The sequence below is a fragment of the Gopherus evgoodei genome, chromosome 13 (assembly GCF_007399415.2).
Source record: "Gopherus evgoodei ecotype Sinaloan lineage chromosome 13, rGopEvg1_v1.p, whole genome shotgun sequence".
Classification (NCBI taxonomy): domain Eukaryota; kingdom Metazoa; phylum Chordata; order Testudines; family Testudinidae; genus Gopherus; species Gopherus evgoodei.
In genome coordinates this window covers 29,109,607-29,171,377 of record NC_044334.1, presented here as the reverse complement: position 1 = coordinate 29,171,377, position 61,771 = coordinate 29,109,607, and the positions used below count along the sequence as shown (strand labels likewise).

Below are 61,771 nucleotides of genomic sequence, written 5' to 3'. Positions count from 1 at the left end.
AGGGGCCAGGCTGCACTGTTAGAAGTGGCCACCAGAGGGCAGGCCACTCCCACCTGAGCATGGAGCAGGGCTCAGGTGGGCCAGGTGCAGGGTAGGGGCTGGCTGGGGCGGGGTGGGGGCTCTGTTTGGGGCTCTGACTCAACTCCCTTCATGCTCATCACATCCGGGTGCATCTCTTTAAGGCCAAGCCCACAGTGAAGGTGTGATCCTGCCCTTGCCTGCTGCCCAGATGCCCTCAGTGTGGGTGGGGCGCACGTGTGAGACATGGGACGCAGCACGTATGTGCATGGCACACGATGGGGCCGGGTGGGCATGACGTGTGACTGGGGGAGGGGTGCAGCTGCCTCGCTGGGCAGGGTCATCCATGGGACCCACACGCCAGGGACATGGAGGTAGGATGCTGCTGAGCAGACCCCAAGCAGAAGGTCAAGGTGACCAACTGGGTGAGATCTTCCTGATCCACATGGTGCTAACAGGACATGCTGGGTGCTGGCCTCTGTCACGGAGTGTGGGGGAGTCAGGGCCCTGCACCCCCCTCTTCCTGCGATTCACCGGGATTCTCAGCCAGCCAGTAACACAGAAGGTTTATTAGATGACAGGAACACAGTCCCAAGCAGGGCTTATAGGCACAACCAGGACCCCTCAGTCAGGTCCCTCTAGGGGGCAGGGAGTTTAGACCCCAACCCTGGGGTTCCCTCCATTTCCCCAGACTGCTCCAAACTGAAACTCCATGGCAGCCGTCTCCTTCCAGCCTCCTCCCGGCTCCTCCTCCAGCCCTTGTCCAGTTTCCCAGGCCCAAGGTGTCACCTGGCCCCATCCCCCTCCCCCTTCCGGCTCAGGTTACAGGCTGGGTATCATCGCTCAAGTAAAGTCACCCCCAGCTCTCCCAGCCCCCATGCAGACAGTGCTAGTAACACTAGGCGACATTCCCAGGTCTGTCCGCCCCACTCACTACTGTGTCACAGCCTCTTCACCCCCCATCTCCAGGGGCATCGGGGGCTCCTACTTCAGCTGGTCCAACAGGGTCTCCCTGCCCCTCGTGGGGTGGGCCCAGGGGGGTTGTGGCCAGCTTGGCAATCGTCTGCCACCTCTCCACTCACAGGTGGGTCTGGCCAGAGCCAGGTCATACTGTTCCACCTGGGAACATAGGTCTGGGATGGGACATCCCCCACAGGGCACGCCCCAGACTCTGTAGGGGATTCAGGGTGTTCTATGCCAGGACCCCAAGGTCTTTGTGCCCCCTTCCCTATGTGCCCCAGCCCTCTTGGCTTTGCCACATGCTGCTATTGGTACATGGGCCCTGAACACATCCCTGCAGGCACAGATCTGCAAGAGTTTCTCCTCTAGGGCTGCCTCCTCTGAGCCCTGGGGCCTTGGCCTGCCCTAGGATCCTGTTCTCCTCCCTGAGCAAGGCCCACTCCCAACACTGTGTCCACATTCTCATCTGCTGCCCCCATGGACACACGTTGTGGGAGTCACCCCTCGCCAAGCAGTCCCCACTGGGCAGCCACAGCCACACAGGCAGCCTCACCTGCCGTCTCCCTCCTGGGCTGGTCCTGATCCTGCTTCCCCACAGCACCTGAGCCAGGGCATGGCTGGCAGGTCTAGTCTGTCTCTGAGTCACAGGCCGGGTCAGACAGCTGAGCTCCCAGGTGGAGAGGGGCAGGGATCCTTTCAGTGCCAGGGGGCAGTGCCAGGCAGCTGGGCAGAGGCCTGGAAGTATGGGTGCTGGGCGCCTCTTGCCCTCGCCTGAAGGCTCAGCTCCCAGTGCCCCGTCCCGGATGGTCTGTCAGCTCTCCTGGTGCTGGGCCCCAGTGCAGCACCAGCCCGCAATCCCCCATCCTGCTCCCTGCAGCAGAGCACCCCCTACTGCCACTCAGAGCTCCCTCCAGCCCCTGCCAACCTGCATCACAGCACCTCTTAGTGCCATACTGCGGCAACGGGGTCAGCACTGGCTGCATGGGCAAATTGCCCCTTCTAAGCCCACCCCCCTCTCCATACTGCACAGCGCCCCTTAGTGCCACATGCATCTGATAGGGGCGTTTTCCGCCCCTGACACCCTGTTCTGTGTGATGAGGTCCCACCTCCTGGCCAGTGTGGGATTCCGAGCTCTGCTAATCCTGCCGACAGCGCCAGGCCCCGGCCCCACTCTGTTCAATGCCGATACCCCCTGAGAATCCCAGAGGGGACCCCCAGTGCCTGCTCCGCTCAGCGTCTCCAACAGCCCTGTGCCAGTGGGGCAGAGCGGCGGCGGGTGCCCTCACCCAGGGAACAGAACCTGTGGTGGCAGCTGTGCCACCCCGGGGCGGGCAAGGGGCTCCCAGGCCCCCCTTTCTGCTTGCCCAGCCCGCTGCCCTCTTGGCTGGCAGCGCTCGGTGGCACCCTGGTGGGCTCCTGCGCCTTTAAATCCTCCAGCAGGTTGCGGGGCTGATGACATCACTGAGTCCCTGGGCTGCGGGAGGGAGCTGAAAGCATCATCGGGGAGGCAGCGATGGAGCAGCCGAGCCGCAGCAGCCGGAGGCCGGGGCCGGGGAGGAGCAGAGCCGCTGCCCCGCAGGCTGGGGCGGAGTCCTGCGGCAGCCACCGCCAGGTAAGTCCCGCGGGGCGGGCAGCCCGGGCACACCTGCGCCAGGGGAAAGGCAGCCCCCGGGCTGCCCACGCGTGCCGCGCCAGCTGCTCCCGACGTGCCGGGCCCTGGACCCCTGAGGGGCGAGTGAGGCCGGGTCCTGGGCTGGCCAGTGCTGCGAGGGCCCCAGGCTGCCGCCCGGCTCTGCTCCCTCGCCCACCTGGCCTGGCCGAGGTCCCACGCACCTGTGCCCCGGGTTGGGGGGCGGGTTCCCTCCGGTAGCACCCGCCGACCTCTCGCCCACCTGGTGCCAGACTCGCTGGGTTTGGCAGGTGAGTCAAATGATGGCTGGTTTCTCCCCCGCTGCCCCGGCTGGGCTATTCTCCTGGCAAGTTAGTGCAGGAGCCAGAGCTCTGGAAAGGCGGGGGAACTGGGGGGCTGGTCCCCGAGGGAGTGCCTGGGCTAGAGCCCAGGAGACCTGCCTGGCACTCCCCAGCGGGACAGCTGTGCCCAGGGACAGGACAGAGCCTGGTGATGTGGAGGGTCTGGCTGGCTCTGCTGTCCAGTGCTTGCTGCCCCCCATCTCTGTGGCCCTTGGGGGGATTTCATGGGGTTGTGCCAGGCTCTGGCTCCAGTAACTTGGCCTGCCGTGGTGCCCCCGCCCTGCTGCGAGGGCTGCCCGAGCTGACACCCAGCACCCGTGTTACCCAAGAGCCAGCCGGCCTCTTCCTCTTCCCCTTCCTGCCAGCAACGGCAGATGTTCCCAGGGCAAACAGCAGCCCCTGCCTTTGGAGGGAGCCAAGTGGCCGTGGGGTCCTGTGCCCGACGGGCCAGCAGCCTCAAAGCGGCGTCCCCGGTACTGGAAGGGTTAAGGGACCAGTGCAAGTGTCAGCAAGTCTGAGCCGGCTGGAGAGGGGAAATGAAGGGCATGGAGGGGCCATGTGAGTGCAGGGCTCCATGGAGGGAGAACGATGCCTCGCTCTCTCCCCAGGTGCCAGCGACTCGCTACCCACAGCCCAGCCCCCTGTTGGCAGGTGGGACGTCCCGTCAGCCCCACAGCGCGTGCGGCGAGCCAGCCAGGAACTGGGTCCCCAAGCTTGATGCTTTTCACACGAAGGGGCCTCACGTCTGACACCGAGGCCAAGCTGTTCCCAGGGGCTGGTGGCTCTGGGGGCCCAGCGCAAGGGGGCCTGATGGTAGCTGAAAGCCTGGCACCCTCGGGCTGCTAGTTCAAGCCTGCTATGGGACTGGCGCTGTGGTCTGTTGTACCAGCAGGGGCGGAGGGGTCTCTGGAAGGAGCGTGTCTCGGGTGTCCCTGGAAGGGGGTGTCTCTGGAAGGAGTGTGTCTCGGGTGTCTCTGGGAGGGGGGTCTCTGGGAGGGGGCGTCTTTGGAAGGAGTGCGTCTCGGGTGTCCCTGGGAGGGGGCGTCTTTGGAAGGAGTGCGTCTCGGGTATCCCTGGGAGGGGGTGTCTCTAGAAGGAGTGTGTCTCGGGTGTCTCTGGGAGGGGGCGTCTTTGGAAGGAGTGCATCTCAGGTGTCCCTGGAAGGGGGGTGTCTCTGGGAGGGGGGCATCTTTGGAAGAAGTGCGTCTCGGGTGTCCTTGGAAGGGGGGTGTCCCTGGGAGGGGGTGTTTCTGGAAGGAGTGCGTCTCGGGGTGTCCCTGGAAGGGGGACGTCCCTAGAATGAGTGTGTCTCAGGGTGCAGGGACAGGTGGGGTCCAGCGTCCCGGGCCAGGGGACGCAAGCGTGGCAGGGGCTCATGCACTCCCTGTCTCTTCTGTCTCTCAGATGGAGCCGGCTCACCGTGGGAACAAGGACCAGGGACAGGCCTCGGCCATGGGGGCCCCATCTCTATCGCCACGGGGCTCCATTACTGCCACTTCCCCGGGACCGTTTGCTCCCCTCGTGGCCCCATTCAGTGCAGAGGGCTCAGTTCGGTTCCAGCCGGAGGGCTCCAGTGGGCCAATCTCAGCAGCATACCCCGGGGGGAACCTCCCCCTGGGGCACAGGGGCTCCAGGCCCGACACCCTCTTTGACCCTTTCCATCCCGTCTCCCCTCGCTTGCAGCCTGAGGGCTCCCAGCAGCTGGGGCCTGAGGAGAGGTCCCCAGGCAGGCACAGCCAGCCTGAGGTGTTGGAGAGCAGCAGAGCCCAGCCCGATGGCTCAGGTGGGGCCCAGCTGTTCAACCTGCTTTCCCCGATGGAGTTCCGCCCACTGTCCCCGGGTGCCGGCAGCCCCACCTCCCACCCCAGCCCGGCATCCACTGGGAAGCTCAGCCAGTCGCCCAGCCGATCCGCGCTCCCTGAACCCTGCCACCTGGATCAAGGGCCCTCCAGGAAGATGCTCCCTGTGGAGCGGAAAGAGGCACTCCCCAAGGCAGAGTCCAGTGACTACATCTCCGAGGGGAGAAGTGGCTCATCCTCCAGACCCGTGAGCCTCCCCAAAGCCATCTCCAGCGAGTTCCTCTCCGGGGGAAGGATCGGCCCTTCCAAGTGCATGACCCTGGCCAAGGCTGAGTCTGAGGAGTTCCCCTCATATGGGAGGAGCAGCCCTTCCCTTGCACTGCCTGGTTGCATGGACCCCCCCAAGACTTCCCTGAGCTGGCTGGGCAAGGCCAAGGAGAACGGCGCATTCCGGTGAGCGTGGGCTGCTGCAATGAGGGGGGGCAGTCTGCTCCCTGGGGGGCTGGGGAGCGTATTTCAGGGCCAGAACATGCTCGGAGCCCTGCTGCAGTGGGCTGGGGGCGAGGGGGACCGGGAGAGGCTCTGGCTGAGTGCCAGCACCGAGGAGCAGAGAAATTCCCGGCTCCAGTGCTCTCTGCAGAAGGCCTGCAGCATGCTCAGCAGAGTCGGAGCCGCCTGCCCAGCCCAGTCTGGATGGGCAGAGCCCTCTCTAGGGGGCTGGGGCAGGTGGGGCATGTGCCACCTGCCTGCCGACTGCTCCTCGACCTGGCAGCAGCTGGGAACGTGATCCCGGCCCAGGGCTCAGAGGGCACCAGAGAGAGTCATGTAGCTGTCTGTCCATCCAGCTCCCTAGCTTGGGATCCAGGCCAAGCCGGCCTGCCCCATACACCCACCCTGCAGCCGGAATCCACCTTCTTCAGCCTCTTCAACTGGCCAGTGGGGCTGGTGGGCCTGCATTCAGTGCCACTGCGTGACTGATAGCAGTTCTGTGCCAGGAGAGTACGCACCTGCCCTGGGCTCCAGGCCCCTCTACAAATCCCAGTCCTTCCCAAAGAGAGAGCCAGCAACTCCTCCAGAGGGAACAGCCCATCTTCCCCCAGATGCCAAGGCATTGCCTGCTCCTCCCTTCCTTCCCCAGGTCTGCAACATGCCTCAAAGCCAGGGCAGACTGTGGGGAGGGGAGTGGGCTCCAGTGTCTTCCCCCATTCCCTCCACAGACCCCTCTTTCTCCTATGAATTTGTGGGGACTGACTCTCCGGTAGGCAGCTCTTAGGTGGTTGAAGGCTTAGAGCTCAAACCCAACCCCTTGAACGCCACCCAGAATCCAACAAGCTCCTGGATCGGGGAGAGCCCCACAAGAGACCCCGTTTCTGCACCAGTTTCCTGGCTGGGGTCAGCTGCAGCCTTGTGTGTGACCCGTGGCTACGACCCGTCCCCAGGGGCTCAGATGCAGCCACTGCCCTATCCCACCTGGGTCCTCTGTCATCTTGTGCAAATACGCCAATGAGTCAAGTTACATTTTGCAAGTAATTTGCATGTCACTAGAACCACCAAGTCCCACCCTGAGCAGTGGGACAGAGGGAGCAGTCACAGGGCTGCACAGCCCCAGGAAGCTTGTTGGGGTGGGTGGCTGCTGATACAACTGGGGATTAGCAGGCTCCTGGTGATGGGGGGGCTGCGGGGAGCCTGAGGCCAGCCTGGTGCTGTGGCGGGTGAGGGGCAGAGGCTCCACAGTGGCCTCTAGTGGTCAGAAGACACAGCTGCAGGTAAAGGCCTTCCTGCTGCCAGCTGGGCGTGTGACAGGCCAGCCGAGGTGTGGACATCGAGGCAGGGCTGAGCACTGGGCCTCCTGTGCCCTGGTGTGGACCGCGCGCCCCTGGGCTAGCACGAGCAGGGTGCTGAGTGCACTCGATGTGTAGCATGCCCAGCTTGGTGTTCTTAGCAGCCGCTCCGTGTGCTGGCAGAGCCCAGCTGAGCTCAATGCTGCGGGATGCCCAGCAGCCTCTTCCTTGGGCAGAGCCTTTCCAGACACCTGCCGCATTCATTAGCCTCTATCATGGCCGGTTCTCTGCCCCCACAGGGCAGCAGCTCCGAGGCAGAGGGGTAAGCGGACTGTGGAGGAGGGAATGGGGCTGGGCACCCTTGTCCCAAAACTGAGCGTAGCTCCTTTTTCTTTCCAAGGATCACCGTGGTCACATGGAACGTTGGCACAGCCATGCCCCCGAGTGACGTGACGTCCCTGCTGCACCTCAACACAGGCGACACAAACGGCACCGACATGATCGCCATTGGGTAAGGGGAGCCTGGGCCGAGAGAGCCTCCTCGCCCCACTGTGGGGGCTGAAGGAGGGTGCCCTGCAGGAGATGGGGCCCAGAGAGGCTAGCAGGGCACCAAAAGCAATTGTCCACTAGCCCAACCAATGGTCCTAGCTCCCCACGCGTGCTGTTCCTGCACACTGCGTGCACAGCAAGGAAGGTGGTTCGCAATAAAACACACAATCAAAATCTAACAGTAAAAGTAGCCCAAACACTTTTTAACCCCCTCAAATCCACCCTCTAGCTCTCCTCGCTCCCCGATCCCTGTGTGCCCTACATGGCAGAGCCCAGCCTGTACAAATGCCCCTGCTCCTCTCAGGATTGGGACAGTTCACCGTCCCCTCCAAAGTCTAGCAGGAGCTTTTCCCTCTGCAATCAGCCCTTGGCCATAGTAAGCAGCCCTCCAGGGCATGAATCCATTGTTCTCTTCAAGCTGGATTGGAGCCAGCCCCCGCTAACACTTAATGTAGTTCTGAGCTACCGACCAGGCAGCTCCCAATACAATGCACAGAGACTTTGTTGGCACGACAAGCGGACGAGCGTTGCCAAAGTGCAAGAAAAAGACAGGCCCTTTGGGTACTATTGTAGTGGGTTACGTTAGCACCTAGGAACCCGAACTGAGATCAGGGCTCCATTGTTCAGAGACAGTCCCTCTCCCAGAGACCTTCCAGGCCACATGAGGCTGCTTGTGGGCTTGGTCTCTCTCCTGCTGGACTCCCCCTTCCAGGCCGGGGGTCACACATGGCATGGGAGGTTCAATCCCCCGTGCTCGTTTGTAATCACTGTCCATTCCTAGGGCTCTCCAGGTGCTGTGACACCTCTGGCCCACTTACTTCTGCCCCAGGGCCTGGCACTTTTTTAATCCCTGTCTGCTTTTTGATGAGACGTCTTCAACCAGCAAGTTCCCTAGGGAGGGCTTGGAACCCCTGTCACTGGAGGTTTAAGAACAGGTTGGACAAACCCCTGCCAGGGACAGTCTAGTTGACTTGGTCCTGCCGCAGCGCAGGGGCTGGAGTAACTGACCTCCCGATGCCCCTTCCAGCCCCACATTTCTATGATTCTATCCCTGAGGCAGTGTCTCCTACCATTTGCTTTTGTTAACAGCTGCCTGGGCTGAGCTGGGGCAGGCTGTTATCATGTAAAGCCACTGCTGGTGCAAACCTGGGTGGAACTATGGTGGCTTAGAGATGGCTGGGCCCCCCAGGCCCCAGACTGTTTAGTAACACAGCAGTTGCATACAATGTGCACCAAGTGGCATTGCACATGCTTCTTGCCTCTACTGAATGCACTGAATTCGCTTAGGGTGCAGTTCAGGCCTGAGCTGAGAGCCTGCGAGAGGCCTACCCCATAAGTGGCCGTATGTGACCCCGAGGCCTTTCCCAGGCTCTCAGCACAGGACAGAATTGCGCCCCCTGTGAAGAATGCTTCCAAGGAGCATCCACCACCCCGCATCTCTCCATGCACGGCTTGTCTCTTCCCATCTCCCAGCCTGACCCGACAGGAATCCTCAAGCAGATCCCTCCAGCCAAAGCAGAGCACCTCAATCCCTTTGAACATCCATGGGATTTGGGTGCCTGACTCTCCTTGGCTCTTCTTGCTAGTCCCAGCCTTCCTCACTCCCCTTTGCCAGTGCAGCCTGTGTAATCGCCTTGGCCCGACCCAAAGGGAGGCTGCTGCTTCCTCTCGATGGAGGATGCTGGTGCTGTGGCCAGTTAAAGTCTGGCTTGGCAGCAGCAGTGGAATAGCCAGGGCTGTGCCACGGACTAGACATCATTGGCTAAGTGTCTCTGGAGACACCTCCCAGGGATCAGAGAGGTGAGTGTGCCACTTCACGCATGGACTGTGCTGTCAGTCACACTTGGTAGGCAGGGACCCTTTATAAAGGGTTAACCTGTTTTAGGGTATTTTCCTGCTGCCCATCACCATAGCATCTGGGTGCCTTCTACATGAAATCAATAGCAATAGCCAAACCACTAATGGAGTTCATGGAGTGTCTGGCATTTCTCTTTTCTGGGGTCAAAACTCTGGGACGATTCTTGGTTTTGACTTTCCGTTTCAGATTTTTTTTTATAGCATTTAAGACGGGGCCCTTAGATCATCTACTCTGACCTCCTGTATATCACAGGCCATTGGATGTCACCAGTTACCACTGTACTGAGTCCCAACTTGTGACTAAAGCATCTTCCAGAAAGGCATCAGCCAGCCTGGACTGGAAGACAGCGAGAGATGGAGAATTCAGCGCTACCCCTGGCAGGCTGTCCCAGTGGTGAACTACCCTGACCAATAACATTCACTGTAGGAATTCTCCCAACCATTCCCACAAGGGGATTGGGGTGCCAGTGTTGGGGTGCAGGGGAGACGAGGGTCACAGAGTTGCCCCAGTCTCATAGCAGAAAGACTTTTCCAAAGAGGAAGGTTTTGTGGCATTTCCTGAAGATGCCTGGACTCTGGTCTCCTCTGGAAGGTTGTTCCTAGCACCTGGTTGGAGAACACTTGGTCTCCTGCACTTTGTGTGGAGCGCGTCAATGACCGATGTTTTAATAAATGTTTAATTGATTGTTGGAGACCAGCAGGTCAATTGGTTGCTTATGAGCGTCTATAGCCTCTTCTACTGATGGGCTTATAAGCAGCTGAGGCCGATATATTTTTATACCGTCTGTCAATAAACCCCGGAGCCTCTCACCCATTTCAGAGTGGCACTGTCACACCAGCTGTGACTGAATGTCTGCGTCAGGATGAGTCTTTGAAAAGTCGTCGTTAGCCTGATTCTTCCCTCTCGGGAAATGAGGCCAGGGTTTCCCAGGCGTGCAGCATGTCGGGGCCGCAGCTGTTCTGAGGCTCTTAGAGACCCTGGCAGGAGGGTGGAGCTCAAGGCTTGGTGTCGGGGCTCCCTGGTCTCCTTGGACAGGCTGCCCCAAAGCAGGGCCATGCCCTCGGGTTAGTGCCTGGCTGGCAATACGCTGGGAATCGCACAGCCTCTTGGGACGTCTCCAAGTGCAGCATCAGTTACTGTGGGAGGCAACAGCCTCTGTCAGCAGCTGCATGTAGCTTTGTGTGAATAGGGGTGCAGAACCCCCATGGGGTCCCCAGGACCCCAGCCTGGTGGTTAAGCCCCACCCTGCTAGTTGTAGTGTTTGACTCACCCTGACTCGCCCCCTCCACTGCCAGAGGCAGGGACTCTCCCGGGGGAATTTCCATCTCCCTGGTCCCTCCAGCACTGGGGTTCTGCCTCTATCTGAGGGGGCTGCCCTGAGCTGGGGCCCAGGCAGTCTCCTGGCAGGGAGGAGTGCCCGCTGGCTGGAGGGCTGCTGGGGAGTCTGCCCAAGCCTGCCATCAGACCTGTCTGTCTCCCTTCCAGGCTGCAGGAGGTGAACTCCATGATCAACAAGCGCCTGAAAGACGCCCTCTTCACGGACCAGTGGAGTGAGCTCTTCATGGACGTGCTGAGTCCCTTCAACTTTGTATTGGTACGGGGGGTTGGGCTCGAAGGGCTGCTTGGTTTGAGCAGGAAGCTGATTAAATCAAACTGGTGACTCCACCCAGGAGTGCAGGAAGCCAGGGCCTCCCTACGCTCCCCCCACCCCCCAGCCTGGCATGCTGACACCATTCCCCATCCCGGATATCAGGGTCTCCCTGTGGGGGGTGATTTGAAGGAGACTGCTCTAACCCCTAGACAACGCACAGGGATAGCAAGGCCTTGCCACCAGTTCACTGGGTGACTCTGGGCAAGGCCCGTCCCTGCTCTCTGCCTCAGTGTCCCTCATTGCACCACAGAGAAGTGACACCCTGGCCCACCTTTGCAAGGTACTGAGAATCCGAGGCATGAGGTGCTTCTTGTTCCATCAGTGCCGTTTGGGGTACTTCTTTGAATTAAAGGGATGAAGCTGAAGAGTAGAGGGGAGCCGGTGGGGAGTCAGGAGTGGTGGGGCATAGGAGAACATACAAAGCTCATGACAGTGGTATCTGGTGCCAGGCACCATCCATGAACCTCTACCTGTGATCGTAATGCTCCCGGCCCCCTTTGTGCATGTCCTCACAGCTGTCTCCATGGCAGCTTGAGACTGGGAGGTCACAAGCACAGTTAAACTCTTCTGATGGGGGGCCCCAGCTGCTAGGGGGGCAGAGCTGTCTGGCTCCTCCCCGGCCTAACTCTACCTGGGCCCAGGAGTGGAGGGCAGGTCTTCCCCAGCACCACAAGGGTGGGGGCTGCTCTGCCATGGGGGCCTGAGCCCACCCCATCTCCAGTGGATCTACCCTGTGGCCTGGAGCCCATGGAGCTGCCCTGTCCCGTCCCATGGCCCTGTGGCTCACAGCACTCACCGTCCAGCCTGCCCGGCCAGCATGGCATATCTCCCCGTCATGCTGGTCCCTCACTGCCCCGCTGCCCCCATTCCTTGTGGGGCCAGCACAGCCCCCAGCGCAGGGCATGTGGAGCTCTTGGCTTTGACCTGCTGGCCATGCTCTGGCCTGATCCAAAGTCCTACGTGCCCCCCCCCCCCCATCCAGGGAACTAAGCCCCGCTGGGCAGTCTGGGCTAGCGCCTGTTGTGGCAAAGTGGGAATGTTCTTCATGTTTTCTTTGAATGCCGGGTGGGTGCCTGTGACGCAGCAAGGAGAGGGGAGTATTGACCTGGGAAGGTTGCAGGGAGTTTTGCTGGGACTGTCTGCACTGGGGATGGGAGACTTTCCTCGAGGGAGGATATCTGAGCATGGGACATGAGAACCAGGAGGGGGGTTGGAGCCAGGGGACACCTTTGCCCGGGGAAACTGGACAAAGGCTAGGGGAGGAGCTGGGGGGAGGCTGAGTCAGGGCTGGCTCCAAGCACCAGCGCAGGAAGCAGGTGCTTGGGGTGGCCAATGAAAAGGGGCGACATATCCGGGTCTTCGGTGGCAATTCGACGGCGGGTCCCTCAGTCCCTCCCGGAGGGAATGACCGGCTGCCGAATTGCTGCCGAAGAATGAAGCAGTGCAGTAGAGCAGCCACCGAAGTGCCGCCGATTGTGGCTTTTTTTTTTTTCCTCTTTGCCGCTTGGAGCAGCAAAAAAGCTGGAGCCGGCCCTGGGCTGAGGGAGACGGCTGGAGGGAGTTTCAGTTTGGAACTGGCTGGCAAAATGGAGGGGAGCCCAGACACAGCTCTGGCCTCCCTGCCCCCCCACCCCCAAGATGGACCTTGGGGGTGGGGGGGGGGGCATGTGGTGTATACCTGCAAGGCCTGTCTTGGACTGTGTTCTTGTCGGCTAAATAAACCTTGTGTTTTACTGGCTGGCTCAGAGTCCTGGTGAATCTCAGGAAACCGGAGGTGCAGGGCTCTGACTCCCCCACACGCCGTGACACCTGTTGCCAAGAGACTGCTCTGCGGGATCCATTCCTGGGACAGTCGCATGCTGGCGTCAGCCTGGCTGCAGAGTGATTGCCTGGGAATGGACGTTGTGGAGCAGGGTGCCGGCTGGGTACCAAATACAGGACACGGTGGGTGCTCCCCGTCACAGCAACCTGCAGGGACCTGTAGCCTGTGGGATCTGCATGCTCGGAGTGGCAGCCATCTGCCCTGGCTGGCGCATAAACCCCGCTCAGCGTTGTGCCACCGCTGAGCAGTCCTGTCAGCCCTGCCCCTGGGAAGGTGGGTCAATGCCATCAGCCCTGGCTGGCAGATGGGGAGACTGAGGCAGGGAGGGCCTGGGCCGAGGGCACCTGGGCAGAGCTGGGATTCTAGCGCAGCCTTGCACCACAGCCCCACGTCCCCTGCCATGCAGGGCCAGAGCCCTCGGACAGCTGCCCTGCCTCACGCCCTTCCCTCCCTGTTGCAGGTGAGCACGGTGCGGATGCAGGGTGTGATCCTGTTGGTGTTTGCCAAGTACTATCACCTCCCCTTCCTGCAGGACATCCAGACGGACTGTACCAGGACTGGGCTGGGCGGCTACTGGGTGAGGAGGGGGCCGCGGCAGGGCTGGGGGGAGGTGACTTGGGGGGCTCCACGCCCCCGATGATACAGCTTGGGTTCCTCTTGGAGCAGGGCAACAAAGGCGGGGTCAGCGTGCGGCTCTCCGTCTTCGGCCACATGGTCTGTTTCCTGAACTGCCACCTGCCAGCTCACCTGGAGAAGGCCGAGCAGCGCAAGGAGGATTTCACCACCATCCTCAACATGCAGCAGTTTGAGGGGCACGCAGCCAGCGGCATCCTGGACCATGAGTATGTACCCCCCCACCCCGCTCCTTCCACTTCCTGTCCACCTCCACCCCATCTCTGACTGGGAGCTGAGTCTGCGGCTCTGCCCTCTGAAACGGGCCATGTCCTGCCCCCCAGAGCTCAGATTCGGGTCCAGCAGGGTTCCTAGTGGGGGCTCTGTTTGGGAATCACAAGCCAGCACCTCACCCTGGTGAGTGCTGTGTGGGCCCCACGTGGATCTGGGTCCTGGGCCTCCCTTGGTCCTTCAGTCCCAAGCCCAGCTGGGTTTGCTTTGCAGCAGCCACCCGGGTGCATGCTGGGCACTAGGCCATTCTCCTGCACTGGCAGATGGCTTCCTCCAGGCTAGCGGGGGGGCTGGGAGTCTGCTCCAGGCCCGTCAGGCTGTGGTTTGCTCTGCCCGCTTCCCACCATGCTCTATTGCTTGGTGCTAGCAGGGCTGCAGGCCCCAGGCCAGCCTCACCAGCCGGCACCTGGCAGTGGAAATTTCTGCCCCGGGTTCGCGCTCTCCCGTTTGATCCATGGAAAGTCTGATGATCTGAGCAGAAGGTTTCGGCTAATTATCCCCAGGGCTGCTGGCTCCGCACCTGAGCCGCTCCAGCAGTGGAGCAGCAGGGCTGGCAGCCGGCCAGCGCATTATCGGCAAAGCACTGACCTACATTCCCTCACCCGCGCGGCTGGGCTGCTGAGCGCCTGTGCGGCTGGGTGAGACTGACTCCTGTCCCCAGGCATCTCTGTGCCAGAGTCACACGTCCCAGCTCCTGCTTGACCCTGCCTGCCCAGGGCCCCACCCATTCCGGCCCCAGGGGCGGCTCTAGACATTTTGCCGCCCCAAGCACGGCGGCATGCTGCGGGGGGCGCTCTGCCAGTCGCCGGGAGGGCGGCAGGAGTCTCCGGTGGACCAGCGGACCCTCTGCAGGCAAGCCTGCGGGAGGTCCACCGGAGCCACCTGCCGCCCTCCTGGCGACCGGCAGAGCGCCCCCCGCAGCATGCCGCCTCAAGCACGCGCTTGGCGTGCTGGGGCCTGGAGCCGCCCCTGCTGGGCCCCCCGAGCTGCTAGGGCCCTGCCCAACACCCCCCCATCCCGGGCCCCCCTGTGTGCCTCCAGGGCCCTGCCCAACACCCCCCATCCCAGGCCTCCCTGTGTGCCTCCAGGGCCCCACCCAACAGCGCTCTGTGCATCCAGGCCCCCTATGTGTCCAGGCCCCTGCCCTGCCCTCTGCAGCCCACAAGCTCCCAGAAGCCCAAGTTGAGACACAGCCCAGAACCCATCCTGCCATCCCACTGCTATGCTCCAGCTCCCCAGGCTGTGCCAGGGCTGGGGAGGTCCCAGACGCTAGCAGGTAAAGGGCTCCTGGCTCCTGCCTGCCTGGGAGCAGTCTGATGATGAGCGAGACCCTGTGATGCTGTGTCTCTAACCACGACCTGTTGAGAATCGTGCCCCATCACTCTGGGTGCTGCGCAGGAGCCTTTCCTGGCCTCCTTGGACAGGGCTACGGGAGCTGGCGTCTCAGGCAGGGACTTTCCCTCCCCACTGCCTTACCCAGGACACTTCCCTGGGCCTCAGTTCTCAGAGGCAGCGCAGCCCAGTGGCTGGATCCCTGGCCTGGGAGCCAGGACTCCTAGCGCTCTCCCCGGCTGTCCCTCACTCACTGCAAGCTCTTGAGGGAGTCGTGTCCTGTCTCCGGGCTGCAGCTGACCCACCCCTAGGGATGCTGCACTGGTGCTGTGTAGGGACCATGGCGCCTCCTCTTCACCCTCGTCCTGCCTTGCTCTCCTCAGCATTGTCTTCTGGTTTGGGGACCTCAACTTCCGCATCGAGAGCCTGGACATCCGCTTTGTGAAGTACGCCATCGACAACAGCATCCTGAGCCAGCTGTGGGAGAAGGACCAGGTGAGAGGCCGGCCGGGCAGGTGCATCCCTTGCTCGGTTCTGAGTTATCGTTCGGCGGTGCTGAATGGGGGCCGGCAGATACTCTCCTGCTTTCCTTTGCCACATACTAGGCACTGAGGGCAACGTGGGGCCGAGGAGCCAACGCATCCCTGGGGAATCCCCCTTAGGAAGAGATTTGAAGGGGGCCTGGAGGGGTCTGGGGGTTCCGAAGAGGGTTGGGTTCTGGGGCTGCTCAGGAAAGGCATGTGCTAAGTGCCTCGTTCCTCTCTCTCTGCCTGCTCCCTAGGGTGTGGGTCAGAGCTACTTTAATCCCATCCCGTTCTCCCTGCAGGGCCAGTGGGGTGCGGGGCAGCTGGGGCCCAGCCTGGCTTGTGCATCGCCGACGCAATTGCTCCCTGTGTTCCCAGAGCACAATCTCTGTTATTGATGCACAAGCCCAGCATGACTCTCAGAGCCCAGGGGAGCGTGGGGGCCGGGCGGGGACTCCCTGGGGAGCGTGGGAGCCTGGCGAGGGGAGACACATCTCTGTACTGATGGGCTCTGAGGTTGATGCGAGGCCGTAGTCGCTGAGCTCTGGGGCATGCTGCCCACGGGGACCCTGAGCACCATGGAGCTGCACTGAGGCTGGGCAGATGGCACAGGAGCCACCTGGCACTCCTAGAGGCTTGTGCTTGGGGCAAAGTCCTCCCAGCCTGGCCTGTGTTGCCGGAAGCTGTTGGAACATGTTTGCATAAGGATCCAGATCTTGCTGGCTGCATCTGTGCTATCAGCTGGGGCTCCAAGGGCAGGAACAGGTGTTGGCTGAGATCCCCAACCCGAGTCTGCAGGGGCTCAGCCCGTCCTCCCCTGCGCTCCAGGGAATGGCCACTGGGGCTCCCCAGGGCAGGTGTTAATGGCAGGCTCAGCTTAGTCTCCGGGGCTGTCTCCAAAAGAAGATGAAGTGGGGAGGGGAATCGCCAGGGTCATGGGCTCCCAGTCCACTCAGGCCTCACTCCAGCCACCCCCTGACTCCAAGCCCCTCTCCAGGGTCAGCAGTCACGTTCCCATCCTTGGAGTGGGTCAGGAACTAGGGGGGCTGTGGAGGCTGGAAGGGAGGCCTGTGTGAATTGCACTGAGGGTGACCCTGCCAATGGCTGTCTGTTTCCCTTGATCCTCTCCCCCAGCTGAACATCGCCAAGGGCACCTGGCCCATCCTGAGCGGCTTCCAGGAGGGGCCCCTCAACTTCCCGCCCACTTTCAAGTTCGACGTGGGGACCAACCAGTATGACACCAGGTAGGGGTGCGGCGTGAGCCACTTGCCTGCCGTGGGGAGGGAGAGGCAGAGGAGAGGACTGGGGAGCCTAGCGGTGAGGGTGGGCACTGGGTGTCTCGAACTCTGGAATGGGGGTATCACTTGCATCATTGCAGGATGCTGACAGAATACAAGCAGGGAGTCAAGTATCAGAGGGGTAGCCGTGTTAGTCTGGATCTGTAAAAGCAGCAAAGAATCCTGTGGCACCTTATAGACTAACAGATGTTTTGGAGCATGAGCTTTCGTGGGTGAATACCCACTTCCTCAGATGCATGCAGGGAGTGTTACTGAAGCAGTTTCTGCATGGGGGCTGGGGCCGGGGCTCCAGGACGGGGGGCATAGGGCAGGCACACCATTGGGGGGAGGAGGATATGGGAGGATACATCAGCACGGGGGTGGAGGGATGGGCGGAGGGGACGGGCAGCCGTGTTGGTGTGGAGTGTCATGGAGTTGGGGAGAACAAGGCCCTGCACCCCCAGCTTCCTGCGATTCACCGGGACTCTCAGCCAGTCAGTAAAACAGAAGGTTTATTAGACGACAGGAACACAGTCCAAGACAGGCCTTGCAGGTACAGACAAGAAGACCCTCTCATTTAGGTCCATCGGGGCAGGGGACAGGGGGACAGGGAGGCAAGAACCCCATCTGGGCTCCCCTTCATCTTCCCAGCCAGCTCCAAACTGAACCCCCTTGGCCTTTGTCTTTCCCGGGCCAGGAGGCCACCTGATCTCTTTGTTCTCCAGCACCTTCAGTTGGCACCTTAGCAGACGAGGGGCCCAGGCTATTTGTTGCCAGGAGATAGAGTACGGCCACTCTCTGTGCAGATAGCATCACACTGGCCCCCTTGGGCTCTGCAACAATCACACACCCCTAGACACTCGAGAAATGCATAGGGGAAACTGAGGCACCCACACAGCACTCAGAGAAAACATTGAGAACATTCCCACTTCGTCACATGGGGGGGCAAAGGGGACGGACGGCCATGTCGGCATGGGGGGTGTAGGGACGGATGGCTGGGTCGGTGCGGGGGGGCATAGGGATGGGCGGAGGGGACGGGCGGCCGTGTTGGCACGGGGAGTATAAGGACGGACGGCTGGGTCGGTGCGGGGGAGCATAAGGATGGGCGGAGGGGACGAGCGGCCGTGTTGGCGCAGGGGGGCATAGGGATGGGCGGAGCGGACGGGCAGCTATGTCGTGTGGGGGCATAGGGACAGGTGGAGGGGATGGGCGGCTGTGTCGGTGCAGGGGGATGGGCAGACGGGACGGGCGGCCATGTCAGCGTGGGGGCCATAGGGACAGGCGGCCATGTTGGCACGGGGGGATGGGCAGAGGGGACAGGTGGCCATGTCGGCATGGGGGGCATGGGGACAGGCGGCCGTGTTGGCGCGGGGGGCATAGGGACAGGCGGAGGGGACGGGCGGCCGTGTCGGCGCAGGGGGATGGGCAGAGGGGACGGGCGGCCATGTCAGCGTGGGGGCCATAGGGACAGGCGGCCGTGTTGGCGCGGAGGGCATAGGGACAGGCGGAGGGGACGGGCGGCCGTGTCGGCGCAGGGGGATGGGCAGAGGGGACAGGCAGCTGTGTCGGCGTGGGGGGCATAGGGACAGGCGGCCGTGTCGGCGCAGGGGGATGGGCAGAGGGGACGGGCGGCTGTGTTGGTGCGGGGGACATAGGGACAGGCGGAGGGGACGGGCGGCTGTGTCGGTGCAGGGGGATGGGCAGAGGGGACGGGCGGCCATGTCAGCGTGGGGGGCATAGGGATGGGCGGAGGGGACAGGCGGCCATGTCGGCATGGGGGGATGGGCAGAGGGGACGGGCGGCCATGTCAGCGTGGGGGGCATAGGGATGGGCGGAGGGGACAGGCGGCCGTGTCGGCGCAGGGGGATGGGCAGAGGGGACGGGCAGCCGTGTTGGCGCGGGGGACATAGGGACAGGCGGAGGGGACAGGCGGCCGTGTCGGCGCAGGGGGATGGGCAGAGGGGATGGGCGGCCGTGTTGGTGCGGGGGACATAGGGACAGGCGGAGGGGACGGGCGGCTGTGTCGGTGCAGGGGGATGGGCAGAGGGGACGGGCGGCCATGTCAGCGTGGGGGGCATAGGGATGGGCGGAGGGGACAGGCGGCCGTGTCGGCGCAGGGGGATGGGCAGAGGGGACGGGCAGCCGTGTTGGCGCGGGGGACATAGGGACAGGCGGAGGGGACAGGCGGCCGTGTCGGCGCAGGGGGATGGGCAGAGGGGACAGGCAGCCGTGTTGGCATGGGGGGCATGGGGACAGGCGGCCGTGTTGGCGCGGGGGGCATAGGGACAGGCGGAGGGGACAGGCGTCCGTGTCGGCGCAGGGGGATGGGCAGAGGGGACAGGCGGCTGTGTCGGCACGGGGGGCATGGGGCTTGTCATGAGGGAGGCTGCAGTTGCCATGTTGCCGGGGAGACCCTGCAGTTGCACCAGGGAGCATTCCCAAGTTGTGCTCCGTTCCCCTCCCACAGAGCCTGCGCTGGGGATGGGGGTGGTTTGCAGGGAGACCCCTTTGCCCTGTGCCAACTGAATGGTGCCCACCTGTGCCACACAGCGCCAAGAAGCGGAAACCAGCCTGGACCGACCGCATCCTCTGGAAGATCAAGTCCTGCGGTGCCCCACACAACCCCGGCGGCCGGAGGCCCAGCAGGACCAGCCTGGCTGTGACCCAGCTCTGCTACTGCAGCCACATGGAGTACGTGGTGAGCGACCACAAGCCTGTGGCCGCCATCTTCGCCGTGCAGGTGAGTCCGTCGCCTCCTCTGGAGCTCCCCAGGAGGGGTGGCTGGCTCTCTCCAGCACTAGTCTGGGTCTGGTGGAGCGGCTCTGGGCACGGCCCTGAGGGTCCAGCCCCCCAATGGAGGTGCTTAGCAGTGTTGGCAGAGCTTCCTCCGCTCACGCCCTGTGCTTCTCCCTGGCAGTTTGCCTCCAAGACCGACAAGCCCTTGGTTGAGATTCAAGTGGCCGACGAGTGGTCCAGACCTGAGCAAGCCATTGTCCGATACAAGATGGCCACCATCTTCCACAGGAGCTCCTGGGACTGGATAGGCCTCTACCGGGTAAGGGGCTGCGCTGCGGGTGGGCTGAGTTGCAGAGGGGCAGGGTGTGGGGCCCACCTGCGGGTGCTCCTAGCCTCTCTGCTGCTGCTTGGGGGCACGCAGCGGGAGAGGGGTGGCTGGGGGCATGAGGGGAGCAGGCCCAGGTGGCTGGGGGATGACAAGAAGGCAGGTGTCTCCTGCCCTTGGTGGTGGAGATAGAGGGTGCAGGCTCCACGGGGCTCCTCCCTCCCCAGCCCCCAGAGTCCCACAGCCCAAAAGAGCTGTGTCCTCTCCTACCCCCTGCGTCTGTGCACTCAGCAGGTGAATGGGGAGCGCTGCAGGGCTTGGTGCCTGTTACGGGGTGTCCTGGGGTTAGTTTCCTTTGTGGGGGCACAGCTGTCCTGTGAGAGCACAGCTTTGCCACTCAGAGCCAGGCTGTCCTGGCTCCCTAAGCGGCCACTGCCTGCTGCCCCTTCCCCTCCTGAGGCGCCTGCCCATGGCCTGAAGCAGGGGAGCCGACGCCCCTGGTGCTGGCATCCCTGGCTGCAGTGCTGCTCTGTACCACCCACCTGGCAACCAGCCACACTGTGTGCCGGGGCTCTGTGAGCATGGACCCCAGGTGAGCCCCAGCGGGCTGCAGGCGTCCTTGGCACTCGCAGGGTGAGCCTTTCCAGACCTCGCCTGGGTGTCTCCTTACAGCGGAGGGAGGGCCTTGGGCGCAGGAGTGGGGCAATGTGACTTTCAGATCCCCCTGTGCCGAGCTGGGGCTGCGAGGCAGGCTCCCAAGGGCTGCACTGCGAAACTGATCCCCTGGCAGAGAGACTCCAGCAGTCTGCAGGGATCGCCTGCCCCTAGCCAGCCACAGTGTGGGATGCACATGCCGTCCTGCACCCCTCACCAGGATCTCTGCTTTCCACGCTGGGGCCAGGCTCTGCTCCCTGGGTCCTGCTGGCCAGGCCCCCTGCCTTCCTCTTGGCTTCAGTGTGTTCACCCCAGGGAGGAGTCTGGCTCCACTTCCTAGCAGGGGCTGTCCCTCTTCTCCTGTTCACCCCTTGTGGGGCAGCAGGGACTGCCCTCTTGACCCTGCTGCCTACTGGATTCCCCAGGGGCTCGTGGGTCCCCTGGGTTACAGCTGCCTGCTGCTGCGTGCCAAGCCCCCCGCCCCCCCCGGGTGCCGTTGTGCTGGGTCCGTGCAGCTGAGGGAGAAGGAGGGGCTGGGGCAGAGCCTGGTCTTCGCTAACTGCTCCAACCCGGGGCCCTGCTGCTATGGCAGGTGCATGGCTGGAAGTGATGTGTCCCCTGCCCCCAACACCCAATGGGTGAGCCCAACCCCCGCTAGCACTCGGGGCTGCGGGGCTGGCCAAGGGCACCCAAGCCGCCCTGTGGTGAGGAGAAGAGGCAGACTCCTGGGCCAGCATCTCCTCTGATTTGGGTGCCTTGGTTCCTGGATGCCCAGCTGGGGACTGGGACTGGGGGGTGGGGGCGACTTGTGCACAAAGGGGAGTCTCCCAGTGCACTGTCTGTATGGGGATTGGGAACCGCCGGGGAAGAGAGCCCCTCGCAGCTCAGAGCCCTCAAGGTACATCGAGGGCAAAACCTGGCAGTTCTGAAAGCTCGGGACTTTGGGGCTGTGGCGGGGGGTAGGGGGCTGAGCCTAGGCAGTGGGTGCTGCAGGTGCTCAGCACCTCTGAAAATTTGGCCCCATGTGTGTTAAATGGAGCCCCCAGATGAGGCCTGGCTGTTGGCAGAGGCTGGCTGGGAGCTGAGGGTTGGCTCTGGGGGTATGACCAGGCTGGGTCGGGGTAGGCGTGCTCTGGGGTTAGGGGTCAGAATCGAGCACCCTGGGGTTAGAGGTCAGGGATGAGAGCTGGGTATGGTCTGGTGATAGGGTTGGTGTCGGTGTGGCTGGGTTGGGGGTTGGGGTTGGGTCGTGCAGGTCAGTGTTACAGGGGTGCGGGTGGGGCTGGGAGTCACTGCAAGGCACATGGGTGGGCAGGGGTCAGCACTGGGCACTCTCTGGGTGGCTGGGGCCTGGTCCCGTCCAGCTGTCCACTGGACTTCTCTCCCTGCAGGTGGGCTTCAGGCACCACAAGGACTACGTGGCGTATGTGTGGGCCAAACACGAGGACCCAGAGGGCAGCGTGTACCAGGTGTGTGAGCATGGCACAGCCCCCGTTCATTGCCATGCACCCAGCTGGCCCCTGCTGGCTGCTCCTTTTGCCTCTGCTTCCCAAGTACCCCGCTGAGCCCCCCCTCTTCTCCCCCATAATGCTGTGCGAAGCATCCTTGCCAGCCAGGTGAGCATCAGTCCCTGACACAGCCTGGGGCTCTCTGGATCTCCCGGCCCATGGGGCCTTGGGCAGCCTCCCTCCAGGCTGGGTGGAGCCACTGTTAGCAGGACATCCTGCACCAGAGGGAGGTTGTGTTGGGGGCCACCAAGTGGGGGGGGGGGGAGCTGGAGAACCAGCACCAGCCAGAGGCCAGGTGGGGGGGGGAGAGCTGGAGAACCAGCACCAGCCAGAGGCCAGGTGTGTGTGTGTGGGGGGGAGAGTGCTCTGTACCAGAGGCCAGGTGTATGTGTGTGGGAGGGGGAGCTGGAGAACCAGCACCGGCCAGAGCCTGTGTGTGTGTGTGGGGTGGAGAGAGAGCTGGAGAACCAGCACCAGCCAGAGGCCAGGTGGGGGGGGGGAGCTGGACAACCAGCACCAGCCAGAGGCCAGGGGTGTGCGTGTGGGGGGGGGGAGAGAGCTCTGTACCAGAGGCCAGATGTGTATGTGGGGGGGGGAGGGGGGAAGCTGGACAACCAGCACCAGCCAGAGGCCAGGTGTGTGTGTGTGTGCGAGGGGAGGCTCTGTACCAGAGGCCAGGTGTATGTGTGTGGGGAGGGGGAGCTAGAGAACCAGCACCAGCCGGAGGCCGGGGGGCGGTGGCTCTGTACCAGAGGCCAGGTGTATGTGTGTGGGAGGGGGAGCTGGAGAACCAGCACCAGCCCGAGGCCAGGTGTGGAGCTTTACAGCTTGTAGGACAGTCCATGGGGCTGGAGCAGTGGAGACAGCCCCTCTCAGCATGGAGACCGCCCCTGCCCTGTGGGTAAATGATCACACAAACCCATGCAAGCCAGCTGGAGCCAACGGCTGCCAGTGGTGGTGATCTGCATTGCAGTCTGTGCCCATGGGCCCTGGCTGCCAGGGTCCCTGCACACCTATGGGAATATGCCCTACTCCCAGCGAGCAGGCACTCAGCCCCTTTGGCCTCTCGGCGCTCCTGCTCTCGTGACTAGTGTCATGCCCCGTCCAGCACCTGAGGCTCTCTGAGCGCTGCCCAGGGCACTGCTCCATCTGCCAGCTCTGCGTTCACCTGTCCCCTTAGAAATGCCCTTGGGTGCTAGATGTGCTTCCTGGGTACACCAAGGGGCACTGTGATAGGGCTGCGTCTGAGCTACCCCGCTGGGTGCTCGGCCATGCCGGGGTGGGGGTGGGCCGGGTGCATTGCAGGACCCGTCCGGTATGTGTGGCACGGCCCCTGACGCCCCCTTGCTCTCCCCGGGGCTGTAGGTGGTGTTTTCAGAGGAGGCGCTACCCAAAGGGAAGGGCGAATACATTCTCGGTTACTACGGCAACAACTATAGCAGCATCACTGGTGTGACAGAACCCTTCCAGGTGAGCAACTTCCTGCTGGGTGTGTCCACAGGGGGCGGGGCACTATGCAGGTGGGGACATGGGGTGCAGGAGGCGGCTGCTGTGCAGGTACAAGGGGGGGAGCTCTGGGGTTTGAGCTAAATGAGGTGGGGGTTCTTGGGGCCCCAGCTGCTGCCCAGACATCACAGAAGTTTGGCTGGCCTTGCCCCGAGTGGTGCTGTGACATGTCTATTCCCCGCCCCCTCCCCCGGCCCCCTGGCAGCTGAATCCTGTGTGGGACAGTGAGGGGCATGAGGGAGAGCGGCCAGGTATACTGCCTGCCCTGATACACCCTCTTTCCCCACGCGCTCCCCATGGGGCAGTGCCAGCCTTGTCTCCTCACTGGCTGTCTCTTTGGGTGTGCAGATCTCGCTGCCCACATCGGAGGAGGGCAGCAGCCAGACGGACAGCTCGAGTGCCAGCTCCGAGGAGGAGGACAACAGCACCCTAGTCCTGCTGGCGCCCAAGTCCCGCAGCCCAAGCCCCAGCAAGATGAAGAGCCACCGGAGCCGCAGCCCCAGCCTCCCCAAGTTCCAGGGGCTCATCCTGAGGCCGACGAGCCGCGAGCGGGGGGCCAGCCGCAGCCCGTCCCCGCAGAGCCGGCGCCTCATGAAAGGCGACATCCCCAGCATCCAGCTGCCAAAGGAGGAGCCGCTGTGGCACAATGCCAAGAGCAAGGAGCCAGCGCGGGCTGCCGAGAGCCGGGAGAGCAGCCGTGCCCCTGGCTACAGGACTGCGGGGGAGCCCTGCAGCACCTGGTGCCTCTCTGACGACAACCCCCTGGCCAGGGCCAACCCCAGGAACCTCGGCCTGCTGCCCGCGCTCCGCCTGGAGACAGTCGACCAGGCCATGGGCCCAAGGAGGGCGAGCGCAGACCAGGGCTACCCTACCAGGAGGATGAGCCCCACCAGCCCCACCGCCGGGGCTGCCAACCTGTTCAGCACCTCGCCCAAGGAGGGGAGCGGCTCCAGGGACAGCCAGGACCCCCCGCTTGCTGCGGCTGTCACTGGAGCCACGCAGGGCCGAGCAGCTGGCACTGTGCCATGACTACTGGGCCTGGCCTCTGCACGCCCACGTGCAATGATCCCTGTGTAGAGCTTGCCGTGTGCTTCCTCGTGTGCCACCTCTCCTGCCCGCACTGGGCCACCCCAGGTGCGCTGTGATCCGTCCCTGCTGGTGTGACGTAGGCAACAGCCGTTTCACGAGCCACACGCCCTGCCCGGGGCTGCCCGGGCATCGGCCACTGCACGGACACTCCGCTCCCCACGGATGCTCACCCAAGCCATCCGCCCACCGGGCCCGGTAGTGGGAGCGCAGTGACATCTCGGCGGGGCTGCAGTGCCCATTCCTCCGTGAAACCCTCCCTCCCAGGCTGTGTGCCTGAGCCCCAGCTCCGATTCCATCAGCTCAGAGATGGGGCCTTGGGCAGTGCTCCCCGGGCAGCCTGCCGCATGGACTCCATAGGGCATGAGCAAGGCCAGGGAGTTGGGACACGGGGCATGGCAGGGCCCCTGGTAGCAGTCAGTGGCAATGCCAGCAGTGCAGGCAGGGCTGGCAGCCTGAGACTACCAGGATGTGGCTGGGGGATCTGGCTGTGAGTCCTCCATGGGCGGTGAGCCCAGCTGGAGCAGAGCTTTCCTTTGCCGCGCGGCTGGGCCAAGACCGTTGCCCACACCCAGGCGCAGCAGGCTGGGGAAGAGGAGAGACAGTGGGGCTGGCCCCATGGCCCAGATGATGACATGGACAGGGAGAGGGGTGCTGAGGCACCTTCTAGGGGCCCACCTGGAGTCTCCAAAGGGGAGGGTGCCAGCCACCCAGAGGGGCAGGAGGGCTGAGTGCCAGCCCTGGGGGGGGCTGGTTCTGTGGCTGTGTGGGGGAGCATGTCAGGGTCACTCAGGGCAGTAGCCATGACCCACGTGGCTGGGGCAGGGGCTGAGCCAGCAGGGCAACAGGGGCACAGGGACAGGATCAAGGGAGAGTAGAGCAGAGGGGGACAGGACAGAGTGGGGCAGCACAAGGGAGGTCACTGACCCACAGAGCCTGGCCTGGTCCTGCAGCACAAGTGCCCATGCAGGAGGGAACAACCCACAGCTGCCAGGGCGTGTGTGGGTCTGGCTGCCCTGGGGCCCGCGGCTTGGCAGTGGGGCAGAGCTCCCACACCAGGTCCTACCATGTTGCAGCTGATGGAATAAATGACCCACCCCCAGGTGCCCACCCTGTGCTTTGATTTGGTGAACTGGTATCTGCTGGGGGGGGGGCAGGGTTACCACAGGACCTGGGGCTGGCTAATGGTGCCTGCAGCCCCCTGGGCACAGGTGCTGCACCAGCAGCTCTCCCGTGGCAGGCTGGGCTGGCTCAGCATTTGCATGGCATTGCTCAGTAGGGGGTGCCCCCCCCAGCACTCCATGCCATCCCCTGTGCCCCAGCCCAGGGCTGAGGGGGCCTGTGAAAGCGGAATGCTAGGCACAGGTGGTCCCTGATGGCCCAGCCTCCCTTTGTGCAGCACCAGGGAGCTAGCCAGGGGGCTCACTCCATTCTGCCTCGCCCGCTTGCCCCACCCTGTGCTGGGAGCACAGCGGCAGGGGCCATGGCCCCTGCGTGTGCAGCTCACTGCATGTGTGGGGCCCCCCAAGTGCCCCCCGCCCTCAGCACAGGAGCTACATGGGCTAGAGCTGGCAGAGCAGAGGTAAGAGGTGTCCCAGGTGAGGTGTGGGGGCCCTGACTCCCTGCAGCATAGCAGATAAGCTCAGTTGCTGCCCCACTTCTGAGGCGTTCCTGAGCCAGGCTCCCCTGGCCCGCACTGCCCTCGGGGGCAGCTTGAAGTCAGGGCTATTCCCTCCCTCCCCTGGGGAAGTTGGGGCCCTAGGTCCTGTCCCCTCACGCCCATGTGCAAAATGCCCCCCATCCCCGAGCCCTGTGCGCACCCTGGCTCCCCTGCTCCGCAACATTCCCCCATGGCCCCTCCCCAATGTGCAGTGGGGACAGGGCTGGCTGGCCTGGCCTGCCCTTCCCTGTAGAGGAAGAGGCCACAGTCCCCTGCAGGCAGCCCTCCCCCCTCTTCTTCTGCTGGGGAGGGAGAGAGCACAGAATGGGGGGGAGGCACAAGAGGCTGATGGGACAGAGACGTAGCCCCACGACAGTCCCCACAGGGCACACGTTGTTGCTTGATGCGGCAGGGCCAGGGTCCCAGCAGCCCAGTCCAGCTCAGGACACAGAAGGGGCGAAGGAAATTTTATTGCTGCATTATTTACAGAGCAATGGCCCCTGGTCCACAGCTCCATGCCTGCTTCAGGCCCAGCCGAAACAGCCCCCTCTGTCCCAGGCCCAGCCCCCTCTGCCCCAGGAGGGGCAGCGCTGGGGGAGGGCTGCAGCGTTGGGGAGGGAAAAAAACAGGCTCTGTAGAAAAGTTGTCCCTGCAGCTGTCAGGAGCCAGCTCTGTCCCAGGGCTGGGAGAGGGGGCTCTGCCCCCCACCCTGGGCAGGGCAGTAACAGGCTCACATAGCAAGGCTGGGAACAGCACCCCACAGTCTTGACTCCCCCCTCTCCCCAAAAGGAGGTACAGCAAAGCCCTCCTGCCTCTCGCAGGTGGGAGCACTGCTAGTGGCAGGAGCCCCTTCCCCAGGCATGAGGTTTCTCATAGGGTGGGGCTGGTTTCCCATGTCTCAGCCCCCCCAGGCTGCAGTTGTGAAGAGGTGTCCCCTCTGCCCCCCATGGAAGAGCTTCAGGGAACAGCATCCTTGCCTGGAGCTTCTCCCCCCAGGGCCAGTGTTCAAGGGACCCCGCTGGGGCCCAGCCCAGGGGGGGTGCCCTCTGGGGCAGGACAGAGCTCCTCTCCCAGGCAGGGCTCATTTGACTTTTGCACTGGACAAGGTGCTCCCCATGGGGGAATGTGGAGGGGAGGCAGCGCCTTGGCCTGCCCCCCCCCAGAGCTCCTGCCCATCCCACCCCCCACGAGTGTGGGGCAGGGGGCAGCTGCACCAGCAGGTGAAGGAGAGGGAGGGAACAGCCAAGCCCCTGTCCCAGACCAGGCTGGGAGGGTCCTGTCTCCCTGCAGTGCCCATGCTGCACCCATGGCACGTCAGTCTCCCAGCCCTGCCAGAGGTGAGCAGGGGCAGGGCTGGCCACAGCATCAGCGCCACGTTCCCCCTGCAGACAGGCTGCCTCCAAGGTCCCACGTCCAGGCTGTGCCCTGCCGTCAGTGGGGCACTGGGTGATGGTCTGACCTCCGAGCTGCCCTGGCCAGCTGGAGACACTTGTCGTAGAGTCTGGGGGGGCTGCCCTGCACCGTCCCACTCCTGCCGCTTGACCTTGACGGAGGCTGCGGGCTGCACCTGCCACCGCCCCAGTGTGTTCTTCAGGGCCGCGCAGGCGCCAGGATGGCCTGGCCCCAACCCGATGCAGCTGGGAGAGAAGAGGAGTGCGCTTAGCCCAGGAGTGCTAGGCTGCTGGCCACCGGGGAGGACCCCAGCTCTCGGGCCTGCTGGCGAATCATCGCCCATGGGGCTGAGGCGGGAGGAAGGCAGGGGCCCAGCTCCCTTAGTTCCACACTGCTCCCATGGCCCGTGCTGTCAGGAGCTGACCTGAGCTCCTCTCTTCCAGCCTCCCACGGCCCTCTGGGCCTGAGCACTCCCTCCAGGCCCCCGCTTGGCCCAGCCTGCCCCATGTGCCCCCACACAGGCTGTGCCTTCCGCCAGCTCCCACCATGGCACGCCACTGTTAATGGCTGAGTGCTGCCAGGGCAGCTGTGGAGCAGGCAACTGGAGATGAGAGGGCAGGGGGCTGAGCAGGGCAAGGAGCTCCTCCCTGCGAGCACCTGCTTCCTGCTCCAGGTGGGAAGGGCCCCTCAGTGCAGCGGTGCCCCCCACCTGGCCCCTCATTAGACAGGAGATCCAGGCTCCAATCCCTCCCGCCTTGCCTATGTGCAGGGTGATCCTGTGCTGCCACCCAGTGGGGAAAAAGCTGCATTTCAAGCCCAGCCTGGGCTGCCCCCTTCCAACACCTCCAAGGGGATCTTCAAACAGAGGCAGCACCCACGAACCAGCAGAGGGGACCTCCCCCCACCCCAGGAGCCCAGCCTGCAGGGGACTCCATGCCACCCTTCTCCTGAGCCCCAGCCCAGGCACAGAGCCTCTGAGCCTGGCCTGGGCAGAGCCTGGCGGTGATTCTATACTCAACTTGGGCTGCTGCTCCCCGTCGGCGCAGCCCCTGGGCGGCTCCAGCACGAAGCAGGCCGTGGAGATGAAGTCGGACAGCACCTCCTCCTCCACCTCATTGGGGCCCTTCATCCTGCGCAGGAACCGTGCCAGCCTGTGGGGACAGGACACAGCTCACAGCGGACCCCACTCGGCCAGCCCCATCCAGACATGCACCGAGTGCCCCCCTGCTCCTGCAGAGTCCCAAGCACCTCCACCCCCATCTCCAGGGCCCTTCCCCCTGAAGGCCCAGCACCAAGCCCGTGGTCCCTCTCTCCAAGCGGAGCCAGCCAGTGCCAGTCCCAGCATGGGGCACCCCACCAGCTGCCCCTGGGGCGTCTGGCCCTGGAGAGGGCCCACTGCCTGAGGAAGTGGCGCTCACCTGAGGGTGCAGTTGCAGTGGAACAGAGTGCGGGAGTCCGGGTTGCAGCACTGGTACTTGAGTTCATGGGGTGCGATCTTGTGCTCACACTGGTCAAGGCGCCGGTAGCATCCGCAGCTCCTTGCTGGGGCTGGGGAGAGGGGGTTGGGCTGAGGGTCAACTGAGGCACATCACTCAGACCCCCCTAGTGGGTCAGGGGCCCAGGGCCTCGTATGCACAATGCTGTGCCAAGCACCACGGGCACCCAAGCTCTGCGCACACACCCCATGGCCATGGGCACTCCCGGGAGTTCCCCCGCAGAACACGCCACCCCAGAGAATCCATGGCAACCACCCCGGCCCCTCTGCTCCCTCGCCCTCATGCCCAGAGCCCTCACTCACCCTGGCGGCTCAGCTTGGGCGGGTGCGGTGTGGGAGTGCAGCATGGCTCCGAGGCTAGGGTGGTGGCGAGTTAGTCCTTGGGGCAGGGGCGTGCTGAATCCCTGTCCTGGGGCTGCCCTGCCTCCTCCGTTCCAGGCCCCCACCTGGCATGGGGCCCTGCTCTGAGGCCCTCAGTGTAAGGAGTGGTGGCTCCTGCCCCCCCAGGTCTGGACACGCCTGTGTGGGGTGGTGGCCCCATCCTCAACAGGGGCAGAGGGCAGCGTGCCTAGGCTCCTGGGCAGAGGGGGCATGACAGGTCTTTGATCTTCTCTGGGGCTCTGTGGACTCCTGGGCCACATTGTCCAGCCCAAGCCTCTTCCTGTTCTTTCTCTGATGCTTCCTGCCCCGTCTGGCATGCTTCTTGCCCTTGCCCGGGGGGCGCGTGCAGCGCTGGCCGTCTCCCCCTGGGGCAGGCCGTAGTGGTACTGGCTTTGCTGGCACCATCCGGGCCAGGGCTACGGGCCGTAGTGCTTACACCTGGGGAGCAGAGGGGGGAGTGAGAGTAAGGCCATCCTCCAAATTCCCCCCAACCTCCAGGGCTGGGCTCTGCTTCCAGGGGTGTCCCCAGAGCACCCACATACGCCTGCCCCCTGCCAGCTGGCACCAGAGAGCTGTTCGCTGGAGCTCCTGATAGCCATGCCCCAGCATGTGGGAAGTGCCGGGGAGGGGCCAACTGCCTCCGTCCCACCTGCCGAGTCGGGCCACCTGCAGCAGCCAGTCAGGGAGCGAGACATGCCTACAGGCCTCACTGGTGCCCAGCTGCTTTGTCCAGCACCCCACCCCCACACAGGGGCCAGCCAGAGAGCCTGCAGCCTTCCCAGAGCCTGCCCTGGCCGAGTGAGGGAGTCCCAGCCTGGCAGGCTATGTCCAGCGGGAGAGATGGGGGGGCAGAGGCAGCCTAGGGCCAGAGAAGGGAGGAGGGCCAGGCTCTCTGCAGGCATGTGGCCTGACGCCCCGTGGGCTCTGCAGTGATCGTCCACACGCTGGACAGCAGCAGAGCTTAGCATCCCCCACCACAGGTCCCCCGCTCACTTTCTGCCCCCCATTCCCTCCACCCCTAGAGGACAGTCCACCTGGTAGAGTCTCCATGGGCCCACCACCACACAGCAGCCACACCTGCGGGGGACACCACTGTGCAGGGCGAATCTGTTCCTCCCTTCCCAGCCCCCCCGCGCCCTGGGCTCCTGCCTCCTTGGTGCGACCTGCGAGCAGCCTGGCTGAGACTCACTTCTAGAGAGGTCGAGTTCAGGGACCGTACTGACTTCCAGGGCAGGTGGAGGCTCCACCACCCCCAGCTGGTGCCAGGCCTGTCCCTGCACCCAGCTCGCCAGAGGCAGCGTCGGTCCCGGCACCCAGCTCGCCAGAGCAGCGTCGGTCCTATTCCCACACAGCCACCCACATCTTAGCCAACCCTGCTCCCCCCGTTAGCCCATGGCCGCTCCACACGCTCCGGCAGGATTCGGGATGTCTGAAGAGCTGACGCGGATCCATGGGGCACCTCATGAGAGCCCCAGGAAGCTGATCTCTGCACCTGCCACGTGCAGCAGGCACCAACACCCCAGGAGCACCCTGGAGAGGAGCCCGTGGTGCAGAGGCGGATGGGAATGCTGCCCATTTCTGGGGACAGCCCCTGTTTTACTGTTAGTGCATCCAGCACTGCTAGCAAAGGGCACTGCAGGGACACGCCAGTGAGAACCTGGCACAGCCCCCGCTCCAGTGATGCAGCCAGGCCTGCTGGGCACAGTGCCCAGAGATGCTTCCCTGAACCTTGGCCTGAGTAAACTGGCTGCAGCTCCAGCCTGCCCCGCCTGATGGCGCTGGGGTCAGAGAGCCTCTCGAGATGCTGGGCGTGGTTCTGTGAGCAGGGCTGGGGGCTCAGGACCCTGCCTGGGTACTCACCCTCCCCACCAGTGCCAGTCCACGCATGCTTCGCTCTGCTCCAGCACGAAGCACGGGACCTCCAGCAGGTTGAAGAAGGTGATGCCAACGATGTTGGAGATGGTGTCGTTCTGCTCCAGCAGGCACTGCCTGAACCTGCAACCAGTGAGGGTGTCAGGGGCGCGGGCTGCGCCGCACAAGGGAGCCAGCCCGGACGCTGGTGGGCTGGGGGAGGAAGGGCTGGCTCAGACAAAGGGCACTGGGGGGTGGGGGGGCAGCAGGGGCATAGAAGGGACTGCAGAGGAGTCCTGCTGCTGTCCAATCCCAGCCCCCTCCCGCAGTTAGCAGCTCTGTTGGGTGTGCGAGGTGACTGTGCCAGGCTCCTGAACAGCCCATGAACCAGGAGTCACTGAGCAAAGGGGCAGCCTGGGTCTGCCAGTGCCTCCATGGGACCTGGGGAGTTGAGCCGTTTCCAGCCAGCCTCCCGCTGACCCCCAACACTGGAGCAGGGGCAGGCACTCTGGAGCCGCACATCACAGCTGCGGGAGAGGCTGGGGGCCTGCAGGCCTCACCGCCCCCAGCTCTGCTGATGCTCCTCAATCCCAACTCGCAGCCCCCCACTCTAGGCATCTTCCGAGACTGCTGGTGCCTGGGTGGGTTTGTGATGCAGACAGTAGCTCCCCAGTGGCTGAGCTGACAGTTCCCATCTCTGCCCTGGGCTGGTGCAGCACCAGGCTAGCCCTGCCGTGCCAGCCCGTCACCTGGCATCGCAGTCACAGTGCGAGATGGTGTGCAGGCGGTAGTTCCGCATGCCGTAGTTGTACTCCAGGGCAGAGAGCTGCTCTGCACATTGGTCGTGTTCCCGGCAGCACAAGTCTGGGCCCTGGAAGATTCCTGCAGGGGAGGGTCAGGAGGCTCAGGGGGGGCTGGGGCAACAGTGCCCAGCAAAGCAAAGGAACACTCTGCAGAGGCCCCAGCACCCTCGCTGCTGGCCCCTGTGGCCGATGGGCGAGGCAGGAGGGGACCTGCAGGGCGGGTTATTGTCACACATACTGGCCATGAGCCTCAGCAAGGATCAGCACCCACCCCAGGCTGGACATGCAGGGGCAGGGGCTCTGTGATGGCCCCATTAGGGCTTCTCCAAGGTCTCCCTCAAGTAGCCTGTGGAATGTCTTGGCCCCATGGGGCACCTTGGGCCACCATCACCATGCTCAGGAATGCAGCAGCCTTGAACCAGTTCCTGCAGATACTTACACCCCTCCTGTGGGGGTCACACAGAGGCTGGGGGGCTGGATTCCCCAAGGACCAGCCCAATCTACCCAGATGAGAAAAGACAAGAGTGAGGGACACTGAGCTGTCCTGGCTCAGGGGCAGGTAGCCCTGGTGTCCGGCCCAGGCTGGGAGCCCATGTCTCCTGGTCCCACTGGAACCACAGCTGGGCCAGAGCCACTGAATCACAGCAAATCCAGTCCCTTCTGACAGGCAGCTCCTGCAGTAGCATGGTGAGGAGACTGGGCAGCCCCATGGGGGGGGGGTGCCTCCCTGTCCCCAGACACCCTAGGCCCAGGCGTGTGCCACAGGGTCACCACTAGGGCGAATGCAGGAAGCTCCTTTAACCCCCTCAACTCATTTCAGCCTCTTCGGCCTGAGCCTGGGACCTGCCGGTCCCCCTGCCCACAGCGGTGGGTGCCAGCTCTGCCCCGGGGGAGCTGGGGGCACGGGGGACATGGCAGCGCCGCAGCTCTTACCTAGCTCGGTGAGGCTCCCTGCAGAGTCCCCAGCTCCACACCACAGCGTCCCTGGCATGGTCCAGCCCCGCCGGGTCCTCCTGCGCCCACGCTCCTCCAGGGCCAGTCCCGCCCGCTTGCCCACGGGCGCTCTCCTCACCCGGGCCCCGCCAGCCGCCAGGGGCTCAGCCCTGCTGCAGACGTTGATCTGCTGGGCCAGGCTGTCCAGGGCTTGCTGGCGCGCCGGGCTCCAGGGGCTGGCAAAGAGGCTGCTCTGCGGGCGCTTGGCACAGGACTCCTGGTACAGGCGCGTGAGCCAGGCCTCCTCCTGGATGGAGCAGGCGAGCAGGTGCCCAGCCCCGTCCCAGGCGCTCTGGACCAGGGCCAGGGCGCCCGAGCGCCGGCTGAGGAAGCTCAGGTAGCCGGTGCCCGCGGTGCCCGCCGCCTCCATGTAGCAGAAGGTGTCGCTCCCGCGGAAGGACCCGCTGGCCCCCGGCTCGGCTAGACAGAGCAGCGCCAAGAGGATCAGCCACATGGTCCCCGGCCGGGGCGGGCAAGCGGCCGGCCCGGGGCGGGCCCTGCCCTCCGAGCGCCCAGCGGGGCTGTGGGGCGCGCAGGCAGCGGGGCGCAGAACCGGCAGCGCGCAGCCGGCGAAGGAACAAAGCGGCGCCCGGCGCCCGGCCCGGCTTTAAGGCGGCGCGGCAGGCGCGTGGGGTGATCGGCGGCGACTCCATCAATGGGAGGGTTGGGCCGCGGCCCGGCCGCTGATTGGGCCGCACCCGGCAAACCCCTGCCGGCCGCGCCGCCTCCAGCCCGGCACATGGCTGGGAGCCGCCCGCGGGGCTCGGCGCTGCTGCCGCCCCAGAGCCGGGTGCGGTGCCATGGCGGGTCCCCGGCGCCCTCAGTGCCCGGGGCTCCAGCGTGGCGGCAGCATGTGGCTTGGCCGCCGGGATCCCGCGCGCTGGTCTCCTGGCTCCTCTCTGGCTCCCGTGCGGGGTGTGACTCGGGTGGGCTGCCCCACGCTCGGCCCAGGCAAGGAGGAGCCAGCAGGGCCTTGGCCTGGGCCCCACCCAATGGGCCTTGCCCAGCTGCTCCTCTCTGGGTCAGGCCCAGGTCACCTGCCACACCAGCTGTTTCTGGGCAGTGCACGGCCCTGGGGGCACAGGGCTGTACCAACAATAAACGGCCCCTTAGAACTTCCAGGGAGCAGGTGCCTGATGATGCCGAGCAGTGGGGTCAGCCAGTGGCCACTCTCTGAGCTTTCCCTAGCCCTATCTGTCTCCCAGCTTCCTGGCTATTTTGCAAACTCCTCCCTTCACCAGCACTGAATTGCAGTCACCTCTGGGGTGCATCATGGCAGCTGCTTAACCGCACCCAGCAATGTCCCAAGGGAGGGAGCGGGAAATGAGTAGTAGTCCTGTGTGCAGGAGGGGCGATAAAGGAGGCAGGAGGCAATGGCCAGTGTTAGCACAGGGGGAGTTGTCTAGTGTGGTAAGAGCATGGACATGCCATCAAATTGGTATTCTATGCTCATTGTCACGGAGTTTGGAGGAGTCAGGGCCCTGCAGCCACGGCTTCCTGCAATTCACCGTGACTCTCAGCCAGCTAGTAACACAGAAGGTTTATTAGACGACAGGAACACAGTTTAAGACAGGCCTTGCAGGTACAGACTACAGGATCCCTTCAGTCAGGTGCATCTTGGGGAGGCCAGGAAGTCTGTCTGGCCTCCCCTCCATTTTCCCAGCCGGCTCCAAACTGAAAACTCTCCAGCCCCTCTTCTCCCTTTGTCTCTTTCCCCAGCCAGGAGGTCACCTGATCTCTGTTCTCCAACAGTTGGCACCTTTGCAGATGAGGGGCCCAGGCCATCAGTTGCTAAGAGACAGGGTGCGGCCATTCTCTGTGCAGACAGCATCACACTGGTCCCCTAGGGCTCTGCAACAATCACACACCCCTAGACACTCGAGAAATGCATAGGGGCAACGGAGGCACCCACACAGCACTCAGAGAAAACATTAAGAGCATTCCCACTTTGTCCCACTCATTCGTACCATTGGCTCTGTATGATGGGCAGACCCCTCTTTGTGCCTCGGTGTCCCCATTGGTGATATTAATAGTTGGCACTTGTGTAGCAATTTATAAAGGTGGGTCAGTGTCACCATAATACTGATGGGGAAACTGAGGCATGGAGCAGTGATGGGACTTGTCCAGGGTGACTGTGACCAGCTCACTAGCTACTGCAGAACTGGGAACAGAACCCAGGAATCCTGCCTCCCCAGATCCCCCTCCCCGTCTAAGCACTAAATCACTAAATAAGTCCCTGCCCCAGGATTTAATTTTTTATTTAGAAGATAAAACTTGCCTGAGTGCAAGTGACTCCAGGGAGTTCTGGGGCTCCAACAACACGTGTTTGCAGCCTCCCTGCCCAGCACCTGTCTCTGCTCGTCTGGGCTGCTGTTGCAGGCACATTGGACAGCCTGAACTTGGCATTCAGACAGCCCAAGCTTGTGACCCTGACCGTGCAGGCCCAGAGATGGTGACACATGAGTTCTTCCCTTTCTCCAGGGAGCTGAGGCTAAACAAACCCAGCCAAGGCTTTGTGAGCGCCAGCAGCTAGACTCAGAGCCAGATTCACCCCTGCACCTAGTGGAAGGTAGGGGACCTGATTCTGGGGCACATGAGGCAGGATCCAGGTGCCAGCCCTGCCCATGCCCGAGTCTGCAACTCCTAGGGTGCCTTTGTTCCAGGGTATTCCTTGGGGGGGGGGGTGACACCTGCCCTAGGATCCCCTTCCTCAGCATAGCCAGCACAAAGGAGCTGTAGGGCTGGGAGAAATCCTGATCCTCCCCTCACCACCCCCATGGGAATGCAGATGTCCGATTCCCCCCCACAAAATGGGGGTAGGAAAGTGAGTGGCTCCTGTGGGGGAAAGCTGGTAGAAGCAGCTGGAACAAGGGGGAAGCTTGGGGCCAGTATTTCATAGAATAGGAGGGACCTCAGGAGGTCATCTAGTCCAAACACCCAGAGCAGGACCAATCCCCAGACAGATTTTGGCCTAGATCCCTAAATGGCCCTTTCAAGGATTCAACTCACAACACTGTGTTTAGCAGGCCAAAGTGCAAACCACTGGGCTATCTCTCCCCTTGCTGCCCAGACCTACAGCAACCTCTACTGCTGCTGCCTCCTCCTGGCTGCTCCTTCTCTGCTGAGGGGCTGCGACTGGGGAGGCACAGAGGCACCTGGCTACCTACAGAGCCCCACACTACCCCAGGTGGCCATAAGGAGCCACTGCAAGCTCATCCCTTCAGCTCAGCCTTGTGTGAGGCTCCAACCAGGCTGGGGGGAGATGTGGGGGAGCTGCAGATGCCAGAGTGTCCATGAGATGCTGGATACTTGGCTTCTGCAAAATGAGCTCAGATCCTTGCTGCCTCCCCAGCTCAGAGAGGGGTGGGTTTCTGCCTAGCTCTGCTTCCCATTCCTCTGGAGCAGCCTGTGCTGTCAGTGGAAGGACTTTTATAAGGCAAACTGCAACAAGAAAGACCAAAAGCAAAGTCTACAGGGGAGCGAGAGTGCAGTGTGTGCTCTCCCACAGGTGGGCCGACTTTGAAGTTTAAAGGTGCAGTACAAAGAAATGTAGCATGTTGCAGAAATACAAGTGCCACAACTTTTTCATGAGTAACATTCCTGGCCCTCTTCTCTGCTTTCTGGAGGAGCCTTTGGGCTTCTTTATGTGGGGAAACTGGCACCAACAGCCTGCCTGGGCACTCTGTTCCAGAAGAGAAAGTACTTTATTCCAGAACAGCAAAGAATCCTGTGGCACCTTAAGACTAACAGACGTTTTGGAGCATGAGCTTTCGTGGGTGAATGAATACCCACTTCATCATGCATCTGACGAAGTGGGTATTCACCCACGAAAGCTCATGCTCCAAAACGTCTGTTAGTCTTTAAGGTGCCACAGGATTCTTTGCTGCTTTTACAGATCCAGACTAACACGGCTACCCCTCTGATACTATTCCAGAACAGTTAGTGTGCTTGGGCACAGAGCTCGCTGGAGGGGCAGACATGGGGATTTCTGAGCAAGCAAGCTGCCTGCCGGTGTTTGTACCTACTGCGTTCAGGGCAGTTGGACTTTGTGAATGTTCTTTGTAAATACAGAGGATTGTACAAAGAATAGACTTTTCTCATCTCACCAACTCCTCGTCCTAACAGAGGCAACCTGGCAAGGCCCTGATTATTGGCGAACTGCTTGGGTGAAAGGGGCAATGGTATGGAGTGTTCTGCTGTGGGACAAAGAGATGGACCTGCGTTCAACAGGAGCTGCTGCCCAGTTGGGCTGAATGAGATGAGCTCTGTGGAACACACGTTCAGGGCAATAGTGTGACCAGTCCCAGAGAGCAGGAGACAGCTGTACAAGTGGAAAGCACTCGGAATAAGGAGATGTGACAAAGTGGGAATTTTCAGTAACATTTATGAATCCAATACAGCTGCGCCGCTGTAAGGTCTCCTGTGTAGCTGCTCCATTCCGACAGGAGAGGGCTCTCCCGGTGACATTATTAAACCACCCCCAGCAAGTGGTAGTAGCTACGTTGAAGGGAGCAGCTTTCCTGCCGACATAGCGCTCTTCACACTGCCACTCATGCTGGCAAAACGTATGTCACTCGGGTGCTGTTTTTTCACTCCCGAGTGACACAAGTTTTGCCGACAGACATGGTAAAATAGACATGGCCGTAGCGTGTGAGTGTAGCCTGGCTGTCCGAGTGGACTGTATAAGAATAAACACATAAGAATGGACAGACTGGGTCAGACCAAAGATCTGTCTAGCCCAGTATCCTGTCTGCTGACAGTGGCCAATGACAGGTGCCCCCGAGGGAATGAACAGAACAGGGAATCATCAAGGGATCCATCCTGTCGCCCATTCTCAGCTCCTGGTAAACAAAGGCTGGGGACCCCATCCCTCCCCCCTGACTAATAGCCATTGATAGACCTATCCTCCATGAACGTATCTAGTTCTTTTTGAACCCTGTTATGGTCTTGGCCTTCACAACATCCTCTGGCAAAGAGTTCCACAGGTTGACTGTGCGTTTTGTGAAGAAGCACTTCCTTTTGTTTGTTTTAAACCCGCTGCCTGTTCATTTCATTGGGTGACCCCTAGTTCTGGTGTTACGAGAAGGAGTAAATAACACTTCCTTATTTACTTTCTCCACATCATGGGTTATTAAAAAGGACTGGCCTAGGCTAACCGATATCAATGGAAAATCCAAGAAGACAATGGAAAACCCAGTCACCAGGACACTGACACCTAGCAACCCTTTGACCCAGGGGGATTGAGGATTTCTGCACCTCTCATCAGGGAAGCTGAGCAGAAACCCCAGCTTGAGAGCTAAGGACTGGAAGGTGTTGGGGGGAGGGTGGGGTAAAGAGGTGGCTCCTGGAAGGATCCTGGACACTCTGACCTGGGAACTGACTACAGAAGGAAGAGAGCGAGAGGCCTGCCAATGGAATTCACTACAGCTTGGCTGGTGGGTTGCTCTGGGGTTGTCCAGAATGGACGATGCTTTAACCTTTATGTCTCTGGGTGACCTGAGGACTTCCGGTGCTGTGTCCAGTTGACTAACAGACCCAACTGTTTTGAAAGTGCTGTTGAGTGTCACTGCAAATCCTGGGTGAGGTGCATTGGTCCCTGCAGAGCGGACAAGTCTCCACCAGGAGCCTAGCTCAGCTGGACTCAGCAAGCATAGCTCATGATTTGTTACCCACCAAGCATGGGCAGCCTCCCAATAGCTCTCCCTGCCGACCCATGTCTCAGCCCCACCTCATCTCAGTCTTCACAGCTCTGTAAGTCCTGGGCCTCTTGACAGGCTGCCAGCTGACAGAATGTTTTGGGATCTGGCCCTGGTCCCCTGGGATCTGACCCCGCTCCCCTGGGATCTGGCTCCACCAGTTGTGGTCCTGGGCTGGGAATGAAGCTGCAGCTGAGAGGTGCAGGCCAGGGGAGTACGGGATCCCCAGTGTCGGGGGGTGGTGGCCATAGCAGAGAGTCAGCAGGCAGCTGTGCAGGGCCAAGTTCAGTGTCTGCCGGCTGCCTCCCAGGCAGGGCTGCCTTCCTTGGCTGGAAGATCAAGGGCTCAGGAGTGGGTGTTAAACAGCGTCTCCTAGAGGTGGTAGGAAGAGCAAGTCCCGAGAGACTGAGGGAGCGGTCTAGGCAGGACCGGCGCTAGGGTTTGAGCGCCCTAGGCGGACGGCAATTTCGCCGCCCCGCGCAGTGGTCCCGCAGCTCCGGTGGAGCTGCCGCAGTCGTGTCCGTGGGAGGTCCACCGGAGCTGCGCGAGCAGCCAACCGTCCACAGGCACGACTGCGGCAGCTCCACGGGAGCTGCCTGCCGCCCCTCCGGACACCTGGACTGCTGGCTGCCGCAGCTGCGCCCTGACCCAAGGTCAGTGCGCCTCCGTGGCAGCCGGCAGCCCGGGGTTTCCCTGGGCCAGGGGACCCCTGCCCCGGGCTGCCAGCTGCCGGGGCGGCGCAGTGACCCAGGGGACACCCTGGGCTGCCAGCTGCCGCGGAGGCGCCCTGACCCGGGGGACACCCTGGACTGCCGGCTGCCGTGAAGGCGCCCTGACCCGGGGGACACCCTGGACTGCCAGCTACCACAGAGGCGCCCTGACGCGGGGGACACCCTGGGCTGCCGGCTACCGCCGGCAGCTCAGACTCCCTCTCTGTCCCAGCAGCAGCGGATGCTCAACCATTTAAAAAAAAATTGGGGGGCGCTTTTTGGCACCCTCAAATCTCGGCGCCCTAGGCAACCACCTAGTCCCCCAAATGGTTGCACTGGCCCTGGGTCTAGGTGGGCTCCATCACTGGTACCGATCCCCCAAGCCAGCCAGCCCCCAGGAGTGTCTGCTTGTGACCAGCTCAGAGGGTGTTCCTGTCATGGGTCTGGGGTGTGTTGCTTGTGCAGGGGGTATTGTTCCAGGGTTATCTGAAGGGTGTTGGTGTTTGTGAGCATGCACAACGTGGCAAGGTGATTGGAGGCATGTTGTGTGGTTTGTCAGGATGTTCATGTTGCAGGCTTGTGTAGTTTGTGACAGCAGTGTTACCCAGGAAGGTGTTGGGGTGTTTGTTAGGGTGTCGTCTCTGTGTTTGTGTGTTAGGAGGGTGTTACAGGGTTGTCGTCCCTGTGTGAGGAGGCACGACTTGCAGGGGTGTTGTGTTTGTGTGGATGTTGGCGGGTGTTGTCTCGGGGTGTTTGTGGGGTATTGTTCCAGGGATGTTGTGGTGGAGGAGGATGGTGTTGTTTGTGAGGGGGGGTGTTTGTGTGCTGTCCTTGTGGCAGGGTGGTTGTGCTGTTTGTCGGGGCCGTTGCCAGGGCGCTGTGTGTGCCCTCGCAGGCCATGCCCTAGCTGTGCAGGGCCGGTTGCTCTGTGTTCAAGGAGCAGGTGATGTGGCACTCAGAGAGATAACCTGACACTGCTGATAAGGGAGTGGGAAGGACTTGGCAAGACGGTGGATTTCAGTCAGGGGGGATGGGGGGAAGCACATGGAGGAGTTAGTGCGGGGCCTGGGCTGGCCTGTCCCATTTCGCACTCAGGAGTAGGAGTCCCATGTCCTGAGTGCAGCTCATCTGCTTCCTCTGCAGGCAGTGGCTGTTGCGTGGGGACTTTCCCCATCCCCTGGGTCTGGGCACAGAGCAGCAGAGGGGGGACATGCCCCCTGCCCTTGGCAGAGCCGTAGTCTAGCAGCTGGGACTCAACTCCCTGGGGTCGGCTCTGGCCCCCTGCCCCACCCACCAGGGCCCAGCAGTCGATGCAGAGGGTGACATTCCCCCTGTCCAGAGGGGCCATGTCAAGGCGTAGGCACCACATTCACCTGTGACCCAAGGGCCTCTGGATGCCAACTGGCGGAGGGCGCTGGGGTACACAGGGGTACAGGGGTCCCCAGGGTTCACTAGAAGAATGTCATGTAAGGTCCCTAAGGAAAGCCTGTGTCACACTGGTCATCATAATCATGTCAAGATAGATGCACGGAGAAGATGTGAGGAGTTCTCCTTATACTAACAATGATGTTCTCTAGGTCGTTAGTTTGAAACAGGTCACTCAGAAGTAGCGTGTCTTGAGACAAACTCCTCCGGAGAGGGGCATGGGAGACACTCGTCTCCAGGGGACCAGTGGTATTGTTGTATCTCACACAGTAGAAGTCAAACACTGATGAAGAGCTGGCGGAGACTTCAGAAGGCAACTACCAGGAAAAGGCAACTGCAGGAGCGAGAGGGGAAGGGAGCCGCTCTCTTGAGGTGAATATCCAAGGGCTGTTGTGGTACATTTGGGGATGCAAAGAGACACCCTGGCACCCCTCACTGAGGAAGTAAATGGATAGCGAGTTGGCTTCATGAAAAGGATCCCAGCCAGGCTTGGTTGAAAATGCTGACAGAACTCTGGGTGAGAAACAAGTTCTTTAGCCAGGAGGGGAACGTGTTAGTGAAGTTTGAGCTTTAGAATAAATTCATAGAGTCCAAGGCCAGCTGGGACCATTGGGACCATCTAGTCTGTATAGCACAGGCCAGAGAACAGCCTCAAAATCACTCTGAGGGTGAAAAATATCCCACCTTGATTTTAAAATTGTCAATGATGGAGAATCCACCACGCCCCTTGGTAACTTGTTCCAATATTAATTACTCTCACCATTAAAAATGTACGCCTTATTTCCAATCTGTATTTAACCACTCCAACTTCCAGCCATTGGATGTGTTAGATCTTCCTCTGCTAGAGTGAAGAGCCCATTATTAAATATTTGTTCCCCATGAAGGTACTTACAGACTGTGATCAAGTCACCCTGAGCCTTCTCTTTGTTAAGCTAATTGAGTTATCTCTAGAAGGCAGGTTTTCTAATCCTTTCATCATTCTCAAGGCTCTTCTCTGAACCCTCGCCAATTTAGTAATATCCTTCTTGAACTGTGGTCACTAGAACTGGACACTGGATTCCAGCTGTGGTCACTGTAGGGCCAAATACAGAGGTAAAATAACCTTTCTACTTCTAGTTGAGATTCCCTTGTTTATGTATCCCAGGATTGCATTAGCTCTTTTGGTCAGAGTCACCTTAGGAGCCGATCGTCAGCTGATTATCCCCCAGGACCTCCAAATCTCTTTCAGAGTCACTGCTCCTGGAACATTCTTTGTCCCCAGATGAATCCATTTACATTTAACCATATTAAAACCCGTATTGTTGGCTTGTACCAAGTTTACCAAGTGATCCAGATCACTCTGAATCAGTCATCTGTCTCATTATTTACCACTGCCCAATTTTTGTGTCATCTGCAAACTTCATCAGTGATGATTTGATGTTTTCTTCCAGGTCACTGATAAAAGTGTTAAATAGTGCACGTGTTCCCATCTCTCACGCTGGTTTTCTTTAAATCTCAATCCTTCTTAAATACATTTCCTTTTGTTTTAGAATTGAACTACAGGGCTGTGTGTAATACAGGAGCAGTGGGCTAAGGCAAAGTGGGGACACTGTTCCTTTGGGAACAGAGGATCTGGGATTTCTGGGGGGATCCAGTGATCAAGGACTGAATGCCACAGTGGGACACTTTGAAGGAGCCGGGGTGCATTTATTGTCACTCGGCAGGGCTGGTGTAGCCTAGAGGAGAATTGCCTGCCAGCCTGGCTGTGTTAAGGAGCTAGAACCTGGCTGGCACAGGCAAGATTCCCTTGCACTGGAGGCAGGTGGCAACAAGGTGACGCACAGCCCTGGATGCCCGAGAAACATCACAGGGCGTGGTGCCCAGAGTGGGGCAGTTACTACTTCAGGCTATTCCAAAGCAATGGCCTGGCGAACAGCAGTTCCCTTTGATCTGGGCTTGGCTTACAATTTTAGACTCAATCAAGAGGAAGTTCAGCTCCAGGCAACCTCTGCACCCTGCTGAACGCCACTTGCTTGGGAAAGAACTGGTGACTTGCAGCTTTCTTCTGTGTTGGCAGCCATGCCGCTCCCCAGGGGTATGCAAGGCGCCAAGGCACCTCACCACCTCCTGTCCTTCGCTTGAAGAAGTCTGTCTGTGCCATGCTGTGGATCAGCTCCCTGAAACCACCAGCCCTCTGGACGGTGTGGTGGAACAAGCACTGCCTGCCACGCACGCCTCCGCAGGCCCTCGCTCTCTCTGTACGGGTAGCGACAGGCACATACCAGCCCTTGGACTGTTCCCTGCATGAGTCCAGCCCCCTTTCCACGGGGTGCTCACAGAACAACCGGCCTGTTCTTCCCCTAGGAACAGAACAACAGCTTGTAAGAGTCGCATCACTCAGCACTGGGAGGTGTTCATAGTGAAAACGAGAGCACGTTGTTCTCAAAGACCAGAGAGTCAAGTTCAAGGTGAGGAAGACCATTGGAAACCAAAGGTTACATATAAACAAATTCAACACACTTCCTGGAGACTAAACTTAACAAGCAGTACGCTCCTGTCTCAGGACGCCCTCTCACACAGTTCTCGTCAGTCTTTTAAGCCACGCTCTGCATGAAGCCAGCGTTCTGTCTGCTTACTTCCTAGTGCGGGGCAACAGGGTGTGGTCTTTTGTCTCCCAGGATGTAGCAGAGAGAACCTTTGATGAGGTTCTCCCCATCCCTGCTCTTTGCCCTGACAGTTAGATAACATCTCCGGTTTGACAGAACACCTGTTGTTCACCTTTACTGATGATCACCCCTAACAGAGAACGTAAGAATATAACTTTCAGTGTGCGTACTTCACACGTACACAACAGTGGTGTGTGCACTGGGTGAGGCTACTGGTAGCCAGACACAGCTTTTCTTTGAAACCTCTGTGACACTCTTGGGGTGAGCCAGAGGGTACGTGCCAGACACAGGAGATGGCTGCCACTCCCTGTGCACCCCTTGCTAGTGGCATTAGTTGGCTCTGGGGCCACGGCAGCTCACAAAGCTCAAACCCATTGTGGGTCTGTGCTTAGCCTGCTAGGCTCCGGCGCACGCTGCTGGTACTGGTGGAACGGGTCGGTTGGGGGATATCTTACAGCGCCAGTGATGTGCTCCAGGCCTAGTGTGGATGCAGTTGTTACCTGTGTAACGGTGCAGAGAATGCTCACCAGTCCTTTGCCCGCCATGGGAGCTCAGCTGGGGATGGCACCAGACACTCCAGCCCTCTTGGGCATTTCTGCTGGGCCATGGCGGGGTGGGGGGGGATGCCTCTGATTGGCTGCTTTCCCCACAGCCAATCAGAGCTGCTGCAGGTAGCAGGAAGCGATCTTCCCCGCCCCTCAGGAGCCAACACTTCTCACAGGAGGGGAGGGGACACGAGGGAGCTAAGGAGCCCAGCAGTTCAGTGCATCCCCCCTCCCCTCCTGTGTGAGCAATACGGACCGGACTGTCCCTTCCCCTGCAGCACCTGCCAGGGCAGAGGGGGAAGAGCCCCCCCACCAGCCTGGAAGGGAGTGAGGAGACCCCACTGCAGCCCCCAAGCCAGATGGGAAGGGGGGATGAAGAACTGCGGAGGGGAGGCTGCGGGGACAGAACTGATGGGTGGGGAGATGGGGACAGAATGAATTGCTGAGCAGGGGCCAGGCAGATGTGGGGTGAGAGCTCCTGCAGTGGGGACCAGGACTCATCTTAATATATCTGGGAGCGCTGGCAACTAGGGCTGCCAGTTGGGCTGGACGTATTCCTGGAGGTTTCATCACGTGGACATAATCTTTAAGACCTGGAAACTTCAGGACAGTCCGGCACAGTACTTGTCACACACTGCAGGGGTGGGGCGACATGCAGCAATCCAGCGCCAGCCAAACCCACCATACAGCCTTCACACAAACCAGCAAACCACCTTATGGCTCTGGGGGCTGTTCGTGAATGTGGGGGTTCTGACTCATGCTTTGTGAACCTGGGGGTTGGCCAGCTGGCCATACTGGTTAGACTGGTGTAGCCCTCTTCCCCTTCCGGTACGGAATAGCTCTGCAGCTAGAAAGCAGCTTGCTGCAGATGTAACTGCGTTCACACTCAGCGGCTTGTGCTGCTGTAACCCACCGCAGCAGAGTGAGGGCTGGGCTATTTTAGCATGTAGACGTGGCCTGGGTGCTGTAGGGGGAAGGCTGGCAGCTCCCAGTGCCCCAGAGAGCTGTTCCTCCATTAGTCACTGATGTACCTGCAGAACCAAAGCAGCTGTCCTTGCTCAGGCATCTCCCCCCACGGAGTGCGTGTGCCTAGGTGGCTGTGCTTTCGCTGCCATCCCCCTGGGGTTTAGGGCGAGGAGCTGCATGGGGAGCCCCGGGGAGATCCGGCTGAGTGGTAAGAAAGGGTGGAGCTGGCACCAGCCACTGTCGTACAACAGCCTCTTCTGGCAGGCAATCCAGTCACCTGGGCGTGGGGTTAGCTGTCTGCCTGCTGCGCCCGTCGGCGTCTGTGCAGGAGAGATACGGCTTAGGACAGGAACGGCAGCTCGTGATGCTGTAGCAGAGAGCTGGGACCCGGAGCCTGCAAGGGAGCTGGCGCTTCGCTGCTTCCCAGGTGCAGGGTAACAGCATGGGGATGGCTGGCTGCTGGAGTCCTCATGGCATCCAGCAGGACGATGCGTCGCTAGCCCCATGCCAGCCCTGCGACACAGAGCCGGGGAGGCGCTAGGCCAAGGCCCCGTGGAGAAGCAGCAGCAGGGCTGGTACTGGAGCACAGGAGCCACTGGCTTTCCCACCCACCCCAGCCTCCCCCTGCCCTCGGGCAGTGCTCCTGCCTCTCACGCCCCAGTCCAGCTCCCTTTGGCAGGGAGGGGTGGGGCTCGGTTACCACAGCTGGGAGCCCTGCCAGGTAGCCCCTCCCCCAGAGGGCTTTCGTGCAGGCATTCTGGGGAGACAGGCAGGTGCCCCACAGCCCCCCCTTTCTCCCCACTTAATCCTGCTGCACCCAGCCCCTGCCAGCTCCACTCTCTCCTTAGGCCCTTCAGCACCATCACTGGCTGCTCAGGATGACAGGGCCGGCTTTATGACCCATGGGTCCTGATTGGAATACTCGGCGGTGGTCTGGGGCTTCGGCAGCATTTTGGCAGGGGTGGTGTCTGCTCCGGGTCTTCCGTGGCACCGAAGGACCCCCCCAGTGCTGAAATGCCACCGAAGACCGCCAGAGCGGACCCCACACTGCAGAAATGCTGCCAAAGACCCCCAGAGCAGAACTCCCACAGCCGAAATGCCACCGAAGACTGCCAGAGCGGACCCCACACTGCAGAAATGCTGCCGAAGACCCCCAGAGAAGAACCTCCCGCAGCCGAAATGCCACCGAAGACTCCAGAGCGGACCCCACACTGCAGAAATGCTGCCAAAGACCCCCAGAGCAGAACTCCCACAGCCGAAATGCCACCGAAGACTGCCAGAGGCACCCACACTGCAGAAATGCTGCCGAAGACCCCCAGAGAAGAACTCCCGCAGCCGAAATGCCACGAAGACTTCCAGAGCGGACCCCACACTGCAGAAATGCTGCCAAAGACCCCCAGAGCAGAACTCCCACAGCCGAAATGCCACCGAAGACTGCCAGAGCGGGACCCCACCACTGCAGAAATGCTGCCGAAGACCCCAGAGTGGGGCCCCCTTAGGCGCGGGGCCCTCTTCAGCGCGGGGCCTGATTCTGGGAATTGGTGGCATCGGCATAAGCCGGCCCTGCAGGCTGACTTTACATGGTGCTCCACTGGCCTAGCAGTTCCCCCCTCAGACAAGCATCAGGCCCAAGTGCCCTGTCTAGGGTGACCAGAGGTCCCGATTTTTATAGGAACAGTCCTAATTTTGGGGCTTTTGCTTATATAGGCACCTATTCCCCCCTCCTCCATCCCAATTTTTTCACACTTGCCCCTCTGGTCACGCTAGCCCTGTCCCCCAGCCCTGGGCCCGTGTCCCGCTGTGGGGGGGAAGCTGTCCCTTGAGCTGTCTGCGGCCCTGCTCAGACAGATCCCCTGTCCAGTGGGTGAGCTCCCAACACGACAGGTTCAGGGGTGCCACAGGAAGGGGCTCATTCCTGACTCTGCCTTGGGGACGGGGCCTGTGGTTCATGGGGATAGGGGGTGGTGGTGCATGTGTCTGACCTGGGAGAGGCTGTGAAAGCGTTTGCCGGGGTCTAGACCTTACCCAGCGACCCCTCCCCATCACCCAACACCCTCCCACACTCCAGGGATGGCTGAGAGCGCTGGTCATGGGGCAGGGAGCATGGGCTGAGCTGTGAGGGCTGTATGGGCCAGTAGAGCCTACGGGTGGGAGCAGGATTTACACGGTGCCTGGCCCTGCCTTGCCCTTGTTCTGCCTGGCTGCCTGCCAGAGTTCTCCGTGCCCAGACCCTCTCCATGAGGGACACCCACCCCCTCTCCCTCCCCCTACCATTCCTTTCCCCATCTTGGGCTTCACATTTCATCTGTGGGCTCCCAGGACCCCTGCTGCTCCCCCCAGCCCGGCCTGAGAAGTCCCTGCTGGATCTGGGGGGGTCAGGCTGCCTCTACATTAGTGCAGAGCTGGGGTAAATTCCTGTTACAGCTCCCCACCCCTCCAGATCAGACCCACTCAGCCCCCTCAGGGTCAGACCCACACCTCCCCCACCCCACACAGCCACCCCCACAGCTGGAGGAAGCCTTCCCCCAGGACTGCACTGGCCCGGGGCAGGTGGAGGACCAAAGCCCTCAGCATACGGGGGGTGATGAGGGGCAAATCAGTGACCCCTCGCTCCCCACCAAGGCCATGGAAGGGAAGGCCTAGGCCCAGCCAGAGCAGGCAAGCCCTGGAGCCCCAGGCAGGGGACTGCAGGTGCCCCCCTTTCCCACCCGCAGGGGGCTGTGAGGCCACGTTGTGCTGCAGGCAGCTCAGGGTTTGGCTGCCAGCTGTTGTCCACTATCAGGGCTTCCACCATACTGCAGGGCCAAGGGACAGGCCGGGCAGAGTCCAGGGCCGGCTGTGACATGGCCCCCGCGCTGGACCATCACCTGAGGTGTCGTAAAGGTCCCCTGGCTGCCATGTCACCCGGCGGGGGTTACTCGGAGGCAGGGACAGTTCCTGCTACCCCTTGCCCCGCAGCAGCATGGTGTGTTTGGAAGACACGGGTCCAAAGAGCCAGCCGGATGTTTGCATACACTTGCTCCTCCCGCCAGGCCTGGAGAAACCTGCCCCTCGCTGTCAGCAGTGTTGTTGGTGTGATACAGGCCTGAGAGGGGAAGGGACTTCTCTCGGTCCAGCCCGGGTCCCTCTCCACTGCAGTGCCCTCCACACCCCCGCCAGATCTCCTCTCCACCCCCTCTGGCTCTCTAGCACCCCCGTCCCCCTTGCCTGAGTGCCCCTGGCCCGAGTGCCCCTGGCCCTCCAGAGCCCCGGCTGAGCCCGTTGCACCAGCATCACGCTGCCTGCCCAGCTCTGCGGAGAGTTGCTCAGTGCAGGGGCTGCCCAGCCATCCCTGTGCCCAGGCTGCCGGCTGCCTGCACAGTGCCAAGTATCTGAGCGCGCCATGCCCTCCGCGCTGCTCCAGGGCCTCCGCGCTGCTCCAGGGCCAGCCCCAGTTTGGGTTTGTCATGGAGATAACGCAAGATAAGAGGGGACGCCCTGAGCTCTGGCCTTCAATCCTCCCCTGCATGCAGACAGCTGGAAGAGCCATGGAAGTGGCTGGGCCACCAGAGTGCAGCCCCTCCCACTTCCCTGGGCAGCTTCGCTTCAGCCCTGGGGGCAGGACTCCTGCTGGGGCAGTTCCTGCTGTCCATATACCTCCTCTTGCAGGATTGAGGGGGGTGCCGGGCACCGGGACAGGGAGGGCAGGGTTCCCCAGGCCCCACAGACAAGGAGTCTGAAATGTCCCGGGGTGACCCTGCGCTCTGAGTGGCTAGGGGCTGCTTGCACCGGTGCACAGATGTTCCGGTAACAGGGCCCATGGTGGTGCCCAGGGTCAGAGCCAAGGCGGGCCCCCTGGCCAGGCCAATGGGCATGTGTGTCTGCAGTCCTGGAGTCACGGCAGGTTAGCCAGGCTCCTCCAGGGGCTCTGCAAGGTACTGGCCCTTGTCCTCTGCTCTGGCTGTTTGCTCTTACCCTGGGTGATGCTGACGTATCTATGTGCAGGGGAGCTGGGAGATATGTTGGCCAAATCCATCCCTGGAGTTCTTCCGGGGCCAGTCTGCCCCTCCCCTTGGCCTGTCCATCTGGTTCCCAGTCAGCCCAGCTCCCTGGTGCGTGCTGCAGGCTCCTTGGGCGTTTGCTCTGGCTCTGGGTGAGTACATCTGATCTCACTCATGACTTTTTCTTTTGCTCTCTGCTATGCCCCCCCCCCCCGAGCCCCTGCAGTGATGGCAGGACCCTGCGGGGGCACTAGAAGGCCCAGGTATGCACAGGTTCCAATGCAGTGCCAGTCCTTCATGGGTGAGCAGGGCTCCCCGCACGGGGTCTGGGGTCTGGGGCTCTCTGATGGTTCGGGCTGGGGGATGGTCTCATCAATGGGGCAGGGGGGGATGTAGGGCTGACACTCAGGATTAAGCCTGCTGGGTTCCTGGCTGTCCCTGCTGGGAGCAGGGGCTCTGGATCCTGTCTTTGTATCCAGGATCCTGTTTCTGGCCAGGTGCCCCACACAGCCAAGCTGGTTCTGTTGCTGGCTTACAGCAGACAAAGCGAGACAGCAGTTGTGGACCAACCAGCCCTACAGAAGCTCCATCCCTGTCCATGGGGTCAGCCTGCCACTGCACTGGCCCCTCCAGCTCCCCGGGGAGCGATTCCCTGACTGAGGGCCTGATCCTGACCCAGAGCCAGCGGCACAGGCTGGGCTGCTCTCTGTCACGAGCCCGTCACATCGGGGAAGGGGGCTCTCAGGGCCAGATTCTCAGCACCTACAGACCTGTCCCAGCGGGGCTGCTGGGTTCTGGAAAATCTGTCTGTGAGTCCAGATCTCCCTGGCGGGCCTGAGAGCAAGAGCTGATCCCAAGTACAGCTGGATTCAGCCTCTCCCCCAAGCCGGTCTCTGGTGGCCGGTGTGATGCTGGCCCATGGTGTGATGTATCTGCTGCTTCCCAGCCCCGGGGGCTTTTCTGACATCAGCCTTTCCAAGCAGCTGGCTCCATGCCCCCCACTGCAGGGAACAGGGCGGGGCTCTCCAGAGGGATGCTGAGTTGTGGAGGATGCGTGCTGGGTCCAATGGGCTGGGTGCAGCTTCCGCCAGGGTGCTGGGCTCGCTGGGCTCTCCTCAGGTGGCTGCCACCTCGGGTGCTGCTCTTGGGCTGCAGTGTCCCTGGGCGCAGGCTGGGCGCTTGCATGGGGAGTGGATGTGGCTCTTCTGCAATCCGAGCTCTGCAAAGTGCTCTGTTCCCTCTGCTCTGGCCCACCCACCGCTAGCTATCGCTGCTCCCCACACGCTCAATGTCCAGCCCCAACTACCCCTGCCCAGGGCCCCCTGCCCCCTGTTCACCCACCGGCAGCAGTCACTTGCAGCCCAGCCACTGCCGGCTCAGCCCGGAGCAGCAGCTCCTGGGGCAGGGGCTCAAACAGCTTCTGGGGGGTGCAACGGACTCAGTGCATGGCTCTGTCCCCTCTCGGGATAGCAGGGCCGCAGCGGTAGGTGTTGGGCTTCCCACCGTCATGCTGACAGAGCCAGCTCAAGCAGTGGAGGCTTGTGCTTTGAGGTGGGGGTTCAGTCCCCATGGGCAGCAGAGCACCAATGCTCGCTGCTGGCTGGCAGCCAGCCCACTTGGGGGAGGGAGTGTTCCCAAGCAGGCCACGCTCTTCGGCAGGAGAATGGAAGGAGGTGCTTGGTGTGTGGAGTCACTTGTGGCCCGCGGGAGATGGGAGCTCTGCTCCCTCCAGCCCTAGCTCCACGGAGCTTTGCCTGGACATGCTCAGATCTGACCAAGGTCCCTGGCTGCTGAGAGTCCCAAGTCTCCCCCCCCACCTCCCCAAGGAATGTGACAAGGGCCAGACTGGAAATCATAATCCTGTCTGCCGAGAGACCAGGGCGAACGGCGGGGTGGGGGTTGGCCCCGCAGTGGGGAGGCATGAAGCGGCCACACCCTGACCTGCAGCATGGGCTGAAGCAGCTTGGAAGCGGGGGGAGTACCAGCCGGGGGAGGGGAGCTGTGGGGGCACTGCTATCCCAAGCCAGGGAGCTGGAGCTAGGGGTGCTGCTATCCCCAGGAGGGGGAAGGGCAGGGTATGGGGGTGCTACTCCCCTGGGTGAAGGAGGGGGATCTTCCCAGTGCCCTAGCAGTGTGGGGCTCCCTCCCTGGATCTCTGTCTGGTGTCCAGGCTCCTGCTCCAGGGGTCCCTGGCTTAGAGTTTGACAGTCCCGCTGCAGGGACAGGCTGGGGCTGGACTCTGCCCTCTGCACCTGAGGGGGGCGGACTAGACGAGCTGCCCCTCCTCCCACCCCGTCTCAGGGGTCTGCCTGCACAGGTGGGAGGCGCTCTCCTCCGGCCTCTGCCGCCCTCTAGAGGCATCCTGCGGTATCGCACCGCAGCACGGCTGCAGCACGGCCCTGTGGGGACACGGCTGGGGGTGGATTACAGAGGGTCGTGCTGAGAGCTGCTGTGCGTGCGGTGGGGCGTGCCTGGGGGGCTTGGAAAGGGGCCCTGGGCTGTGGGAGCCGACCGGCACAGGGACCAGGAGCGGCAGGATTGTATCATTTTTGGTGGTCCTCAGTAGGGGTCCAAGTCCCAACCTCCTCCCCCGGAAGCCGATATATATATATATATTTAAAATAATGTAAAAAAGGACTGGAAACAGTAAGTGTTTAACAGTTTCCCTATATTGCACAGTGTGTGTGTGGGTGAGGGTTCTGGCTGGGGGGGTGAGCTCTGGGGATGAGCAGTTTGGGGTGTGGGAGAGGCTCAGGGCTAGGGCTGCGGGATGGGGCCAGGGATGAGGAGTTTGAGGAGCAGGCAGACTGCCCCGGGGCTGGGGCCAGAGAGGAGGACTCCCCCCAGCCCTCTACCCGCCAGCAGCAGCAAACTCCGGGGAGCCCCTCCGCAGCACACTCACCCCCACCACTGTCACTGCCTGCACGCCTAGGGCCTCTCTCAGGTCCAGGGGAGTTACACTTCTCTGGAGCAAGAAATCCTCATTCAAAAACAAGACTGACCAGAGTTCAGAGGGAAAACCAACAACCTTTTCCCCACCCTCAACTCTGGAGAGAGATTACAGGGGGAGAAGGCAGGGAGGATTCATGCTGCACCCCGAGAGGAGCCGCTGCGGAGGTGCAGCTAGGAGTCCGGCTGGCCATGGGGCAGCAGAAGGCTACACTGCATCCAGGGAGACAGAGGGGAAAGCAGCTGGCTCAGTGGGGTGGGGGAGGAGGAGAAGTGGTGAAGTTGTTTGCAGGAGGAGACAGGAAAACAGCCTGAGTTTTTCCTCCCCCCACGAAGTGGAGATGGGGAGGAGGAAGCGAATGAGGGACAGCCACACAGAAGGGAAACTAGCAAAAGAAAAGCAGAGGAGAGGAAGGGACAGAATAATCCTATAGCAGCTGAGCAGCCACCTGGGGCTCCCTGAGCTGCTGCAGTCACTCACTCGCTCCTCTAAACCTCCACCCAAACACCGCAGCCTGCCGCCAGCACCGCTGCCTTTGATAGCTGTCCAGGGCAGCGGCTGGCAAGGGAGCACAGCACAGAGCAGCAGGGCAACTGCCCAGGGCACAGGCAGGGACGCTTCGGGGGAGGCACGTGGGCCGGGGGAGAGACCTAGCCCCACACATTGGTACAGCCAGGCCCCCCGGGCCCTGAATTTGCTGGAGCATGGGCACCACAGGCCCATATAACTCGCTGCCCCCTGCGGTCAGGACCAGGCCCCACCGTGCCAGGCGCTGCACGCCAGACACAGCACCTGCCTTGGGCAGTCTGCAGTCCCAGGGGACAGGGCAGCAGGAGCCTGAGGAAGGGATGGGCTAGTGGCCAGAGCATCAGCCTTAGGGTTGCCAACTTTCTAATGGCACAAAACTGAACACTCGTGTCCCACTCCTTGTCTGAGGACTCGACCCCTGCTCACTTCAGCCCCCAGTAAGGATAAGGCCTTCGTCTGCAGCCAGATTAACAGAGCAGCCGAGCAGCAGCCGTTAGCTAGAAGCAAGACGTCACAACCTCACATTCCATCTACGTGACATTAAAACCATGTAAGATCCAGCTGTTAAGAAGGAGACCCCGTCCTAATGGCCCCACTATCACCAGATAAAGAAACAGATCCTAAGGTGGTTAAAAACCTTAGTTTGACAGCATCTGTCTGGCAAGAAATCACTTCTCAATAGCTGGATGAAATCCTCATTTCTTTATTGTTTTGTCTTTATGGTCCCCACCCCCTTGTTGTTTGTCTGTCTGGTTCTTTGATTGTTTCTGTCTGTTACATAATTCATTTTGCTGGGTGTAAATCAATGAAGGTGGTGGGGTCGGATTGGGTAGAGAATTGTTACACTACGTTAGGATTGGTTAGTAACATTGTAGTTAAATGATTGGTTAAGGCACAACTAAAAAACACTCCAATTTCTCTGTATAAACTGGGGTCCAGAAGGAAGCTGTTTGGGAACCAACTCCAGACCCCAGCCCCAAGAACAGAGCTGCCAGACCTCAGCACTCTGCCAATGCTGAGAGTGTGCAGCCTGGTTTGGGTGATTGTTAATGAATAGAGGTTTAGGGTATTACTTTCACCAGTAAAAGGTCCTGCACACCTGCAGAAGTAGGATACACCCGGAAAGGGGGTGGGTACTGCAATTGACCAGGTTAGTTACACCCTGGAGCCCTAGGGACTGGGAAAAGGTGAGTGCCCTAATGTGTGCAGGTAACCAATTTGGTGGCAAATGCCTGGGCAGCCTAAGGGCTTTTGGACTGAACTGATGGAGTCTAACCCGGTAAATAATAGCAGAGTGCCGGTGCCTTCTGTCGGGAAGGGTCACTGCCTATCTGTCGGAATGACCCCCCCAGAGCAACAAGAGAGAAAGGGACTGAAGAAAAGGGACCAGGAGGAGTGGGGGCTCGTTCAGGAGCCCACCCTCCTTGCTAAATGGTTAGTGGCACAAAGCCTGTGCCCATGGGAAGGGGCGGTTCAGCAAGGAAAGCAGGATCGGGCCCAGACAAGCGGGCAGGCAACAGATAAAGAGATTGGAAACCAGGCTGGGCACTCTGAGAGGCAGAGTGGCAGGAGTAAGGAAAGGCCGGTCACATCCCTGGGACAATGGTGATAGCTGAGCTGGGGAAGGCATCGTTCTGGGAGATAAACAAGTGATTTAAGGAAAGAGAGTGAAAACTCTGCACAGGCTGGAGGGAAAATGTTAAAAAGGAAGTGTGATAGGAAGAGAATTCTTGGTTTCTTTGCAGCCTTTCTGAAGGGAAAATGGGCCCTTTTCCAAAGAAATGTCTGTAAATAATCCAGGCAAAGAGACAATCTGATTGAAATCATTTGACTATGGACAATTTAGTCAAATTTGCTAAAAGAACATAAGGAGTTTCTATTGGAACTCAACTGCCCCCAAATGTAATCTATGTACAGCTGTGTAAAAATTAAAGCAGCGTAAGGGATATTAAGCAAAAGAGTATGTATGCATCTCTGTGTGTATAAATATATTGTGTAAATAGGTGACGTGTTTATTTAAATAATACCATTCAAAATCCATTTGAATCTTTCATTCAAAGTTGCAAAACTGACTCGTGGCTGCATCAGGGCAGTCAAACCCAGGAGGATGGGAAGAGATTCTGGATTTGTTATTTGGTAAAAAAATAGCAGATAAGAGCTATAGTCAAAGAATAAGAAATTTTAAGAGTCAGTGGGTGCCCCTCTGGAGCAACAGCAGGGGTGGGGTGCACAAAACAACAAAAAAACCATTAGGAACACTGAGCCCTGAGTGGTTCTGTGTAATCAGACTGTCACTTTGATAAGGGTACATGAAAACTCTGTGAGCACAGAATAAACAGCTACCCCTTATGTACACATTGATATGGCTAATATTATAGAATTTAAACTAGGGAAGGAATGTGCATTTCTCCCAGGACATGTGCAGTGTATATTGTAGAAGGGGTCAAAGAAATGCAAACAAAACATGCTGCTTAATTAAAATCCTAATAAGGCTCCAAAGGGAGCCACAATGGGTTGTTTTTGCTTTTTCAGCTCGCTGGGTGTTTTGGAAGCAGGAGTTGAAAGTGGAAAGAACTCCAAACTCGGGTGGGAGTTAACTGTGTCCTTTTCAAGACAGAGTCTCTGAGCGGCTGATGCAAAGTGTCTGTGTGAATGCAAATGACCTAACTGATAAAGGAAGGAGAGAACTGCCCATAAATGGCAGCACCAAGGAGCTGCAGATACCGAACGTACTTGGTCAGCAAACAAACTACCTGAAATCAAAAGCTCAAATTATAACCCTCCAGAGGAAGGTGGAAAAAATGTCGACCCTAAGAATTAGAGAGACAAGTTAATCCTAAGTAGAAAAAAAATAATACTTGTATGTGTGTATGCACAGTGCTAAAATCTGAAGACAGATACAAAAGGGAGCTGCTTATATGCATGACACCCCTACCTTTTAATTCACCAAAACCCCAAGGATATAATTCATTGTCACAGAGTGTGGGGGAGTCCAGGCCCTGCACCCCCCACTTCCTGCGATTCACCGGGACTCTCAGCCAGCCAGTAACACAGAAGGTTTATTAGATGACAGGAACACAGTCCCAAGCAGAGCTTGTAGGTACAATCAGGACCCCTCAGTCAGGTCCCTCTGGGAGGCAAGGATCTTAGACCCCAGACTTAGGGTTCCGTGCCTCTTCCCAGCCAGCCCAAAACTGAAACTAAAAACCTCTCCTCTGTCCAGCTTCCCGGGCAAAGGTGTTGACTCCCGCCCCCCCACCATTTCCTGGCTCAGGTTACAGGCTCAGGTCCTGTCCCTCACCTAAAGTCACCCCCCGCTCTCCCAGCCCCCACACAGACAGTCCCTAGTGCATCACATCTCTCCCCGCTTCGAGACTGAACTGAGCGGGGTCACTCTGCCCAGTGACCTGGGGAAGTTCAGGGCCCCCTCTCTGGGACAACGCGTCCGCTGTCAGGTTGGCACTTCCCTTCACATGGACCACGTCCAGGTCATAGTCCTGCAGGAGCAGGCTCCACCTCAGGAGCTTGGCGTTGGCTCCTTTCATCTGGTGCAGCCAGGTCAGGGGAGAGTGGTCGATGTACACGGTGAAGTGTCGCCCAAACAGATATGGCTCCAGTTTCTTAAGGGCCCACACCATGGCCAGGCATTCCTTCTCGATGGCCGCGTAGTTCTGCTCTCGGGATAGCAACTTCTTGCTCAGGTACACGATGGAGTGTCTCTCCCCCTTTTCATCCTCCTGCATTAACTCCTCCCCCAGTCCCGTGTCTGAGGTGTCAGTGAACACCATAAAGGGCTTGTCAAAGTCTGGGTTTGTCAGAACTGGGCCACTAACCAGAGCCTCCTTCAGCGCCCAGAGAGCCTGCTGGCACTGCTCAGTCCAGATCACCTTGTCTGGCTTCCCCTTCTTGCACAGCTCAGTGATGGGGGCAGCTATGGCGCTAAAGTGGGGCACGAACCTTCGATAGTACCCCGCCATCCCAATAAAGGCCTGGCCCTGCTTTTTGGTTTGGGGAGCGGGCCAGTCTCTGATCACCTCCACTTTGGCTGGTGCCGGCTTTAGGCAACCGCTCCCCATCTGATGGCCCAGGTAAGATACTTCAGCCATCCCCACCTTGCACTTCTCAGCCTTTACTGTTAACCCAGCCTTTCGGAGTCGGTCCAGGACTTGTTTAACCTGGGACATGTGGTCCTCTCAGGTCTGGCTGAAGACGCAGATGTCGTCAATATACGCCACGGCAAAACTCTCCACCCCCGCAGTAGCTGATCCACCAGGTGCTGGAAGGTGGCCGGCGCTCCCTTGAGGCCGAAGGGCAGGGTCAGAAACTCATAGAGCCCCAGAGGGGTGATAAAGGCCGATTTCAGCCTGGCATCTGCATCCAGCGGCACTTGCCAGTAGCCCTTGGTAAGATCCATGGTGGTGAGGTAGCGAGCACCTCCCAGCTTGTCTAGGAGCTCGTCAGGCCTGGGCGTGGGGTAGGCATCAGATACAGTGATGGCATTGAGCTTTCGATAGTCCACACAGGGAAGCCCCATACGCTGCCCTCTCACACACAGGTGCTGCCCCCACAGCTCCCATTGGTTGCAGCCAATGGGAGCTGCGGAGCTGCCCCTCAGTGCATGGAGCCTCTAGGGGCTGCAGGGACCTGGCAGCTGCTTGTGGTAGCTGTGTGGAGCCCCAGGCCTCCCTGACCGGATGTTTAATGGCTTAGCCAGCGGTGCCGCCTGGAGCCACCAGGTCCCTGGGCTTGGGTTGACTGGGCTTTCTGGTTGAAAACTGGATGCCTGGCAACTGTAATCAGCATGGGCACTTAGCTCTGCCTCTGGCTTCGGGTGACCTGAGACGAGGGTGCTTGTGCCCCCGATCTGGGTGCTGATGCCCGCTGGCAGGGCTGGCTTGAGGCTTCACCTGCAGTGGCAGCTGTTTGTCGCTGGTGACGTTTGAGAGGGCAGCGAGAAGTGCCACAGGAATGCCTGTGAGGGTAAAACACATTGGGAGCCTCCGACGGACATGGGCAGTGGCAGCAGGTGTTGCAAGCAGCGGGGGTTGAACCTGTGACCTTGGAATGGAAAAGCACAAGGTGCTACTGCCCAGCTGTTAGGCAAGGTGACAGCAGCCTCCTCAGCCTCAGCATGTGGCGCTCCACTGCTCAGCTGCCTCACTGCCATTAACTCAGCCCCCAGCCCCACCGGGGTTAGGAATTGGTGACCTGGTTTGACAACTGTGGAAACTGAGGCACAAGGCGGTGGGGCTCACACAGCAAGGCAGTGTCAGGGTGAGGGGTGGAAACCAGTCTCCTCCTGGGCCCACAGCCTGTGCCCGGCCTGCTGCATCTTGTGTCCTACAGCGATGCCCAGCTGGGAGGTGGCAGTGTAATTTGCAGCTTGATCCTGATGAAGCTGAGGGTCGGGTTGCAGGTCCAGTGGGGGCTCGGATGGGGCTTTACATAAACTGGGAACTAGTAACCGGCCTGGGGCAGCAGCACCTGGCACAAGCCATGTTCAAAGGGCAGCCAGCGACTCGCTCTGCGGAGGCTGCTCTCCCTGCATCAAGAAAACAGAGCCAGCAGGGGAGCAACAGCAAAACAACTGCTGCCCTGTTCCCTGGAGCCGAAGGCCCAGTGAGGAGCTGCCAGGGCAACTGCTGTTAGTTAGTCCCTAGTGGGGCAGCTGAACCCCCTGGGCGCTTGCAGATTGATCAGTCTGGGAGTCAAGGCGTCAGCAGCCACTGGCTCCCCGAATTTTAGCTCCCCACGGTCTCAAGGCAGTGAGAGCCCCCCTCCACCTGGGACCCAGCTTTTCCAGCTAATGCCGTCTGAGTGACTTGGGGCTGGGGGTTAGCAGACCCAGGCTCCGTTGCACAGAGTCACCTCTTCAGGCAGGCCCGAGAATGTAGGGCTCAAAGAGGGTCATTTAAACAGAAGAAAAGATGGTGCCAAGGCCTGGTGTGCAGCATTTCCCCAAGAGGGTCCCTGTAACCGAAATGCCCTGGCACTAAGCCTTGTACGAGGGGGGCTGGGGCTGCATGGCAGCGCCCCGCACCCTCCACAACACGGGGCTGGCAGCCCAAGCCTGGCACCCCTGGGAAGCAGGAAATACACATGACAAACCAGGATGTAAAGGAGAAAGCCAGGATGTGCCTCCCCAGCCCCCACCCTTCGCTCTGCCCCCTTTGAGCGAAATCTAAACCTCTGCAAAAGAGGAAAGGCAGGGCCAAGGAACTGCCCCCTAAACGTACACCTGGGAGAGAGCTCGCCCTCAGCCTGCTAAATCCAGGCAGGAGGTGTCACCCTGCGTCTACACTGGGGAAAAGCTGGGGGTTAGCTAGCACCGCCTGACCCCATTGCATCCTGTGGGGCCGAGCTCACAGCTCAGGGGGATGCAGCTTGCTCCACCACACTGCTGGCCAGCTCCACGGGCAGCATGGAGGGGGGTGGGTCCGAGCGGTGCCCTCTGGGGAGTGCTCCCCTGAGCTCTGGGGGCTACGGTCCCAGTTGGCTATTCACAGGCACCTCCGCCCTGCGCGGCACCCCACAGCCCGGCCCGTGTGTCTGGCTCATATAAAGGTTGTGGGACAGCACCTGGGGGACACGCAGAATATCGCTGTGATGGGATGCGCCAGGCCTCTGCCCCGCCTACAAGTCTTGGCCCCGGAGTGAGACAGGCCAGTCAGGAACCACCAGGGACGGGGAGGATCTGGCAGACAGGGGGGAGAGGTGCTTGCCACAGCCTCGGGCCCTGAGCCTGACGCTTGACTTTTATGTTTAAAGGAGCCGACACTCAAATTCGGAGGTCCTTTAACCCCTGAAAGACATGCTGAGTTTATGGCACGACTTGCCCTGCTCTGGGCAGACTGCCACTGCTTGTACACAGAGGCAGGAGCATCTGTAGCACCCTGCTCTGACAGCAGGAGGTGACAATCACAGACCCAAGCAGGAGGCGAGCCAGGATGTCCATACATCCCTGGAGGGAGGTGGGCTGCAAAACAGATGCCCGCAGTTTTCACATGTTAGGGGTTGGCTGATTTCCAAGAACTGCCCAGTGCTGTGGTGCAGAGGGCCCTACAGCCGGCCCGAGTCCCTACAGCTGGCCTGGGTCCCTACAGCCTGCTCTGGATTCCTACAGCCAGCCTAAGTGCCTACAGCCGGCCTGGGTCCCTACAGCCTGCTCTGTATCCCTACAGCTGGCCTGGGTCCCTACAGCCTGCTCTGGATTCCTACAGCCAGCCCAAGTGCCTACAGCCGGCCCGGGTCCCTACAGCCTGCTCTGGATTCCTACAGCTGGCCGAGGTCCCTACAGCCTGCTCTGGATCCCTACAGCTGGCCCAAGTCCCTACAGCCTGCTCTGGATCCCTACAGCTGGCCTGGGTCCCTACAGCCTGCTCTGGATTCCTACAGCCAGCCCAAGTGCCTACAGCCGGCCCGGGTCCCTACAGCCTGCTCTGGATTCCTACAGCTGGCCGAGGTCCCTACAGCCTGCTCTGGATCCCTACAGCTGGCCCAAGTCCCTACAGCCTGCTCTGGATCCCTACAGCTGGCCTGGGTCCCTACAGCCTGCTCTGGATTCCTACAGCCAGCCCAAGTGCCTACAGCCGGCCCGGGTCCCTACAGCCTGCTCTGGATTCCTACAGCTGGCCGAGGTCCCTACAGCCTGCTCTGGATCCCTACAGCTGGCCCGGGTCCCTACAGCCAGCTCAAGTCCCTACAGCTGGCCTGGATCCCTACAGCCGACCCGAGTCCCTACAGCCTGCTCTGGATCTCTACAGCCGGCCTGGGTCCCTACAGCTGGACCAAGTCCCTACAGCCTGCTCTGGATCCCTACAGCTGGCCTGGGTCCCTACAGCCTGCTCTGGATTCCTACAGCCAGCCTAAGTGCCTACAGCCGGCCTGGGTCCCTACAGCCTGCTCTGTATCCCTACAGCTGGCCTGGGTCCCTACAGCCTGCTCTGGATTCCTACAGCCAGCCCAAGTGCCTACAACCGGCCCGGGTCCCTACAGCCTGCTCTGGATTCCTACAGCTGGCCGAGGTCCCTACAGCCTGCTCTGGGTCCCTACAGCTGGCCCAAGTCCCTACAGCCTGCTCTGGATCCCTACAGCTGGCCCAAGTGCCTACAGCCGGCCCGGGTCCCTACAGCCTGCTCTGGATTCCTACAGCTGGCCGAGGTCCCTACAGCCTGCTCTGGATCCCTACAGCCAGCTCGAGTCCCTACAGCTGGCCTGGGTCCCTACAACCTGCTCTGGATCCCTGCAGCCGACCCGAGTCCCTACAGCTGGCCCTGGGTCCCTACAGCCGGCCTGGATCCCTACAGCCTGCTCTGGATCCCTACAGCCGGCTCGAGTCCCTACAGCTGGCCTGGGTCCCTACAACCTGCTCTGGATCCCTGCAGCTGACCCGAGTCCCTACAGCTGGCCCTGGGTCCTTACAGCCGGCCTGGGTCCCTACAGCCTGCTCTGGATCCCTACAGCTGGCCCAAGTCCCTACAGCCTGCTCTGGATCTCTACAGCCGGCCTGGGTCCCTACAGCCTGCTCTGGGTCCCTACAGCTGGCCCAAGTCCCTACAGCCTGCTCTGGATCTCTACAGCCGGCCTGGGTCCCTACAGCCTGCTCTGGGTCCCTACAGCTGGCCGAGGTCCCTACAACCTGCTCTGGATCCCTACAGCCGGCTCGAGTCCCTATAGCTGGCCCTGGGTCCCTACAGCCGGCCTGGATCCCTACAGCCTGCTCTGGATCCCTACAGCCAGCCTGGATCCCTACAGCCTGCTCTGGATCCCTATAGCCTGCTCCGGATCCCTGAAGCCGGCTCTGGGTCCCTACAGCTGACCCGAGTCCCTACAGCCTGCTCTGGGTCCCTACAGCCGGCCCTAGTCCCTACAGCGGGCCCTGGGTCCAGCCTCGGTCCAGGCTGGAGAAAGGCTTTGGTTTACTCTTTACACTAGCTATTGGAAGGGCTTCACGAGGCCCTTCGGGGGGTTATGGGGAACTTGGCACTTTCAAGCGTGGAAGGAAAAGCCTTCCGAACCACCTTAAGCTGGCGCTGTTGCCCATCCAGCTGAATTGGGTTCCACTGGCAAAAGGCATCACTCGCAGAGGCCGGAACACATGGGTGAGGCATTCCCTGGGGTACAGTCACCATGGCCAGTTTGCAGGGCGTGAGGTGGTCTGAGAAGCCTGGGGGTCCAGTGTCTTCCCGGCCCTTGTTGCAGACACTTGGCAAGTTCAGGCCATGTTAGATGTGTAGCCATGGTAGGAGGTCGGTGCTACTGCCTGCCTTTGTTTGTCAATGGGGCAAAGGGCTTCATACAATTTAATAAAATAAAATACAGCCTGGGAGTTTGGGAGAAAAGAGTCTCTCAGGCTGAGGTGCAGTGACAGTGAGGCCAGAGATGTCTCTGGGGCTGGGGTGCAGTGACAGTCAGTGGGGCTGGGGGTCTCTCGGGCTGGGGTGCAGTGACAGTCAGTGGGGCAGGGGGTCTCTCAGGCTGGGGTGCAGTGA

The 61,771-nt window shown here is 61.0% G+C and overlaps 2 protein-coding genes across 3 annotated transcripts; one reads left to right on the top strand and one right to left on the bottom strand.

Annotated features, from left to right (window-relative positions):
* Window positions 1-2,499: 2,499 nt before the first annotated feature.
* Window positions 2,500-25,353, top strand: INPP5J (inositol polyphosphate-5-phosphatase J). Of its 2 annotated transcripts, none has more exons than XM_030582542.1 (13): window positions 2,500-2,590; window positions 4,354-5,201; window positions 6,930-7,040; window positions 10,422-10,530; window positions 12,870-12,986; window positions 13,076-13,251; window positions 15,028-15,139; window positions 16,303-16,412; window positions 18,996-19,185; window positions 19,363-19,500; window positions 21,552-21,629; window positions 23,034-23,138; window positions 23,523-25,353. In XM_030582542.1, exons 2-13 carry the CDS (start codon window positions 4,354-4,356, stop codon window positions 24,201-24,203), a joined length of 2,775 nt encoding a protein of 924 aa, XP_030438402.1. In that variant the 5' UTR covers window positions 2,500-2,590; the 3' UTR covers window positions 24,204-25,353. The 2 variants fall into 2 exon arrangements, with proteins under 2 accessions (XP_030438402.1, XP_030438403.1); XM_030582543.1 differs by lacking the exon at window positions 2,500-2,590 and adding an exon at window positions 2,859-2,898.
* A 1,998-nt stretch (window positions 25,354-27,351) lies between these two features.
* On the bottom strand, window positions 27,352-33,289 carry PLA2G3 (phospholipase A2 group III). Its single transcript, XM_030582544.1, is given in 12 exon segments — window positions 27,352-27,441; window positions 27,443-27,557; window positions 28,332-28,463; window positions 28,731-28,860; window positions 29,111-29,251; window positions 29,254-29,322; window positions 29,325-29,430; window positions 29,432-29,538; window positions 29,541-29,626; window positions 31,049-31,183; window positions 31,789-31,921; window positions 32,776-33,289. Coding segments are annotated over 12 exon segments (1,758 nt in total).
* Between the last annotated feature and the right edge of the window lie 28,482 nt (window positions 33,290-61,771).

Bases quoted from the DNA above. Each gene is read 5' to 3' on its own strand.
- INPP5J (XM_030582542.1), top strand. From the start codon at position 4,354: ATGGAGCCGGCTCACCGTGGGAACAAGGACCAGGGACAGGCCTCGGCC. The intron at 7,041-10,421 runs GTAAGGGGAGCC...TCTCCCTTCCAG, and splicing joins ACCGACATGATCGCCATTGG to GCTGCAGGAGGTGAACTCCA. The intron at 16,413-18,995 runs GTAGGGGTGCGG...TGTGCCACACAG, and splicing joins ACCAACCAGTATGACACCAG to CGCCAAGAAGCGGAAACCAG.